General features: G+C 40.4%; 4 protein-coding genes across 4 annotated transcripts; 1 reads left to right on the top strand and 3 right to left on the bottom strand.

Moving 5' to 3' along the window:
* Positions 1 to 7946: 7946 nt before the first annotated feature.
* On the bottom strand, positions 7947 to 14343 carry LOC134534591 (uncharacterized). The gene is made up of 2 exons (XM_063373071.1): positions 13851 to 14343; positions 7947 to 8482 (listed from the first exon to the last, which is right to left on the bottom strand). The coding sequence occupies exons 1-2, from the start codon at positions 14341 to 14343 to the stop codon at positions 7947 to 7949; spliced, it is 1029 nt and encodes a 342-aa protein (XP_063229141.1).
* A 31096-nt stretch (positions 14344 to 45439) lies between these two features.
* Positions 45440 to 53083, bottom strand: LOC134534587 (uncharacterized). The gene is made up of 2 exons (XM_063373069.1): positions 52693 to 53083; positions 45440 to 48564 (listed from the first exon to the last, which is right to left on the bottom strand). The coding sequence occupies exons 1-2, from the start codon at positions 53081 to 53083 to the stop codon at positions 48092 to 48094; spliced, it is 864 nt and encodes a 287-aa protein (XP_063229139.1). The 3' UTR covers positions 45440 to 48091.
* On the top strand, positions 47197 to 48062 carry LOC134534590 (uncharacterized). The gene is made up of 4 exons (XM_063373070.1): positions 47197 to 47320; positions 47368 to 47724; positions 47772 to 47977; positions 48015 to 48062. Exons 1-4 carry the CDS (start codon positions 47197 to 47199, stop codon positions 48060 to 48062), a joined length of 735 nt encoding a protein of 244 aa, XP_063229140.1.
* Positions 53084 to 55919: 2836 nt separating the features above from the next.
* LOC134534586 (uncharacterized) lies at positions 55920 to 71889 on the bottom strand. The gene is made up of 4 exons (XM_063373068.1): positions 71875 to 71889; positions 71441 to 71771; positions 67652 to 67761; positions 55920 to 56413 (listed from the first exon to the last, which is right to left on the bottom strand). The coding sequence occupies exons 2-4, from the start codon at positions 71698 to 71700 to the stop codon at positions 55920 to 55922; spliced, it is 864 nt and encodes a 287-aa protein (XP_063229138.1). The 5' UTR covers positions 71701 to 71771; positions 71875 to 71889.
* Between the last annotated feature and the right edge of the window lie 200 nt (positions 71890 to 72089).

The following is a 72089-nucleotide window of genomic DNA, read 5'->3' as shown; positions in this document are numbered from 1 at the left end:
GGGTCCGACAGACGCGAACCACGCCATGTACGCGGGAGCTGATGTAACCATCGTCATGGAGGAGCCCTGCTACCGCTGCAGAAAACCATACGCCAACAACAGCTGTGCTGGTGAGTACCCTCATATGTGCTGCACATTTCAGTTTCCGCACTTAAGGGCGAACAGGTGTCCGGGCCCCCATGACGAAGTAGCACATTGTCAATAGTGTGGGACTATCAGGCACCGCGCATGCGCGGACGCACTCGAGTTTGTAAACTTCCGCGATGGACTTTACCTATGTGTCGAGTGCGAAGGACGCGCACGTAGGCGACAGAGTTGCTCCCTGGCCTTAGTGCACCGCCCCCCTAGCGGACCTGATACTCTCCCAGAATTCACGGGTCACGCCCACGACGACCCGCGTTTATTCCTAAGTGCCTGTGAAGAGAAACTAACCCGGCACAACACAGCGCCCGAAGACTGGACAGAGCTGGTCAGCGGACAGCTGCAAGGGGAAGCGCGCACTTGGTGGTCTCAGGTGGGGGGATACGATGTGGGCTGGGAAGACTTCTCATGTCGGTTGGAGGCTCGGTTCAACGACGCGCGCACCCAGAACAAATGCCAACACATGACCATGACCTAGCAGGCCACCCGGGAGCAGATCAGACCCAACGGGAGATCAGGAAGCTGTTCCATTGGCCGGGCATAGCACGGGATGTCCGGGAATATGTGCGCAACTGCCAGCTCTGCCAGCAGCGCAAGGCCCGCCGGGCCGATGGGATTGAGCAACAGCGCCCCAGGTGACCAGAGGAACCATTCCACAGAGTAGCCCTCGATGTCATGGCCCCTACCCTCGCACATCGCGGGGCAAGCGGTTCCTCGTCGTGGTCACGGATGTGTTCACACGTTGGTCGGAGGCATTCGCCGTATCCAACGTACAAGCAGGGACAGTAGCAGCCCTACTGGACAATGAGGTCTTCTCCCATTATGGGTATCCGAGATTGTTACTAACGGACAACGGGACACAGTTCGCAGGACGGCGGTGGAAGGCCGACTGCCGCAGGTGGGACGTAGAGCACCACACTACCCTGACTTACCACCCCAGGGCGAACCCGACGGAACGTCGCAACCAGGACATAAAAATCCAGTTGCGCCTCCGTCTGGGGAAGACCATTCCAAATGGGACCTCCAACTGCCGAAGCTGCTCTATTGCCTGCGGCGGCGGACCAATGTGGTCACGGGCCACACCCCTGCTGAACTGCTTCATGGGCAGAATCTTGCCCTACCAGGGGAGCTCCGGGTCGCAGAAGCAGCAGGAGTTGTCACCCGTCCCCCTGTCACTGACTTTAGAAAAGAGGCATGGCAACACCAGGCTCGATTCCTAGCCACGCGCACTCCACAATCACCAAATACACCGACGCCATTGGAGCCTGGGCAAATGGTGTATACCCGGTGTCACCACTTGTCGTCTAGCAGCAAGTGCTACTGCACAGGTCTGAGCCCCAAATGGGCCGCCCTCCGGGAGGTACTGCGACGTCCAGGGCCCACTTCTTACTTGATCCGACTCCCGAACGGTAGGTCGACAAAGATCCACTGGGATGATTTGCGTCTCGTCCCACCCACAGGCGCCCCAACTGTCCCAGCGGGGGACAGGGACAGTGGTAATGACCAGCATACATCCACTGCGACGTCACGACCCTGAGAATCTCCGCTCTACCTGTGAACTGGCCCACAGGGTCTAAACTTAGGCTAGTTGGCGCCCTCAGCGACGGCAACATCGTAGCAGGGACCGGTAGGGCGACAACTTCCTGAATGGTGATGATGAGTTGGCGAGAGACCCTAATGTGATGCGTCCAGCCTCGTCGCTGGATGAGATGCTACTGACAAAGAGCCCCTAATGGCTTCCCATGCAAAGGTGGGTGAAAGAAGCGGTATTCGATCTAGGCCATGTTGGGAGACTTGGGCCGATATTCCAAGACACAAAAACAATAAATATGTTACACCTGTATCTTAATAGTATTCATAGTGAATAATAGGATATAGCCAGTCCCTTATTTTTAGGCAACATATGTTGGTGTCTTATCCGTTGCTGTTCTGTTGATAAAATTACGTGCATATGCAGAGCGTACCTTTTCGTTGATTTCATCCAGATGGCAGAACTACATTTGTAGCCATTAACTCGCATATAGTCATTTTATGATCATCGGGGCACGTTCCAAGTGTGTTGGTGTGCTAAATGAAACTTCATATTAGCGAAACCATCCTCAAATACATTTTGTACACTTTAATAATCATACAAACAATTAATCGCAACTTTAAAAGTACTTGAATAAATTAAATTTACACCATATAATTCCCCCGATAGTGCTGCTATCTTTACGATTTGGGCATAGCAAATTTATCGATGGTTCCCAAAAATCATTTAGAATGCATTGAAATCAGTTTCTAGCATCCCACAGGCACAGTTTATTAAAATGGTTGCTTTTTTGTTATCTAACGGGGGTTGAGTTTTAACTACGAAAATAATGTTTTTGGTATGTATCGCCTTATACAGCAGTCTGGTGTGGGCGAAACAGCAAAGTTGCCAGCTGGCGAGTGCCCATGACTTGAGAACTGTGGCACCACCCGCGCCCCGGTTAAACAAAGACTTAATTAGAACAAAAAAACGTCCCTATGAGTGCACACATGATTAATTGAAGCTGTCGGTGAGCTCGGTCCGATCGAGGGGTTAGCTGCAGAGGCAATGGAATATGATTAGCAGAAACCTAATCAATTGCTGAGATGAAACTGGAGAACAAAGGTTGCAGGGCTCCACGGAGGAGTGATGATGAACTGCTGAATCCTGGTTCGCAGCATGCCAAACAGGAACGTCTTCGCATGCAAATATTTCGTGTGCAATGGGTTAGGCCAAACATTTTTTCGGGCGAAGTCGCGCGAATTCAATAAAGTGGTCACATTTTAATACATTGTTATTTGTGATCAAAGAATGTCTAACATTTCATGAATTATTTATTATGAACCTACCGCCATGCATTACACTCGTACGCACTGTTTGTATCACTCACATGCCTTTGTAAGGCAGCGAAGCGGCATAACGGCCTGTGCGAGCAGAGGGACAACTAATGTGTGTCGTCAACTTGTAACTGAAAAAAAAGTTACAAATACAAGCAAGATTACAAGGAGGCAGCTCATAGACCTGAAAAATAATAGGTAAGCTACCATTAAAATTACACTACAAACTTTAAATTACCTATATTCTGACAGTCGTGGCAAGCAGACATCTACAAAAATACCATGAATTATGGTTAACTATTAAGGTTGCTTTAAAAGACAAGAACAAGTGTGATGCAATATGGTCTCCGCACCTTGGGGGCCGTGGTCGCATCAACAAGATCACTAATTTAAATCTCAAATGCTGTCAGTCTGTATCAAATATATAACACCATTTATTATAGTAGTTAAAGTTTTAAAGCAACATATTTAAACACAACACTGGTGGTAGCTGGCTGAGATGTTACAGGATGCACTCTAACCGTGGTGGATGGTACTGGAACTGGGACTCTGCTACTGTCCTGGTCATTACCACGTCAGTACTCTATATTTTATATTAAATTGTTTTTAAAATTTCTATAAATGATTTAAACCAACACAGAACAAAATAAAAGTGTTACAAACATGTAACCAAATTTTGTTTCTCGTAACTAAACTCTAATTATGATATTGCCAGTACAGGCAAAAAGAATATCATTGTTTTGTCTCAACAGTACCATTTTTTGGTGTCTAAACTCACTCTACACTCTAAAGGTGAATGTTTGTTGTGAAAACTCAACTAGAGAAAATCGATGTGTGTCCCTACGACCACATAAAACCAAAATCCCCCTTGTAATAGGTATATGGAACAACCATTTGCAACCAATCATTTGGGACCACTCTTCCATGAGATGAGCTGGGCAGCCCACTAAAGCACCAATTCGTCAGGGAAAACCAACTAAGCGACTGGCATTTAGAGACCGTTCCACACTGTTGTTCTCTTCCAGAAGTGCATGGAACCCTTATCCTGCCATGTCTCATTTCATGATCCCACTGAATGCTTGAAATTGTTTAACTTCTGAGATACAATGGCGTAGATAAGGATCGTCCAAAGACAGAGACAATATTAGAATGTAAATATATAATAATTTCTTGAGTGAAACATTTCATCTGTACACGAGCAGAATTTTTGTGCTGCAAGAAATAAATGATGTCTTTTTAAACCAAATATTTAGACAAAAGTTTTTGTATATTGTCACATTAACATAGACGGCTGTGACGTTACATTACAGGACAGTGGACCTGATCTCTGCTCCTCACCCTGAACCCTGCCGTCAGACATACTATTATATACTATTATGTACTATTATATACCACTTTCCACTAAACGTGTCCAAGTTTTCTGATGTCAGGTTATGGCATGCTTGGTCTAACATACGTTATTCGCCTTGTGAACACAAGAATGTAACCTAGTCTAGTTTGACATTGATAATGTCTAAAATTTATACTCTATACCAATCTATAATTTAATTAAAATAAAAGTTACCGTTTCTTGACAAGTTTTGGACCTTAATTTGATCAACGCACATGAATTAAAGAAAAATAATTACAATGAAATCAGAACTTCAGAAATAATTTAGTAGCTAAGGAGTGTTACAATTTGAATGAAAAATAAATATAAATGCTGAGATGTACTCAAACCAAGTAGTTTTGTATTTTTCCTTGTACTAGGCGTAATGTGCAAATTTTGTATCACATAAGAGTAGGAACAGAAACATTTAAATTAATTGACTGTATATTTGTGGAAGTAAAATAAGTTTTAAAATTCGCGACTTTAATCAGCCTCTCTACTGTCAAGATCAAAGCAGTTTAGTTTCATTTTACAATGTGTATATTTATGCTTATTCTAATACCATCAATAGATCCCAGGTTCTAGCTTGTATGATTTCCATTGTCTCTGCGAATTACCATTAGAACACTTCCATATGTGGTAAAAATTATTGTTTTTAATACCAATAGAAAAATCTGTATTTTAATTTTTTTTAAAGCTGTAATATATTATTTGGTTTAATTTTTTTTGTAAAATAATGTCTTCTGTTTTAATTAATATTATAAAAGTTATGTTGGATGAAGGTTGATATCAGGTCAATATAATATTAATTTCAAGATCAACTCTCTGCCATAAATCTTGATTTGTCCTCTCAACCAGAACATGCAGTCGTTTGCTACTTATATTGTCTCAATTATGAAGAAGTTTTGTACGTATGCAGTACTAATTTGTAATCTATTCTCTTTGTGCAGTTTTTCACATAATTCACCGATGTGACTGTGCGTTATTTCAACAGTATTTTTCTTTTGGTTTTCATTTAGCATGTTTAGGTTTTTTTCCGACATTATTGTTTAAATTTACGTACATTATTACATAGACTAAAATACGGCCAAAATAGCTTCGCTACAAAATGAACCTAATCATACACACAATTAAGAATATTTTAGTAAATAGAAATGCAACACATGGACAAGTACTTGTTTGAGATATTTATTTTAATAAATAGAAATTACAAATTTGTAACAATAATAAATAACACAAAAAATTGCAGCGGGCTACGAAAAATGTTTTAACTTCATCACTAACCTGAATATTTAGTCACAACTTTCAATAACATACACAGCTCATCACTTATCAAGAAATGGTGCTTTATTATTCTCATAAATATTGATTACTTCGTAAAATAATTGTTACGAACACAAGTTTCATCATAACGGTTAAAAAAAATTAAACAAATCTCTACACAACAATGAACACAATGGCTTCCAATACAGTAACATGATTTGTCGAAAAAATAATGATTTAGTAGTCACGTCTAAGTTATGTACAAGTTTCAGTTCATGCGATTTTGTTACATTATTCACAGACATTTTATTTGATGAAAATTCGTGATCAGTATTTTATATAGCGTGATAGGAATTAAAATTAATTAATTAATTAGAAGAAAAAATAAATATCGTTATCTTTGCATTGACTCTGTAGTATTCACCTCATTAGTATAAGTGAATTTGCCTTTAATAACCTGCGTCATTAATCTGTGAAAACGGAAATTATTTCAATAATCTGCGTAACGTGTATTACCAATAAAACTGGTGAAACTTAAGTTTTTCCAAAATTTCGAGTAACAGGCACTATCGTAGCAACTTGTAACCTATTTTTTCAGGATTCAAAGTGATCAACTGTAAGTAGAGACCGGAAAAATTCGCGATTTCAATGACCTGTAGAATATACTCCATGATCCTCTACGCACGCGGGAAAATTACATCTGCTCATTGGATACTGACTCGTGACATCTGTTAACTGGGACGCTAGTGATTCGATACTTCTTTTGTTAAAGGTTTTTCATTGGCTGAGTATCATTCAGATAAATTGTGGCCCAATCACTGATGCAGTAAAAAGGCAAACGTTTTTGGATTGTAGACTATCACGAAATGAATCCGCGAATTATTTTAGGTCTCTAGCCATAAGGAAAAATGAGGTTAAAAGTCCTTTATTTGTAGAGGACTTTGTGGTAGTGATTAATTATTAATAATGAGATCATTAAAATAGATTTTATTAACATTAGATTATACTTTTGTGTTTATCACCTGATTGGGCCATGATACTCTGGTAGTAATGAAATGAAGAAACAATTATTTTTTGGTATAAAAGTATGGCTTAATGACTGTCAATATTTGATGGAAGAAGATGGATAAGTGCGTCTGTGTGTTATGTTCATGTTTAAGGGTGAGTCGATTATATGGTAAATGCTATATGCTTGCAAAATGAATGAATCGAGAAAATTAGTAGAAGGTATACATTAAGGAAAAGCAACAAAAACACGAATATGCAATCAAAAGTTAACGCGTTTAGTGTCTTAATAAAATAAATCATTCAAAAGTAATAATAAAATATAAAGTTGTGAAGTTTTCGTTTAAGTCAAATTATTGCCAAACTTTTTAGGAAATCATAAAAAAAGGAAAACGTATATAGATAAAATTATTTACTTGAAATTTAAAATTTAACACTGACCACTGTTGATCATTTAAGTATATTTTTAGTGTGATTCATAACGCAAATTATAATTTCAATGAATAACGAAAAAGTTACGTCATAATTTGTGCATTTGTACATTTTATAGTACAATAGTCTTTCGTATGTTCTCGGAAAATACCATTGTATTTTCGTAGCCAACTTTAACCATGCATCCTGTGCATTTTCCGAATTTTAGTTTAATATACCCTAAAACAATGCTCGAGGGAAGATATATTTAATTGTATTAATTTTCTATTATTTAGTTGTAACGTTTTATCTTATCTTTCCAAAAAATTAGTTTATAATAAATTTTGAAAAATGTTATCTTTATCTCAATTTGAAGCTTTATAAATTTATTACTTTAGAACTTCTTACAACATTAAATTCGAAATATTTCAAAAATATGATTTTCTTTTGGCCTATTTCATGAATTATTCCTAAAATTAATATTAAAAATTAAAAATTTTTTTTATGAGTCCAACGCATGAATAATCGGGTACAGTTGAAATAATGTAATGGTGCCTCTAAATAAGCGTGAAAGCCTAGTGTTGAAGTTTGTACACGTCTGTAAAAAAAAAAAAAGTAGAATAAATGAACGTATATGTAGTAGACCCGTTTAGATACTGGCCGCACACGGGCAAAGTGGTAGTCAGCGTCTGTGGGTTTTCATCACGAGGCAAGCTTCTTACGGTAGCTTACGGCAGCACTGGTCAAGGAAACGTCAAGGAACGCAAGTTCGTAACAATTCTCGTTCGTCGCTTATAGATGCGAGCACGTCGTCTATAGTTGTTGTCAGCGGGTGAGGCCACCTCGTCGTGTCGTACTGAATGCGACTCCAGGGAGATGTTACACTGGCGGCGATGCCCCGCGAAGAGAATCACGCCGCGGGGGCGTGCGCCCGGTACGCCAGCCAATGGGAGCCCTCCACTAGGCCGAGCGACCGCCCCCAGCCGCCGCCGCCTCCGCCGCCGCCGGACCAGCTGCTGCTGCCGCCCCCGCCGCCGCCCGTGGGGGGCCCGTACGAGTCGCTGGGCGGGGAGCCGCCGCCGCCGCCGCCGCCGCTCGGCACGCCGTAGCCCGTGTCGGGGGCGGGCGGGCCGCCGCCGCCGCCTCCGTGGCCGCCGCCCTCCGAGTGCACGATCACCACGTGCTTCTCCTCGTCGTTCCCCCCGCCGCCGCCTCCGCCCTTGCCGCCCCCGCCCAGCGACATGAAGATCTTCTTGAAGAGCAGCACCTTGCCCAGTATGAGCGCGACGGAGCCTATGAGCAGCGCCTTGACGGCTTTCAGCTTGATGAGTATGAGCAGCACGGGCAGCAAGAGCGCGAGCTTGATGGCCTTCACCAGCCCCAGCACCAGCAGGATCTTCTTGATCAGCTTCAGCTTCTTCTTCTTCTTCTTCTTCTTGCCGCGACCTGCGCACCAACCACGCACGCTCTCACTCCACACTTCCACACTTCCGCACTTTTACAAGAGACTCCTTTTGGAAACCAGTTGCCAAGAAACAGTTTGTAATACCACAACAAAGATATTGCAAAACTTGATGTAAACCTTTGGACATACGCCATTTCTAAGCTTAGCAATGGCGTATGTCCAAAAGCTTGCATCAAGTCATGCACTCCCATTGCACAAATCTTTCAAAGATAAAGATATTGCAAAATTGTACAACACATGGCTATAATTATGTTTGCATAAATGAAAGTTTTTTTGTTGATAAAACAGAGTATTTCTTACGAACATTGGCGCATAGTTTCATATTTTAATTGATGTTTCATTCTAGAACAATTTTATTTTAAAAGCATGGGAGGAGATAATATAACATTTCATAATTGGACTTTTAGCACAGGAAAACGGTGTCAAAAATGGCCGTTCGTTGGAAAAATTACAGTAGTCTGTTTTATTAACGATCCCTGTGTATTGGGGGGTGATGAATTCACACATGGGGTTATCCAACAAAATTTCCTAGTGCATTTTGAAATATTCGTAAAAAAAAAAGCCCAATTTTGGCACTTTTTTGTTTGGTTTTTCGCTTATTATTTCAACAGTACATGTGGTAGCGAAAAATTATCTCTTGACGTTTTAGAGGTAGACTAAATTTGTCATAATCTGACTTCAATCACAACTCTGTAAGTAAAATAGTTGCCGATATATAGAACTTCAAATATCTGCCAGTTTTTTTTTTACAAAAAGTGAATTTTTGATTTTTGCGTCAAAGTTTGAGCCAAATATTGGAGAAAATACTGATACTATGAGGGAAATTTTTAAATGTGAAATTGTAGCAAATATATTTAGATTTGATTAAAGCACATAAGAACGCCTGCTGATCCAATGGTTAACTAATAATTTGCTATATATATATAGATCATATATATTTAGATCATATATATGATCTAAATCATTTTCATGACATGAAAAAAATTCATTAAAAATGTAGACCTTCATTTTGGATAGTTTCCTAGGCCTATTAGAGTAATAAAATATAATAATATAATAATATAATATATTAAGGAGTTAAGGTATAGGCCTATAAGGAGTAGTCCAAACCAAGGTAAAACGCGTGGGTCGAACCCCTGAAGGGTTCTTCAAGTCATGCTCTTGTATAGACGCCAGGTGGTCGTCCTCGAGAAATGGGAGAAAGGGGAGGGAGGAGAGGACAGTTGTCTGACGACGGGAGGGGGAAGCCACTTCCCCTCTCCTCCTCCTCATTGTTTCAGCGCAGTTCGTGCTGTCGGTATATTCGACAAGTTACTGAATACCGGATCGTGATTTTGTTATTTGTGTTAGTGGGTTAAAGATAGGACTCTTACAGCTCTGGTGAAAAAAAAAAAAAAAAAAAAAAGGTTCGTGTTGTTTGGCCGAAGTAAGTAGGAAGAGGAAGGATGGTAATGTTCGTTTGTTTCCAAGGGGAAGTTCTTATTGAAGTCCGTGCAAAAATGCCATAGCAGTTATACTAATGAACGAATGATAACTGCACACGTGAAGAGGGCGAAAGAGCAGCCATTCATCTCGTTCATCAACACCCACATTTTACTTTAGGAGTCCAGTGCCTTTTGTGTGGAATCGAGGCACCCGAGGACTATATGGTCTCCCAGAGAAGAATGGCTGTACACAAACGTGATACTGTGTACTCAGTGAAATCAGAAGATATGAGAGTTAAGGTGTCGGAGTTAGTTAAAATATTCAGTGGTGAGTACGCCGTGTTGGGCCCAGTCTCGATGTTATGTCTGCTGGGGGATGGTGCTATTTTGGGTATTTATGAAGGACCTTCACAATCGTTGCTGGGCTCCGTCCAAGGAACCCCACATAAAATTGGTCTATTCTCAGACAAATACTGAAGTGTGTGTGGATCAAGTTTGCTCTTACATTGAAAACCACGACGAAGAATGCCAATTCACACCAAATGAATTGAAGTAACAGGTGTAATGTGATCACCCTCCCACCTGGAGAACTATTGAAAACCACCTCATTCAGAGGTACGGCGTAGACATCTTAATAACAGGCAAGAAATTTCCTGCTGTATATGTTTCAAGCCCACCGGGTTACAAAATTTCAACGGATGCCTGGTACGAAAAGGAATCGCCCTTTGTTGAAGGGGGAAACGCGCCGCATTGTGGAAACAGCTGCTGAGATGATAGTTGAGGACGTAAGGTCACAAGTATGTGACGTTGCAGTAAACACCTCCTCCATCATGATGTTATGGAAGGAGCTGAAGACTTCATTCCAGAAGCTCTAAGAGCGTTTACTGATGCTACTGTAAAGAGCGGAGATCTGATCAAGTGGAGAAAAAAAGTCGATTGTCATTCCCATGCTCTTACTATTGCCTCCTTTCTCACCACTCTATCAGTTGGGCTATCGACAGGTTTGGGCCCACAGATTAATTGGGTGATATATATATATATATATATATATATATATATATATATATATATATATATATATATGGTAGGTTTCTGTTCCTCGTACACAGAAGCTACACGACGTGAAAATTTCTCGTGTTTTCTGTATTTTACCCTATTTTTGGCTTAAAACATGACTCAAACTTAAAAAAATTCATTAAAAAAACCTATATTTGAAGCACGGTATCTCGGAAACTATTAGTTCTACAGAGCTTCGGTTGCGAAAGAATTGTGGCACATATAGTTAAATTCAAAAATGTCACTAGTCATATTTTCGCTACTACGCATACGTTTGAACTTATAAGCGAAAAATCAAAACGATGCTTGTTTTTTTTTGCGAATATCTTAAATCCCACAAGGAAATTTTTGTTGTATATCTCCAGATTATGATTCAACACCCAAATATTAAAAAAAATTCAGAACTATAGTAAATCTGACTTTTGGATATTTTGAAACATGTAACTACCATTGGCCTTCTTTATTTATTTAGTTGTATCATGCTTATAATGTGCACGGTTGTTCTTAGAGTCGCCACGTTGTTGCGAGACGTAAATTTTCATAATTCGAAGATCTGGCACGCAGTCCTGCTGAGTGTAGTACGAATAAAATGGACTGACCAGCCTGAAACCCGAACCAAATTCGAAGTTTGCTGGACTGAACGCGACCGGTCCAAGGTCACTAATAATCAGGCTGTGACGATAGTTGTGGATAGTTTCCCGACCATTAGGTTTATACCCGTTAGAATTGCCACTGGTGTCACATCCACTCTGTTTTTGCTACAAAAGGGCGTAACACTACACCAATACACGTTGAGAACCTGCCCTAGACCTGGTTTTAAAAGCGCGTAGATATAAATTAATGAAATTATTAGGCGGTACTCCTACCTGGAGTGAAAATACAGTGTACGTCCATAAAATATGTCCCAGTTATAAAGATTTAATAGTATCAACTATAAGCGTTGCAGATAGTTGGTTCAACGTCACAGTTACAGAGTAATTCAAACAGTTTTATATAAGCGCATGCCGAATACTGCTTTATTGTTTTCTCGATTGCAGCGCGAAAGAATGGCTCTTTTATATCCAATTAGTAGAGGGTGAACCTGTAAACTTTATTTCCCAATTGGTATCTCTTGGTACGAGAGTGGTTGAACATCGAAGTCTCTGACCGTTGGTTCGGTCGTAATAGTTGAGGCGACAGAGCTCTTTTTTCGCTGGCCTCCACGCTCACCTGACATAAAGTCATGATATGTTTTCCTTTGGGGCTTTATAAAAGATTGTGTCTACGTTCCGGCGCTACCTAATGATTTTCCAGGGTTGAGACACAGAATTGAAGAGGCTACTGATGCCATTCCTCCAGACGTGTTAACCAGGATGTGGGAAGAATTGGACTTTAGGTAGGATGTGTGTAATTATAACTGAAGGTGCACATATTGAACATTTGTGAAAATAAAAATTATTTGGTTTACCTTCAATTTGATGTACGATTTGTTGTAGGCTAAGTATTCTGAATTAAACTTATAATATACCATTGAAACTGGAACATTCTTTTATGTAGGTACTTTGTAGGGATTTAAAAAAAACACGTTGGGCAGAACATTACTGAACGTATTCGCTGTCAGTTGATGTACTTAAAAAATATCCAAAGTGAGATGCTTACTTTAAAGACATTGTGGATTCCGTTAACGACTATTAAAGGCCTTTCATCATGGGCAAAATGGGTCACTGTAACTTGAACTTCTTACTATCTACGAAACAACCAAGTTAGCGTGCATTGTTAAGTCTGTGCCATGTAACTTGTTTAAAATTTGACAGCCCCCGATTGTACCCATTTCCTTAATGTAACTTGCGAAGCATCGTTTGATGTTTGTTTACAATCCCTTCCAATCCCCTCAATTTGTATAAAAAAATGAATTGTTGAAAGGGCAAGTTTAAATAACTGTTGAATTACGCACTCACAAACGATGAAATTGTAATGTCACATATCGGTGTCTAATAGTTGCAATCCCCTCACTGCCCCGCGAGTAGAGGTCACTAGACATTTGTCGCAAATGCCGGTATCGCCCTTAGCGCTCCCTACTTTTGGTATGGATGATAACATCTCTAGGTGGGCAAGCCTGAATACAGCAAGAATGACGTTAAACCACGCGCGTGTAAACGTTGCTCTCACGAAGCACGAGTAGTCCATCAATTACCACGCGTATTCATTTCACTCTGGGTGGACTCGGGTTGCCTGTATGTAGGGATACGGAAATTTCGCGTATTCATTTAGTCGCAAGTTAGAATGCAAACCTTCACACTCTCGCACTGTGTTCATGATTGGACCGCAGTTATTTGACCGTGAGCCAACGATGACCAGCCAGGAGAGAAGTGAGAGCGAATCAGCTAGTGCCAATTAACAAGTATAAAACTGTTCTCACTAAGAAATCAACCAATGGATAAGCAAACATCGGTTTAACACACCTATGACTTTGAATTCTACCCTGAGGCCAGATGAATTCGCGAAATTTCCGGGTCTCTACCTGTATGTAATAAACCTTACCTAAAACGCACATTGATCTTTAAGAGGTCAGACACAAGTGATTAGGCAAACACTTCTCCTCGTTCGTAACCGGCCGAGGGTCTTCAAGGACGTGTCAGGAACGCTGTAGTATAGCCAGAAATAATCAGAAGCATTTGGAGAAAACCATCATAATATTAACAAGAATAATCGGGAGTACACGGAGAAAACCACCGCACGTTTTCTTTGATATCCTAAAATTACAGGGAAAACATATTTAATAAAAATGAATAGTAAACAATTTTAAATGAAAAAAATTACAAAAATACATAAATAGATTCTGCGAATATGCGTCTAGTCTACCGCGGCTCTGACCGCGCGGGCTGCCTACCTTCCTCCTCGAGGCCCCGGCCGACGCTGAGGTCGATGACGGCGGACCCCGCCTCCCGCCCGCCGCCGCCGCCGCCCACCGCCGCCTCCAGCCACGGCGGCAGCCTCACGCGCAGCGCGTGGCTGCTGAAGAAGCGGTCCACCGTGTGGTCGATGAGCGGCTCCAGGGCTTCGCCGTCGTCGTCGGCCGAGTCGCCGAGGCGCGCGCGCAGCCCCGCCTCGGTGATGGCGGGCGAGGGGTCCTCGGCGGTGCGCACCACGGTCAGCGCTCCGCCCAGAAGCTGGAGGCTGTCGGCGCGCCCCAGGCGGTCCAGGAACACCAGCACCTTCCTCTGGGCGCACGCCAAGGACATCTTCAGCAGGCAGTCGGCGTACAGGCCGTCGAGGGCCGCCTGCGGCTCGTCCTCCTGCTCCACGCTGTTGGACAGCAGGTCCCCGCCGGCGACCAGACCCGCCGCCAGGAGCAGCACCGTCGCCGCGACGACCAGCGCCATCTTCGAGCCGCGGTACTGACTCCTCTTGGGCGGCGGCGCGCCGGTTTTATCTGCGCGTCTCTCCCGTCGTCCCCGCGCGCGCGAAGACGGTCAGTAGGTAGTCTCTCTCTCGCTCTCTCTCTCTCCCTCTCTCCCTTCCACCGCACCCCGCGCTGTTCCTAGTCTTTCCCACGCGACGCTCATATCCGAACAACAGCCATCACCCCTACCTCCTCTTCATCGTCACGTCGGCGAACATTTTTCGGCAGAGCTCACGACACTGAGAAAGTAGGGAGGATAAACGTTTTTTTTTTCTTTTTCGGGAAAAACTGGCGAACACGAGTCCCCCGACGCGGCATACCGCCCGCCAGACGTTGATGAAGATCGGAGAACTAGGAGGGAAATAATTAGGAGAAAGTGAGAACAGCGAAAATACAATTACGTGTTTTTTTTATTTTTTATTTCTCCTTCCCTTCCCCCAACTCACTTCCCTCCTTCAAAGCACAAATTCTCTCAACGAATGTTTAGTATGTCACGATTCCTTTTACGTTTTTATTTTTATTTTTCAATTGACCTTGACATTAACTCCCCCCCAGGTAAAAATTAAATTTGCGGAGAAGAACAGCTCAAAGGCCGCGGGGGTATTTTTTAATTTCACGCTCAAAGAGCTTTTTTCATCACGCGCGAACAAAGTTGCCAGATATTCTTAAAATAAAAACCATCGATTTTTGATGCTGAAATAATTGATCTGCCATTATCTTTAAGAAATAATTTAGTTTCGCAAGGCCAGCTAATGGTAGCTAACATGACATCGTTACCATATTAAGGACGGAAAATGAGTGCGGGTGTTTTAATTTCTCATGACAAGAAGTAATAAGAGAGGCTTTCCTATTCCTTACTGAGCTTCTGAAGTATAATGAAGGCGTATAAGATCTATTTTTTTTTTACGAATTTTATTATTATAAACCGCAGGCAAGACTGGTTGGCGGCCAAGTACTTACTCATAATTACAATTCATAAATAATCTTACAAAATTATTAATATTTTATTTATCATTTCAAGTTGTACCAAAATATTTATACTCACGACGAATTTACACTTTAGCCACCAACATTGAAGCTCTACGACCCAAAATTAAAAAGTAAGTGAGCATATTCTACGTCCCATGCATATGTTATACATAAATCACTCATAGGTAAAGTGATTCCAAATAAATTTAAACCAGAACAACATAAAGGCTTTGCCTTCAAAGTGTGCCAGGTAATCGCCATGACTTATTTGAAAATTTGGAGGACAGTTCATAAAAATCTCTGAAGCATAACCTGATCTTGAATATTGGTCCTTTTCTCTTCATCAGACATAATATTTTGGTGACATCAGGTCATAAACCTGTCGTTACTGTTGGAGTGTGCTCGAATTAAGTTTTAGATGTCCACACTAACAATCAGCTTGATAATAATAATGATTTCATATTCGTAAGGAACAGAGAAATTAATATGTCTACTACTCCTTAAATTCATCAGAAAGGAAGTAAAATCTGAACATCGTGTTGTACCAGTCTACTGAATTGCTTTTGCAAGGTTTGTTTCTCCGCACAATTGTTCCTATCTTCTTCATGGATTGCTGCAGTCACGATGGTATAGCTGAAATTAACATTTTGTCTCTAAAGGATGCTCTATATTGATCTAATGTACGTTGATTTATGCGACTTATTTACTAAATTCTTTACAGAGCTATTTAATTTTGTATGGGCTAAAAATATTGTTAAAGACAGTGAATAGGACAAGAACAAATAAAAAAATAAAAAAAACATAAATGCCTTTCGGGAAAATAATGAAGGCATAGATAGTAGGTGTGCTACGATTTATTGGCAGCAATGACGTCACTGCCGATAGATAATTTTGCTATTGGCTTACTGTTCATCTGGACGAATCTCAACCAGTTATAAACCCTCAACCAAAGAAGGATCGAATCACACACAAACCAGCTGAGACGACTTACAAGTCGGCAGCCAATGAACTTGTGCTATTTGCCCGAGTGTACACGGGTATGTGCAGTCTATCCTGAAGGCCATTGAAACCGCGAATTTTGCAGGTCTCTACTCATCATTAACTGTTTATAATTTTTTGTCATTTTAATAACTGTTTGTTTAAAGTGTTTAAGAAATTTTAAGAGTATTTAATGGTAATATATACAGTTTTAAATTAACCTTTACTACTGTACCCTTTGATTCAAAATCCTTTATTTTTAGGATATTTTTTATAAATCAATTAAAATTTAATTTTTCTGGAATCTCAGAAACATGAGTTTTCCAGATTGTTTTAAGATAAAAACAAAATACAAAAGTTTTTAAAAATTTCTAATCTGTAAACCCCATGATTTCATGTCCTCAAATAATTCTAGGATTAAAAAAAAATAATTTACTAAATACATTTTTAAAACATAAAATCAACACTTATCGCTAAGTTCATGTTTTTTTTCGTGAAAAGATTTCCAGACCAGCTGCATGTTAGAATGATGTAGCATTGTCTGTGTTTCGTGGTTGGCTGGGTTTAGCTCAGGTACATGTGTACTGTCGGCACACCAATCACAACCATCCAGTGAGGAAGTCAACACGTCCTGAATGGTCCTGTCAAATGGGGCAATGGCTTATCTCGCACAGACCGCCAATCACAAGGGAAGAATCGCTTGCGTGGACATACCTTATTGCAGTCTATAGAATGAACCGATTATTTCGCGAAAAAAATATACCCCTACTTATTAAAGCGATAAAAAGTTGTATGAACTATTATTGATAGGTTTATAATAATTTTTTTTAAAATCTTGAGGAAAAACCCGACATTTGGAAATAAAAATTCTTTATGTAAGGCCTACTACCTCGGCAACAACAGTTCCAATCAGACACTTTAACACGGCACGCGCTTTTCAAATCTCGATAACTCTATTTTGTCTCTGGTACCAGGGACATTTTGCATTGACAGTTATCCCCTTTTATTTTGTAAGTTGGCAACAAGTGCATGGAACATTGAAGGTGGTTGTGTGAGTACTTCATTCATAAATGTAACAAAACTGTAACGGAAGCCGAATCTGTACATTGATAATGGTTGGTTTAATCATTCATAATTGCCATATAGTAATCTAAAATTTATAATTTTATAATAAGAATATTCTATTAATTAATTATTGATTTTAGTGTGGCAGTGAATTTGAAAGAAAGATGTTTAATCAGATTCTACTGATAAACCACAGGAAAATTTCCACTTGAGGTGCCATTAAGTGTAATTTCAAAAGTGACTTTGTGATGCAATAAAAAACAAGTTAGAAAATGTTTTATAAGTGTTTGAAATTTGATCTATGTATAAGTCATCATAAATAAAACTTAATTTGTCTATATCCTAGTTATAAGGCCCACACGAAGAAAATAAAAGGCACAGCTTGAAGCTATGATATAATGTGTTATTTTGTAAGATTAAAAATAAATTTATAATAGGAAACTCGGACACGAAATTTAACATAGAATTCTTTAAAATAATGCCAAGCGTGTGATAAATATACGCAAATTGTGTTTTAAACTGAATTTCTGGACGCGAATCACACGTAGTTTCCGCAACCGCCGCTAGAATTCGTTGCCGGAACAGCTACATCGACTATAGAATTGTTTGATTAGCAGACAGAAATGTTAAACTATATAATGAAATAGCTCCGATAAAAATAAACTATAAAAAAGAAAAATTAAACGCCAGCTTTGGACCCGATTATCGACAAGGAAGTTTGTTAAATTGCTGCCCGTCTTGTTGAAATTCATTAAAAATTTTCATGCTATTAAGTTGCCTTTTGGTTTTTTGAACTTTTTGTTCGCGCCACCCGTCACAGATGACAGCAGCGTTGTTGCACATTTCCGTTCCATGCGACTTCCGTTCCATTCACGAAATAACTCCCACCAATTGACGTATACTTAGAGCTAAGATGTTACACATAAAAAATCAATGGCATATAGTTAAAATGAGGGGGGGGGGGAGTGTTGAAAAATGGTTTCAATTTCTTCCTTAAAGTGAAAAGAAAATTTACGTGAAGTAATAGGTACTTCACAATACCTGGTTATTTCCTTCCAACAGCCATACCAGCACCTACGGACAAGTAGCTAGGAGGAGATGTAAAATCTCTCCGCTTGGCTCTGCCTCGCGGCATTCAGTGTTTCTCGCGCGACCGTTACGCGGCGTGTTTGTACTCAGTGCTGCCAACCGCGCGTGAAACAACAGCTGCTTCTTTACCCAGATAACTCGACGCGAAGACTGTTTGTTTGTTTGGTAAAAGGAGATCAAGAAATTATGGGGTGCGTATGCGTGCAATATTCGCCAAGTTAATAATTTAAGTCAAAATGAGAACGACTCCGTGCAATAACTATAAAGTATTGAATCCTCATTGAAAACGGAATGTATTTGTGGACACGATGGGGGGGGGGGGGGGGGGGGGAGGTCGGGAACGCACCAGGAGTCTGGAAAACTCCCTCAAAAAAGATCCCTCAAAAAACTTTTCAAATTTTAATGTGCGTATACGATTTTTCAGCCATACGAATACCCTTGAATATATACCTATTATGTTTAGAGGCACAAAAATTTCGCGCAGTATTTTTTCGCAAGTTAGAATGCAAACCCGCTTAACTGTGTTCATGATTGGACCGCAGTTATTTGTACACGCCTCTTATGGTCCAACGATGCCTCGCTAGAAGATAGGTAAGCGATCCAGATAGTGCCAATTAACAAAGATAAAAAAATAACCAATAGGAAAGTGAGCATGGGTTGAGTACACCTATGACTTTGAATTCTACCTTGAGACCAGAATAATTCGCAAAATGTCCGGTTCTCGAGTTATATTGAAATAATAAAAACATATGGGTATGCATTTTTCGCGAAAAACTATAACTCATTAGTCTACAATGACGTATACCTGCGCTAGCGATTGTTCCCTTGTGATTGGTGGCCGTCTGCAAGAGAAGTCATAGCCCCTTTTGGATGGGCCATTCAGGACGCGTTTGCTTCAGCAATGGATGGTTATGATTGGTGCTCTGACAGTTGATATGTACAGAATAAACCCAACCAAACCCCGAAACACATACAATGCTACACATTTTTCACACACAGCTGTTCTGGAAATCTTTTCGCAAAAAAAAAAAAACGACCGTACTTTTACTTATACAAGAGAATAAGTTCTAGGATTGACCGATATTGAACTTAATTGACGTTCTATTTATACACTAACACCAAGGTCCATGTAATTTTGTGAAAATAAATTTTCTGTCCATTCAAACTTTGTAGGATTATCGGTGTTTCGTGGTTGGCTGGGTTTATTTCAGGCACTTGTCTACTGTCAGCACACCAATCACAGCCAACCAGAACCGACGCATCCTAACTTATAACGGCCAAACAGGGAAACGGCTTCTCTTGCAGACGGCCGCCAATCACAAAAGGGAACAATCACTAGCTAAGTCATAACTTACTACATTCTAAAGAGCGATCAGATTATTTCACGAAAAATATATGCCCCTACAAGATTGAGAAATTATACATCCGTTAGTGATACGTATTAAAAAATAGCCAAATAAATCTACTTCGTTACTCATTTTATTCAGAATATGCTTCAATCTTCGGAGTAAGGAAATGGCACTGCCCCCCCCCCCCCCTCTTTTGTCCTTACTCCCCTCTGAATCAGCCTCTGGTTCGCAACACACTTTCCCATCTGGATAGCGAAACATTTTATTCTGGTTATAATTAAATTTAACGCTAATTCATCAGTGATGTGATACTAACACGTTTGTTAAACAATAACTCGTGATGGCAGATTTTACGATTCTTCATAACGTATTCCTTCATAGCTATTAAACTTCTAGCATTAGCATTTATACCGCCAAGGTTTGTTTTGCTAACAAATTGCCAGTCAGAGTGACTTCATCTTAAGAACAGTACCCACTCCATGTACTAACACCTCCATGGTCTGATCAAATAATTTCAATTCTGGCAAATATTTGTTCTTTTTAAACATCTGGGATGTTTGGGTTAGGTGAAAGGCCTTTAAAAATGCTCTAAAATTGGGAAAATATATCAATTCTAAATTTTTTTATAAATTTCCGACTGCAAAGTTGCACACTGATCGGGAGTCAATGAATCTCAGGCTTCCGGCTGCGCTACGCGTAGAGATCGGAAAAAAATCCGCGGATCCATTTCGCGATATGCTAGAATCCAAACTCGTTCACCTTCATGCCGCTTCGGTGGTTGGACCACAGTGTTACCTGAGGAACTCTCGAGTCAGTGAAACATCCTCAACAAAACGAGCATCGAGTAACAAGCGCCCCAGTTGACAGGCGTCACGAGTCAGTAGCCAATGAGCAGGTGCAGTTTACCCAAGTGCATAGACGTATCGTGGAGTATAGCCTAGATGTAGGGACCAGAAAAATTCGCGGTTTCAATGACCTGTAGGATGAACTCCATAGTTTTACGTACACTCGGTCAAATGCCACCCACTCATTGGCTGCTGTCTTGTGAGACGTCCCAGCGTAGCAGCCTGTGATTCGATAAAGCTTTGGTCGGGTGTTTCTCATTGGCCCAGAGTCATCCAGGTGAGTTGTGAACCAATAGCAGAGGCAGCACTGAGGTATAAAGATTTGTATTTTAGCCTATTGCGAAATGAATGCGCGAATTTTTCCGGTCTCTACCTAGATTTGATTGAGACCGCCAATTTTTCCAGTCCCTAGCTGCGTGTCACTGGGACGGCGAGGAGACTTCTTCGTGACACTTTGCAGCGCACGGCACACCAGGAAAGCCGGAGGGAGTTGGTCGGAGGGGGGGGGGGGAGGAGGGGACAGACTAGGCGACGGAGGTCAAGACGTGGCGCATGAATGGGCGGCCTATTTGACTAGCGCCGCCTGTTGTTCGGCCTGACACACATCCACCTGCCGGGAGACTGCAGAGACATCTGGCGGGCGACGCTCCGTCGACAACCACGACCGCGGAGCGCCCGACACATTCGTCACCCACGACGTGGAGCTCAACTAGTTCAGCTTAGTTGCTTGGAGCTAGGGACCGGAAAAATTCGCGGGTTCAATGACCTCCAGGATGAACTCCATAATTCTGCGTACACTCGGTCAAATGTCACCCACTCATTGGCTGCTGTCTTGTGAGACGTCCCAACGTAGCAGCCTGTGATTCGATAAAGCTTTGGTTGGGTGTTTCTCAGCATTGGCCCAGCGTCATCCAGGTGAGTTGTGAACCAACAGCAGAGGCAGCACTGAGGTATAACTATTTGTATTTTAGCATATCGCGAAATCAATTCGCGAATTTTTCCGGTCTCTACTTGGTGCCATCTCTCTAACAGACCACCACTTGGAACAACACAGCTGCACGGAACACCTCTACTCGGAAGCACGCAAGGCTTAATTTGGAAGCGACGGGGCACCTCATGCCCTTGGTTTGGGCTCCCAGGCCCCGAACGTGCAAAATGGTCCCAAGTACGCGCACACTTCAAATTAACGTCGTTCTCGAAAGCATCTCACATGTTTTGTAAACACCCAAGCCGCGTCGAAGTTTTCCAGATCAGGGGATTCCCCTATGGTTAGAGACCTGAAAAATTCGCGAATTAATTTCGTGTTATGCTAAAATTAGAATAATGATACTTTAGTGCTGCTTGTGCTATTGGCTCACTGTTAATCTGGAGGACTGAGAGCCAATTAGAGACCCTCACTCATAGAAGTGTCGAATCACAGGCCATCCAGTCGAGACGACTCACAAGTCAGCAGCCAATGGACAGTTGGCATTTGCTCAAGTGTGTAGAGGATATTAGAGTCAATCCTGAAGGTCATTGAACCCGCGAATTTTTCCGGTCTCTACCTATGGTTAAACATTGCCTGTCACAAAACGGTTAAGGATGGATCACGAATTAGTATTGTCATGCAGATATCTCATTATACTGTATTAATGTATGCCAGCGCTAGCGATTGTTTCCATGTAATCGGCGGACATCTACAAGAGAAGCAATTTCCCCATTTGGCCGGGCCATTCAGGACGCGTTTGCTTCCACACTGGATGGCTGTGATTGGTGCGCTGACAGTAGACACGTAACTGAGCTAAACCCAGCCAACCACGAAACACACGCAGCGCTACAACTCTACAATATTTTAACACACAGCTGGTCTGGAAACCTTTTCGCGAAAAGTGCACTGGCCTAACAAATAGTGCAGAGTCTTCCAAAGCATTACGTTACTGACCTGCTTGAACATGATCATGTTTGTCACAATGTGTTGGCATTGTTTTCTTCAAAATCACGGGTAATAAAAAATTGCTGTACTTACACAAAATAAAATTTTTAGTGGATGCCGAAAATAGTTGAATAACTTAGCAAGGAAAATATCTGTACCTCGTAGAGCTACACATTGTAAATTTACAAAATGTTTCAAAGTAAAGATACTGAAATTACTTAACAATTATATTCATAGGTTCAAAATAAAAATATCTGCAAAATGTACCAGACATTTAATCAAGAATATTTCCATAACTTAAATAAATTTAAATATGCATTTATATTTCAATTCTAGCATAAAATTTATGTATATTGACGTCGCATACATATTTGAATTAACAGTTTGTATGTAGGCTTTTTCTTAAACATGTTAGATTTTTCTATATAATTCTTTCGTAAATGGATAAAATTTAATTTTTCTAAAAAAAAAATTATGAAATAAATTGATTTCGTATATTTGGTAAAAATAGCTTTTAGATATCTATGATATAAATTTAAGTAATTAGCGAAAACTAAAACAAAATAGTAGTCAGGGGGTGGCCTATTCTACATTATCACAAGGTTAAGAGGGTGGAGCAGTTCTTTTTGTCGGCTCATGGCATGCTCCATGTTGGTGGACGTCCAAAACATCGGATGAAGTGTAGTTTTTGCATTTAGAAACAGTTATAAATGACTGTATTTTATGGAAGTGCCTGTGATTAACGACGAAGATTCTTATTCCTACTTACCAAACATAATCAGACGTATACTTTACATTTTATTTTGTAACGAAACAGAAATATTAACTTAAATTACAGATATTTGTAAATTAGTACATTTACATGAAAACAACTATATCACTACAAAAATAGTGTTCGGTAGTAATACTCGACTCGTATTCTTACCCGGGCATTTATGCTGTGTGTTGTCCCAGTACCTCCAATAGTTGAAGTTATTTTTAAACCGTTTCCTGAATATATTTCCAATAATAACTGCGCGAATTAACAAGTATAATAAAAGAAAATAAAGACAAATTATTTAATTTTCGATTATTTTATCCATAAGTAAAATATATTTGTATGAAAAATTAGTTGAAATGTAAAATTATACGCCAATTTCATATATGCAAACATAACCGTAGGCATGCGTTGTAAAAAGCTGCAATATCTTTCCTGTAGTATATGGAAACTGGTTTCCAAAGGAATCGTTTTTTAAAAGTAGGTACAGACAGTTATTTTTTTTCTTCTGTGTCGTCAAAGCACCATTCAACGCAATGTCTTGGACGTTGCAATACGGTGATGGCGATGCAGAGAAGTGACTCGAACCGACAAATCCCAACTTCCGCGAAAGAAGCTACACGAGTCATATCGCCTCGCGCATGGGCCTAGAGACAGGAAAAATTCGCAGATTCATTTCGTGATGGGCTAGAATCCCAAAAACGTTCGCCTTTTTACTGCATCATTGATTGGGCCACAGTTTATCTGAATGATACTCGGCCAATGAAAAACCTTTAACAAAAGAAGTATCGAATCATTAGCGTCCCAGTTAACAGGTAACACGAGCCAGTAGCCAATGAGCGAATGTAATTTTCCCGCGTGCATAGAGGATCATGGAATATTTATAGAGACTGGAAAAATTCGCGCTTTGGATGACCTCTAGGATAGAATCCACAATCCCCTACACACTCGGGCAAATGCCACCCGCTCATTGGCTACTGACTCGTGACACCTGTCAACTGGGACGCTTGCGAGTCGATACTATTTTGGTTGAAGGTTTTTCATTGGCTCAAAGTCCTTCAGATAAACTGTGAGCCAATCAGAGGAGCAAAATAAAGGTACAGTTGTTTGGATTCTATCATATCGTGAATTAAATAAGCGAATTTTTCCGGTCTCTACGCATGGCTCGGCGTGTCCGGGACGAAGGCGCGGTATCGTCACGTGACCCGGGCAGCAGTCGAGACGACCGCTGCAGTCGGAGGAACGGCGATTGGCTGGCGAGGGTGTCGGAGAGTGTGGTGGGGAGAGGGAATATCGATCAGGACGAGTCACGAAGCTGAACTCCCAGAAGGTTGCACGAACTCGCTCTGACGCGTGGGAGACGATGGTGAAGTCGAAATGTCTTATCTCCCGCCACACTGTTAAAACATTTTTTTTCAAGTAAATCTACGAAGAACTCTGGTTGAAAATTACCCAGGGATCTTCTTAAATTTACCCTTGTTCTCGCACAAAGTTCACATACTAAGAAAAAATTATCCACGAAGAATAATATTGGTATATTATAAAATAAACATTTAAAACAGGTTAAGACTCATGAAAAAAAAAACACTTATTTCTTCCACATGTGTGAATAATTGATGAAGTCGATATACGTAATAATTTCCACGACGTTACATTTATCTGAAATTACGAAGAACTTTTCGTTTATTTGGGGTGAATTATTCGTTGGAAAGTATAGGCGTAAAATCACTTTAATTATTAACAGTACAGTTGTTAAGCTCGGGACAAGTTACTACACGTGTTACCTACTAAGTCGTCGAGTAAACGTTTTCTATTTAAAGGTGTCGCTCCATCGATAAACCAAAATATACATCTGAAATCCGCGAATTCGCTGATAACTGTGTGTGTTTGGGTGTCTAACAATGCCAACAACATCTGGCATGTAATTTCTCACTGTAAAATAAGTTATATATATTCACTTATTTTCTTAAAGTAATGATTAAGAGTTCAGAACCATTAAAATCCACAATACTTTTTTTAAGATCTATCAAAAATTATTTGCAACAAAGTGACGAATAGTGTTTCTAATAGTGGATATACCACACCAGTGATGAAGTACACTTATCTTGCACATGTTTCTAGCATATTCTCACGACTTGCCACAAAATCTGTTTTTAATTATGTGATGTCAGGACTGAAGGAAATTCTACCGGATGCATTCAAAGTTAAATTTAACGTGTGCAAGGTTAATCACGTCCATGTGTCGGGGACGTGAAACTGAGACTTTCTGGAAATATAATAATTTAATCATTAATCTATTTCTTGTTTATTATTTTCCCGGAACGCAGAAATCAGCAGAGTCCAGTTACCATAAATTCAGGTTACAATTGTAACAAGATGTCAAGACGTGGAATTCTTTTTTCGCTTAGCTTGATACCAATTTATTGGGTTTCATAAATAGTTAATTTGAAAACATCTCATACTAGGAATAATGTAACGATATTATTTATCTGGCATGCAGTAGCTATTCACAGATTTATTTCCCGGTTGAAGTTAGTCTCACGCTTACGCAAACAAAAGCAAGGCGAAGGGACCTCCGACCTAATTGAACACACTCTACGCTCACTAACGAATAAATTCATGCTGGAGTTAGGCATAGAACCCGGGACTCTAGCCATACTGGCGTGACATTTTAGCAATCATGCCCACTTAAGATTTGTATTTTTGATTCAATTTTTAAATTGTTACTGTTGATTTTCAACACACTTCTTTTTTTAGTGCTCGTGGGTTTATCAACGTCTAAAAACTACGCTTGGGTTATCTGTGATTGTAAACCCGTGTCTTAATGATTATAAGATAACGTATAATCTGCTAAAAGGCAGACGGTCTTATAAATGTTTATCTGACAATGTGAGGTTAGTTAAAAACAAACCGATATTTCAATTGAATCTTTAATTTTCTCTACCTTCTTAGGGACGGCAGATGGTAATCTCGTTTCTGGAAGCCATCGTCTTCCAAACCATAGCTATAGCCAAAATTATTTCGTTCTAGGCTAGATTCAATTTACCTATGAATAATCAATCCTTCTTAGAGTGCTCGTGGGAAATTTTGCGGATTAATTTTGAGATAAGCTAAAAACTCAAATATTTATTCTAAGAGCTAATTCTGCTATTGGCTCACAACTCATCTGGAGAACTCTAGACCAATGAGAAACCTTCAATCAAAGATCTATCGAATTGAGATGTCTCGCAAGACTGTGGCCTATGAGTTAGTGATATTTCCCCGAATATACAAAGAACTGTGGAATTTGCTCTCTAAACACATGGATCACATCCAGAGACTGTAATTGTATTTATTTATTTTTTTCGAAAAAAAAATTAATTGCTCTTTAGACTGCGATAAGGCATGCCAGCGCCAGCGATTGTTCCCTTGTAATTGTGGGCTGTTTTCTGCAAGATAAGTCATCGCCCTGTTTGGCCGGGCCACTCAGGACGAATTTGCTTCCGCGCCGGATGGCTGTGATTGGCGCGCTGACAGTTGACATGCAACTGAGCTAAACCCAGCCAACCACGAAACACAGACAATGCTGCAAAGTTTTAACACACGGATGGCCTTAAGAAGAAAAAAAATTATGCACGGTGGCTTGGACTTGATTGGGTAGTCACTTCTATCTTGTTTTTAACTGGAATTGGCGCTGTTGAGGGAGCGTCAAGAGCGCTGCAGTCCCATCAGCAACGCGAAGCAGATGCGCTCGTGCTCCAAGTCTGTTTTTCCGACCTCCGAGAGCGTCCTGACTCAAACCATAACTAGGGACCGGAAAAATTCGCGGGTTCAATGACCTGTAGGATGAACTCCATAGTTCTACGTACACTCGGTCAAATGCCACCCACTCATTGGCTGCTGTCGTGTGAGACGTCCCAACGTAGCAGCCTGCGATTCGCTAAAGCTTTGGTTGGGTGTTTCTCATTGGCCCAGAGTCATCCAGGGTGAGTTGTGAACCAATAGCAGAGGCAGCACTGAGGTATAACGATTTGTATTTCAGCCTATCGCGAAATGAATACGCGAATTTTTCCGGTCTCTAACCATAGCTTTCGGACAGCCGGCGGGCGAAAATTAACACCACACACGGACCGCCGGAGCTGAAGAGGAAGAAATGAGTGTTCGACCCGCCAGGCTAATATCTCCTCGCGTGCAGCACACGTCTGTGTGTGGCGAGCTATCTCTCTCTCTCTCACTCACTCTCTTCACGTGCGCAAAGCGGCCAGCCAGAGCTGCCACCAGACTCCTCCTCTTCGCGCGCGGGTTGGGAACTGCTTTCCGTGTGTCACTGACCTCTTTCGCCCAGCCGTTCCGAGACACAACACGGAGGTTAAGCAAACATTTTCGAGCCCTGGAGGACGGACGAGTCATGTTTGACGAAGAAGAGCGCGTCTTTTTTACGACTCTCATGAGCGGAACTTAATTTAAATTTTCCCGCCTCGCCCGAAGACCCCCGAGGGCGCGTTTAACCGCGCGGTGCTAACGTTGTCGTTACGCCTGTGGAAAGTCATTGAGTGGGCCGAGACCAAGAGGAATATCCGGGATCACGCACTCACATCAATTTTAACGGCTTGGAAAATCAACCACTCTGGACAATTAGTATGGTTTAATTTAAAAAAAAATGTTATAAACGATAATAAATTACATAAAATATTTTTCGTTTACTTGAGGAGCATTCTTCTTAGAAACATAATAAAACCATCCTAATTTACTGCTTTTTCCATGAGTGAACAGTTTTGCAGAGAGGTTGGTTTTCTATGCCGTTAAAATTGATGTGTGCGCGTGATCCCAGATATTCCTCATGTCCAACCCAACCCCAAAGGGATACTATTCATTTTTGATGTGCAAACATCTTAGCTCTCGATATACGTCATTTGGTAGGAGTAATTCATTGAGCGGGCCCGAGTGATGTGTATCCGCGGTGCTGCCATCTGGTGTGGATGGCGCGGACCAAATTGCATAGAGGCAAAAGGGAACGTTATTGTATTATCTGTCAGAGAATATTAACAAGATTGGCAGTATTTTAAGGACATTCCTTGTCGAAAATCAGGTCAAAAGCCGAGATTTAGTATTTTGACGTGACAATGTCTAATAAATCGATGAACGCCGGCTGCACGCACGAAAAAGGATGACTCATTGTCCCGTTACACTTTGTCCCGTTACGCTGTGTCCCGTTACGCTGTCCCGTTACGCTCATTGTACGCTTGCGCCGCATCTATCTCTCTTCCACTCGATTGGAACAACCATCGATTTTACTTTTTCGAGGCACATTAAACTTGAAACACTCCCATTCGTTTCCTACTTTTCCTATCATCGTCTTATCCTTAACAGAATTACACAGATTGGAAGAAGTTAAATAGCGAACATGTATAAAAGTTAAAGTTAAAATAATCTGTTCGTTAAAGTAATAAACATATTTGAATTAATGAGTGCAAATAAAAATAAATTTATCAATTAAATTGTATATTTCATTTAACACCTTCTTTGTATCCATACAAAAAGGCGATAATTCAATAAAAATGATTCTATTTTTTTCCATAAAATAATGCAATAATTTCATCAATGTTTTGTTATGACGTTGTTACGTTAAACTATCGTCCGTAAACCGACTTTACAGGCAACAAATTTTTTTTTTCAAGTCTTTATACTTTTATTGGAGCCGTTTCAAACATTTAGCTTTGCAAATGGAATGATTACATAGTCGACGTAGCTGCTCGGGCAACGAATTATAGCGGCGGGTGCGGTAACTACGTTTTATTAACGTCCAGAAATGTAGTAGAAAACATTATTTTCGTACATTTATCACACTCGGCAATATTTTAAAGAATTATACGTTAAGTTTCGTTCTGTAAGTGTATTTGCAAACGCACGAGAACACACGAATCAGCTCGTTACCAAGTTAGATGTTACATATCATTATAAGCACAATAAAACCAAATGAAGTTAAATTGTTGAAAATTTGACCATCTTTTCCATGTTTTTTTTTAATATGCTTGAATGAAACTTAAATTTAAAATAAGTTAAATCATGCGCCATTTTTTGTAAGAAATACTCAGTATAATCTGAAAAAAAAAAGTATTTCATGTATGCAACAATAAACCGTGGATACAATATATGTCTTGTAGTAACACAAGTTATTTCTTGGGAACTGGTTTCTAAAGAAATCTTTTGTAAAAGTACAGAATTTTTTTTTTCCTGTGTTCATAGCAGCGCAAAGTCATGCGTGGTGACAGACGGCACCGTGTACTGAACAGACCCGCTACTCGAGAGGAATGATAATGCCTGGGAGTGTAATAAGCCAATGGGACGCAGTGGCGAAATATTCCGTCTTGTCATTTTTCTTTCTGTCTGTTTTATTTTTCCTAGCCGCGAAGACGTGCTCTTTGTTCCCGACAGCGAGTCTCTCGCGCGGTCCCTCGGGGTCAGAGGTCACGGCAATCCCAGGGAAGTGGCCGCGATAAGCAGGGGCGAAAACCTTTCCGCAGAATTCCCAGGTCAGCCAACATGGTCAGAAACTACTCCCGGTTAAAATGCTGCGCTCTATTTTATTTATTTTTTGTTCATGTTTTCTTTAATAATAAGCATGTCCCGTTGTACAGTAAAAAATTGTTTGTCTGTAAAGTCGGTTTACGGACGATAGTTCAACGTGACAACGTCATAACAAAACATTGATGAAATGATTGCATACTTTATGAAAACAATTGAATCATTTTTATTTTAATAATAAAAGGATAAATACTTGAAATTATACTAGTAATCAGATTTTGAAAATGCAAGAATAATTAACCTTTATTGCGGAAATTGTTGTTGTAATAAGCAATGAAAACCACATTAACTTTTCACTTCACTTTATAAACAGTCGAGTGGAAGAGAGATAGATGCGGCGCAGAGCGTACAATGAGCGTTTCGGGACACAGCGTAACGGAACAATGAGCGCAACGGGACACAGCGTAACGGAACAATGTGCGTAACGGGACACTTTTTCGTGTGTGCAGCCAGCTTTCATCGAATTATTAGACGTCACGTCGAAAATATATTTTAATTCTCTCATAAAATATATGTTAAACGTTAAATCATACTCCGACATGTGCAACAGAAGAAGACGATGTTACGTCAGCTTTCTATTTAAACTTCTGAAACGGATACGTGAATTTTTTCTTTGCCAAAAGCCACGTCTACTAAAGCATCTGCCGATGGGAGTGCGCCTTTGGAACAATAAACAATCGGATTTAAATCATTTGTTAGAAGGAAAAAATGTTTTCTTAACTAAGGGACCTTCAGGTCAGCTGTGTCAGCGCCAGCAGTGTCACGTGGGCTGCGTGGATATTCAATTGTAATCGCGATGAGCGAAACCACACAGCGCCTTGCAGATTACCGAAATACATTTCCCCAAGTGCACGGGCAGTGATAAGTGCGGAGGGTACACTGTCACGTTTCTTTTGTAAACGGAACACTAATATTAATGAAAAATTACAATTATTTGTACAATTTTGTGCATTTACATGAAAACAACTGCATCACTACAAAATAGCATTCGCAGCGGTTCTGTATTAGGATTATTACCTGTCGTTAAGTTGTTTGTAAATCGTTAAATTATGCAGCGATTTTCGTAAGAAATACTCAGTATTAAATTGAAAAACGATTTACAAATATGCAAAAATAATTATAGCCATGTGTTGTACAAAGTTACAATATGTTTATTGTAGTATTGTAATATATTATCCAAAAGGAATACTTTTTAAAAGTACAGAAAATTCTTTCGATTGTCATGTGGAGATGTCCCGAAAAACACATGTCAAGGCATGCAAAGGACTTGCTTAGCCTTCTAAGAAGCCTTTAGAAATAGAGAAACGCTAGTAATTTCCTTTTTTGTACTTGAAGGAATATTGTAATTTTTTTATTTGTAATTTTGTTGTTTTTTCTTGAACCTGTCACTTTTGGATACTTTTAAATTTATATATATATATATATATATATTGCATCGAGTAAGGATCAAAACCAGGACGGATATCGATCGAATCAATCATTATTTTAACAAACAAGTTTTTGATGATTTTTGGAATTTTTCTAGAATTCCTAGGTTATTAATTACGAATTTCCAAGCTGGCAGCCGATATGGCAGTTTAAGGAGTTTATAAGATATTTCGCCATATTTTATTGAATGTATTTTTTTTACCTAAAATTAATTTTTTTTCCCGTCAGTCATTGATTGAACCAAGGTTAGAAATCAAGCGAATCAATTGGCGGATGGTAGATAAGGAATTTGTACCTCGTTAAGGAAATTTTTTTTTTTACCACATTTTACTGGATAAATATTATTTTACCTGATGTTTATATTTTCGTACCGAACCAGGGACATAAATCAATCGAATCAATAATTATTTTAATAAGTACAAATAAAATTTAAAGTAAGTATAAGAATGTTTGGTTTGTACGTATGTACTTACATAGTCTAGCAAACTTATTCAGGATTACTTTGAGAAAGGATTCTACGTAGAAGGGGAAAGGTAAATGTATTTTGAAAATTAAAATGAGCTTTATTTTTCAGCAGGAATTTTATTTTGTCTACTGATAAAATAATAAAGACATAAACTATTAATTCTGTCAAAACTTCTATTTCCAATAAAATCCTGAATGTAATACGAAATAAATATGGTACTTTCATTTATGATTTGAGAGATTTTGGGAAAAAAGAGGGCGGTTATACAGCCTTTTTGGATCCTCTTGTATGTACGCCCCTAGACTGCCCAATCACTGGCTTCTTTGGGCATGAAATTAAGGTTGGAATTTTTTTTAAACATGAGAGTGGATGGTCTATTTTATGACTCACTGTGTATTTCAGGACCTCCACGACCGGAAACGATATTGTTTTACTCATTCATGGTCAATGTCAAGGTAACATGAGTCAGCAACACATTCATTTGGGATCCAACGAGCGAGGCGGGATATTTCCGGTACAGGGCCGAGCATACGAGAATTCTCGTACGCGTACCGTACTCGAACGCCACTTTAGTATGAAGTACTTATTCTCTGTACCAGGCTCAATGTTGTGTAATGTCACAAGTCTGTATATCCCTAGACTATGCTTGGCAGTTACTGAATGGGTAAATATTTCCAAAATTAATAATTTCTTACCTCCAATAATCTTTAAACCTTTCTACTTTAAACCAAAGGTTTTGGACTTGTGGTTCAGTTATACATGCATGATATAGAAATCATTGTCTGGCAGTAACATACTGATACGTCAGTTTTTGCGGTACAGCTTAAAGTGAAAGAAAATGTAACTTGCGAAAGCATTGCGCCTAGGAGATTGGGAAATGCAACTAGCAATACTCTGGTGAACGTATGTAGTCTACGTCAAGGCGATCGTTCGGTAATTCTTTTTACAACGACAATGGTTTTTCAAATCAAAGTATAAGCCCAATTATGTATCTTTGTCTTACAGATTTGATAACTATTACCTATTATTTGAAATTAATATAATTAAAATAAAGATTTTTGTTTTATTACATAATATTAAAGTAGTTTGTGGTAACCGGGTTTACAGTGAATTTTTTTGTAGTTTCTATAGTTAAGGAAACATGTAGTCAATAATAAAATACAATTATAGTTAAGTTGTGATTATGGAGATTACAAAATACTATACTTTAAATCGTATATGCGTTAAACCGCACGCAGAAATAAATTATACAATAATGTATATCCTAAGAAACGGGATAACGTTACTAAAGTAGTGTTTGGAGCAAGAACTGGTAGAAACCAACAGAAAAGGTAATACGGTAGTGATAGACTTATAATTAATTAAAGGTTTATAACATCCATTAAAGCGTATTCCTAACAAGTGAGATACATTTTACTTAATTATTAAAATTTATCTTTCAAGTACCAACAATTTAAAATTTAAAATAGGTGTCTGCAAGTATCGAAAACTCAAATGTAAAACAATTTTAATGAAATAAGAAGTTAGTTGTCATAAACAGTATGCATGTACCCATTTCCTAACTTTCAAGGCGCTGGCCAACTTGGTACAAAGTTGTTGGCTAGAACCTGTAGTGAAAAATAAAATCTATAATATTTATCCTCCCAAAAATGTGTTTCAATTCGGATAAGTACAAATTATTTTATATCATATTAAAAATGTTTTAAATAACTACAAAACAATAAATAAGTATATATATATATTTCAATGACAAAAAAAAAGTTGTACAAAAATCGTGAAAATATCTTTCAATAACAGGTAACATAAAAAAATTCAAATAAAAAAAAATTGCCATAAAAAAAATTATAAAGTCATAATTTTTGATTATAAATTAGAAAATAAGATATTTATTTTGAAGGATCATAAATTTGAATCACAAATATAGTCTCACTTTATTTAATCCAAATAGTATTACATTAAACTTGTAATGATTTTCTAAAATTATTTTCAGGATTTCAGTCTTGTCAACGATAGCATAATTTAGACACATAATCATAATTCAATGAATATTTTTATTAATACTTTAGTTGCATGTGATTACAAAAAGTGTTGCATGATTGCAAAATTTTAACCATTTCAAAACGCTTGTTTTTAACCTTAGGCATACGTATATGCTCTATCAGTAGTGTAGATTGGCTTAACACGGTAATTTTAAAGAAAACACTCGATAGGTTATTTCTTGATGTATTAATGCTTATACTTTTATAAAAACGTAGAGAGAAACAACAAGAATTAAGGTACTTATTTTCTCATATTATATTTATTAATAGTACATGAAACACAACAAATATACAAAACATCTTAAACTCATACATGTAATACTGTATATTTTAACAGCTGTCATGAATAATCCAGTTTTCTGGCTGGTCTGTTAGTATTGACCATTCTTATGTAATAAATAAGATAAGGTGGTAAAAAATTCTTTACTAAACAGTTGCATCAATTGCTATTCGCTATATAAATAATTTATATTTTAATTATTGCACGAAATAGGTACAAAACAACATAAATAATCGATAGATTTTGAAGTAACAGCGATTTGGCTTTCTTATTTTGACATGAACAGTTCATTAATTAGAAAATAAAATTTAGTATCATATAAAAATTTTAAATTATTTTTCAAATACTCAATCATTTTACGTTATAAGATAAAATGACTTATCAAATATTTCTTGATAAATTTATCTCATTACATTTGTACAAAAAAGATGAGATAAACAGCAATATCAAGATGCCATCATCGTTGTTTAATTGTCCAATACATTAGTCTCGTGGTTGAATAATCATGCGGACGCTATAAGAGGAATTTCCAATTATTTATTCATTATTATATTATAATACCTTGGAAATGGTAAAATATATTGTAATCATTGTCATCAACTAAACGTAAACACTTTTGAGGTAGTATTAAACAAATCAAATCCACGAGATTACTGTGAATGTCTCGAGAATTTTTATATGAAGAACAAAAAAAAAAGAAAAAGAAGTAAAAAGTGACACATTCATCCAGACGATCTCACATATAGTGCATTCCACTTGAGTATGAACATTTTGGGATTCTTGTATTTGGCTTTTTTTTTTTTGCTAAGAAGTAGTTGAAACCTGAAACCATTTATTTCATGTACGTATGGTGCATATGGAGCAGATGCCTGTTCCATAGTCACGCTAGAAGTTTAGTTAAAAGCTTGAAATGATCTTGCTAGAAAGATTCGTAAAAATGTCATCATGAAGTGCGCACTGTTAGACAAATATGTTCATAACACATTATCATGACAAAAATAATATTTATGTAAATATGTAGATTGGAAAAGAGGATGGTGGGTTTTTATCAATTTGACTAATTATTATCAACAATGAAAATATCGCACACACATACAGATTTATGGTGAGGTCACCGATATTTACCTTCAGTAAAAACCTCTTAGCCAAATATTCTGTCTCGAAGTGTATCTTAATATATATAAATTCAGTGTCCTGATGTTTGTTTCCAGAATTCCTAAAGTTTTACCTCCTAATACGTTTTGAACTAAACGTTGAAGTGTACATTTGAACGGTTATTGTAAGTTAACATGGAGTTAGGAATCAGCATGCTCTGACGTAGATACTTAGTTTTTTTTTTTAAATATTAACCTCGGAATCGCCATATTGTAATTGCGGAAATGATGCTTGACCACATCTTATTATGGTTAGCAAGTACGAATCACAAGCTCCGTCGTCAAACACAGTATTTTAAATGTTTAGACAATGCAAACACCTCACTTCAGACAATGTTTTGGGCTTCTAACCAACATGGCGCAGAACATGAGCTGAAAAAAAAATTGCTTCCATTCACCAGATTGCCATGTTGTCATGCAGACCTGGCCACCTCTTGGCTAGTATTGACTGTTAGAATCATGCTGGGCTGAGATTTAGGGAACAAGAAGTTATAGGACAGAATATATGGCAGATATGAAGAAGATTTTATATTTTAAAGATGGTGACCATTTATAAGAGGCTAAGAAGAGGATCAGAAGATAACATTTTGAATAGCTATAAATAAAGGATACATACAAGGAGATTAGATGATAAATCGTGAAAGGAAGAATTCGAGATTCGAATTTGAAGAGGAATGGAAAAGAAATGATGGTTGTAATGGCGGCTGTATAAAGGCACGGGAATGCGTAGGTATTCGCAGAAGAAAAGGAATTATTATTTATTAGATAACTCAATTAATTTTCATAATAAATATTTGTGTTAAGAATCATGGTGCTGCAGGTCCTCGTGGTCTAGTGACTAGCGTGTCCGACCTCAGAGGGGAGGGGATTTTACAAACCTCCCCCCCTGGGTCATCCTACACCGGCAAGCATATGGACGTCACGTCTCATCATTAGGGACCGGAAAAATTGGCGGTTTCAATGATCTCTAGGATAGACTCTACAGTCCTCTACATGCTTGAGAAAATTTCCCCTGCTCATTGGCTGCTGACTCTAGAGTTGTCTAGACTGACGGATTACCCGTGATTAGACACTTCTTTGGCTTAGAGCCTCTCTCATTGGCCCAGAGTCCTCCAGGTGAACCGTGCGCCAACAAAGGATCGCAAACGTATAAGTATTTGAATTTTAACCTATCGCGAAATGAACTTGCGAATTTTTCCGGTCTCTACTCATCATCAGTATTGTGTTAATGTTAAATAAAGTAACTTTCTCAGGACGCTACACGGAACTAGATAAGAACGCTCCAGGGTAACAACTGGAGTGTAATAATCGCCAGTGGGGCTTGGTCCAGGTGCTTGGAGTCGGGGTCGTTACCACAACGCCGAAATACCACAACACCGAACGTACAATAACGCCGAAATACCATAACACCGAAATGCCAAAATTTACCGCAACGCCGACAGCTAGAAAACTGCTGTGTACCACAACGCCGAAATACAGTAACGCCAAAAAATGTTGCTGCGGGGAAAGGGTGGGGGGGACCCACAGGAGCAAAATGAAGAAAACATCTGAATGAATTTGTGTGTGTTTCTTAAATGTATCTTAACGCCGAAAAACCACAACCTAACCTAACCTAGGCTAGCCTAACCTAACCTTACATAACCTAACCTTTGTGGCAGTCCTGCAATGACATTTTTCGGGGTTGTGGTAAACAGCAGTTTTCTAGCTGTCGGCGTTGTGGTGAATTTGGCATTCGGCGTTATTGTACGCTCGGCGTTGCGGTATTTCGGCGTTGTGGTGCGTCCCCCTCGGAGTGAACAGAGACGTCTGCCGGACGGCTGGACGGCGGTAGCAGCTGGAGCGGCGGTCACGCGCGGTACCCCGGGTGGTGCCCGGACAGCAAGGCGAGGTGCTGGGAGTGAACAGAGACGTCTGCCTGACGGCTGGACGGCGGTAGCAGCCGGGGGGCGGCGGTCACGCGCGGTACCCCGGGTGGTGCCCGGACAGCAAGGCGAGGTGCTCGCCCCACCCCGGCCAGGAGGCCTCGCGGGCAGGCAGCAGGTGCTGGAAGCTGCCCGAGTGCAGGTGGTGGTGCTGGCTACCACTGCCCTGTCCGTGCCCTGCGCCTGGCAACAACCAACAACACACTCTCTCTCACCGATCACAGCACTTTTACCAAGAATTCACCTCCGTTAAAACGAAGAGATAACTATATCCTCGTGAAAACTACGCCGTGGAACATAACAACACAGTAACCAGTTTCTGGATGTTTCGTTCTTTCACCATGATATTTTTTTTTTTGACGTGACAACGTCTAATAAATCGATGAACGCAGGCTGCACGCACGAAAAAAGATGACTCATTGTCCCGTTACGCTCTGTCCCGTTACGTTCATTGTACGCTTGCGCCGCATCTTATCTCTCTTCCACTAGATTGGAACAACCATCGGTTTGACCTTTTCCGAGGCACATTAAACTTGAAACACTCTCATTCGTTTCCTGCTTTTCCTATCATCGTCCTATCCTTAACGGAATAACACAGATTGGAAGAAGTTGAATAGCAAACATGTATAAAAGTTATAGTTAAAATAATCTGTTCGTCAAAGTAATAAACATATTTGAATTAATGAGTGCAAATAAAAGTAAATTTATCAATAAAATTGTAGATTTCATTTCACTCCTTTGTATCCATACAAAATAGTGATAATTCATTCAAAATTATTCAATTTTATTCATAAAAGTATGCAATCATTTCATTAATGTTTTGTTATGACGTTGTCACGTTAAACTATCGTCCGTAAACCGACTTTACAGACAACCAATTTTTTTTAGAATCATTTTAAAAGTAAGTAAACATAGCAACCATAATTTAACGAAGATCCCATGATATTTTGTAACCAGCGTTCTTCGTAAAATTAAGGGAAACAATTTTAACAGTACACCCAGGGGATTTTAAGGGCGACACCGGCTCGCACATTGCACGCCTCCTCGCCTCTAAGTGTCATGCGTGCATTTTTCGCGTCTATAATGCACCTCAATGGGTCCTAAATTCCTTCATATTTAAGGTAAATATTTAAGATTAGGGCTACCTGTAGGTAGGTACCTATCCTACTTGCACGACTGCGTGCCAAATGTATCACATACGCTGTCGGAAAAAAGTACATACTAAAAACGAAACGTGACACGAAACTACCACAAGAAAGTGCAAATAGCTCTCAAATGCCACGACTTTTGTGTGCCCTGAAGTTAAGTTCAGGGGACTTGAGCGGTAGAAACTCTCGGCAACCGACGCCTCGATCGCTGAAATAAAGGATCTCCAAAGGAACCTCAAAGGTTTAGACAAACAACCACGAGCGATTAAAATAATTTATTTTCGTTTGAAATACGAAGCCCGCGCAAGAAATGTCTACTCACCAAGCGCCAAAATACAAATCATGAAGACAGTACTCATGTACTTTTTTTCACTTGGTAAATGTTACGCCAAATAGGTTAAAATATCAGGTATGAAGCATGGTCTTCGGAAATTGCGGGGAATGAAATTCTGCCAGAGTGACCAAGTGCCGTTAAGGGACATAATAGGCCCGAAAACGCCACCCTTCGAAGATACGGGCGCTCACCGGACAGCAGCGCCTTGACGCCGACGGCCAGAGCGAGGCCGAACGCCAGCAGGCTGACGGTGACCGCCTTCCAGGACTGCATGACGGCCAGCCCCGCCGCCAGGGGCAGCACCAGTCCCGCGAACAGCATCTTCAGCGCGAACAGCCACTTGAACAGCATCGGCTTCAGCTTCAGCTTGCGGCCTGCGCACACACCGCGCCCTCGCCGTTGGTCGAGGCTCTCTCTCTCTACCTCTGAAGTCGGATGGCGCGAACCAAACATTTCACAGGGGCAAACGGATACTTGACGGTATTTACTGTCTAATGATATAGGGGCATGCATATTTCGCGAAAATATTCCGAGACTAGCTGAATGTTAAAACACTGTAGCATCGTCTGCGTCTCGTGATTGGGCGAGTTTCTTTCAGGCACAAGTCGATTGTTAAACCGCCAATCGCAGCTATTAAATGTGGAAGCAAACGCTTCCTGAGTGGTTCGGTCAGATGAGGCAACGACATCTCTCGCCAGACGGCCGCCAATCACAAGGAAGAAACCGCTGGTGCGAGTATACCTTGTTGCAGTCTAGTAGGCGTTCAGATTTATTCGCGAAAAATGCCTGACCCTACTAATGAATTTTAACAAGTTGGGCAGTATGTTAACAAAATCTAAGGTTTACTATTTTTTTCGTTTTCATCGAGACCGTATAATTATCCAGTTTAAAATTTATGTCTGCTAATTGAGTAATTCAATGGTCGACGTAGCTGCTCCAGTAACGAATTCTAGCGGCGGGTGCGGAAACTACGTGCGATGCGCGTCCTTTATTTATTCGTCACGCTCGGCATTATTTTAAAGAATTCTACGTTCAATTTAATGCCCGAGTTTCGTATATTAAGAATATTTGCAACATGAGAACACATGAAAACATTTACTAATGCTCTCAAAATTTTGGTGTTACCTGCATTAACATTATTATCACGGGATTCACGGAGACGTGTGACAAGTGCACTTTGAGCCGGTGTACCAATTAAAAAATAACAAGTTAGTTTGCATATTAAAGATTTAATTTATTTCTCAAGGGCGCAAAAGCTACCATCTCTGTCCAGCATGAAGTTTGAGAGTTGAGCCAGGATTGACGACGCAAGCAGAGATGGAACGCAAGGGTGAGAAAATTCAAGTTTGAGACGTAATTCAAACACGGTTTCCTCTAAATGCAACACCAGTGTCTTATACCAGCAGGGCCGCTTCGCTCCGTGAACCCTGGATCGCGTCGGCGTAGAGGGTAGAGGGAGAGACCGCCGGCAGGTGGGGGAGTGGATCTGGAAGTCGTCGGGCAGTTTGGCCGACGTTACCTTGGTCTGCGCCCGTCGGGACGAGTTCCCCCGGGTGCCCGGCTGTCCGCGGGAGGTGCGGGTAGCCGTCGGCGATCGTCCGTCGGGGACCGCCAGCTCTTCCGCGAGGGTCGTCGTCGTCGCGGCTGACGACGACATCGGCCGCGGTGGCTCTCGGAGGCGGCCGCCGGTCCACTCGGGCGAACCCCCAGGGAGCAGGAGGCGCCGACGGCAGTACGGGACGGGAAGGTCCCTGGTCGGCGACGGAGACTTGGACCGCCAGCAACCAGAAGGTCAAAACCACCGCCAGCGACGCCCCAAGGTCTCCGCTCGGAGACATCGCGCCTTCGTCTGTCTTCGAGCGCCCCGACAACCCCAGGTATATACGGGAGTCATTATGCAAAGTAGGCAGCGCGGCAAATGACACGGTTCCTTGCGACGATAAGACGCGCGTGCGTGCCTGCGCCTCAAGCCTTCTCTTCCCTCTCTTGTCACCCCCCACCACCTTCACCTCCCCGACGGGCGCAATCAGCGACCCCGTCATTGTGTACCGACGGAGCACGTGGATCACACATCATCGCCCGGGAGACTAACTACTTCCTCTCCGCTTTTGGGAGGTCAGAGCTATTGGTCGCCAAGTAATCGGAACGGTGAATAAATCTGGATTTGTTTATTAAGCTTCGTGGCATATCATTATCGTTCATCGTTACCACTGAAAGGAAAAAATAAATAAAACATGGTTACCGATTTGATTTTACAAATAAATAAATTTTCTAAAGTTATTAAACTATAAGACATTCCTTTTTTTTTAAAAGTTGAGTTGAGATATTTATAAAAAAATTGGTTGTCTGTAAAGTCGGTTTACGGACAATAGTTTAACGTGACAACGTCATAACAAAAACATTGATGAAATGATTGCATACTTTTATGATTAAAATTGAATCATTTTTACTGAATTATCACTATTTTGTATGGATACAAAGAAGGAGTGAAATGAAATCTACAATTAAATTGATAAATTTACTTTTATTTGCACTCATTAATTCAAATATGTTTATTACTTTAACGAAGAGATTATTTTAACTATAAATTTTATACATGTTTGCTATTTAACTTCTTCCAATCTGTGTTATTCTGTTAAGGATAGGACGATGATAGGAAAAGTAGGAAACGAATGGGAGTATTTCAAGTTTAATGTGCCTCGAAAAAGTCAAATCGATGGTTGTTCCAATCGAGTGGAAGAGAGATAGATGCGGCGCAAGCGTACAATGAGCGTAACGGGACAATGTGCGTTACGGGACACTTTTTCATGCGTGCAGCCGGTGTTCATCGATTTATTATACGTTGTTACGTCAAAAATAAATAAAAAATCAGTTATTTTTAATATACGTTCCGTGTATTTTTCACGAGTACTCTCTTTGGCTGGAATATACAAACAATTTTTTTTTTCAATTTTTATTCTAAATGACTGAAATGGAACCCGAGCTGGCCAATTAATTTTGGGCTTTGACCTTAAAATATTTCATGTTTGAAGTTTTTGCACAGTTAATCATTCACCAAAAACAACGTTGTATTTAACAAAAAGTAAATTTTACTGGAGAACAGAAAAAAACTTTTTTTAAACGCCTGACTGATATTAGTCCTGAACTTTAATTTGATGAGTTAAGTAAAATTATCATTAAACAATACTATTGTGAAGTTCAAAAACGTTAATTTACACCTGATGAATGGCAAAATTAAAACTTTTTTTTTAGCGGGAACAATTTTGTGTGGGACGTATTACAACGTTGCTCTTTTTAAATACACTAACAATATTACCTTAATAGTGCTAATTGGTATTTCCAGTTAGAAAAAAACGTTTCAGATTACTTGCAGAATAAAGATACAATGCATGCTCTATTTTCTCAGTTGAAATAAAATTGTCGGCTACAATGTTGTTCGGGTGAACAAATAAATTTATTTGAAATTAAGTGATTAACATGATAAATGAAGCTGCAAAGAGTTCGTGTGTCTTTTCCTCCAAGAAAATAAACGATACAGGATTAAATTGCAATTTTTCAATCTAGGCTGTTCAAATAACTGTAAATCCTGGCACTTAAAATGATACGAATTTGTTTTTCGTATTAAAAAAAAGTAGATGTTTCAGTTATTTATTTTGTACGGTCCGAACATAGATACTTCAAGACAAATGTGCATTCCTGTGTATTACTTAACCTCAACTTCTGGATTGTTGTATTTTTTATTTTATAATCCTCTTGGGTTTGCAAAATAACTTTTTTCACTTTATTTGACATTTGTCATTAAAAATTGTTTGGCTAGAATGATATTGGTGTTTTTATTTTGCAGAGTTAAGAAACCTACATTGTAATGTTTGACTTCTCCTTCTTGTATTTAAAACACAAACCTTTTTCTCCATCCAATCAATGGGCTACTCATTTACAGGATTTTTCAGTAGATACGAAATTAGGTTTTGTAGTTCTAAACGTGTAAAGGATTACTATAGGATATCTTTAGCAAGATTTTGATATGTGTTCTCAATATATGTTTTATTTTCAAAAGTCCAAGAGATAAATGAGCTGTATGGTCACTCAAAATTTGAAATGGTTGAAACTGCTTCAAATAACAGAAATTTGATCATATATTTGTTGAAATAACTGGATCGCTACATTTTATTTAAATGATTTATATTCAGAGAACTATAAGTTTTATAACTTTCATTTAGATTTTACAGTAAAGTATACAGATTTATGGCGAGGTCACCGATATTTACCTTCAGCAAAAACCTTTTAGCCAAATTTTCTGTCTCGAAGTGTATTGCTTCTATAAAACATTGGTGCAATGAAGGCAGCAAACAGATTAATGTGCTAAATTTCTGGTGTATTTCTCGTTTCGTATGGAGCAAACCGGTGCAGTGGTAAGTATCTGAACTAAATAATCCTAAAGGATCAAGTTTCAAATTCCAGTTAGACGATCCTACACTTTTAATAATTCCAGTAAATTTACGGATTTTTCAAAAGAAGAATTTGTCTGAAATAAACTAAGTGTTCTTTGTAATCTCAGATAACTGGATCTTCTTAGAAACTACGCCTGACTGAGACTTAGAGTTTAGTGTTTCTTTGTGAACAGAATAAACACAAGCGTCGAGGGCAATTTTTTTTTCTGTACATTTAAATCAAATTCTGAATGTTTTTTTTAATATAATAAGATTATTATTGTTTATTCATGTTCAAAATTCGTTAACTCAGAAGCTTACACTTCCTACGATAAACCGCAATCCATTGTTAATTTGTAACCTTTGTTCTTCATAAATTTAAGGTGAAAAATTTTAACGTGTAACTTGAGTTTTTTCATTGTTTCCGCCATCACAATAGAAAAATTCCATGGCCATTTGGTTTCGCAGCATCAAAGATCTATTAGTAGGCCTAAAACGTGTATCACCAATTTGAATAAGAGAAATTATAACGTGTTGTTACTCGCTGGCAAATAAATGAGTTTCACTGTAAGTTTATGCTTGAAAATGTGAATCTACTGGAAAATTAGTTACTTACACTGAAAAATTAGTCAGCCTTTGTAGCTGGTAATATGTATCGTAGAAATCCATTGATTTAAGTAAACGTTTTAACATACTCTCAGCCAGAGCTCATTGATTTGAAGCAGTAACAATTACTTAGAATTTTTGTGTACTGTAGAACAGTTAAGCTATAAATTAAATTAAATTACACTTAATCCTCTTTCAGGGCAGGTCTCACACGCTATGTTGGTTTATTTTTTATTTTTTTTTTCCCCCTTCGTAATTAACTTTCAAAGGGCTATTCCTGAATTTTTTAACTTGCTACACCCTTTGAATTTGTTGATTGAGCCACAGATATTTACTTAGAGTAATATCATGCATGTAAACAGTCGCGCAAGTGATAATAGGAAATTACGAAGACTTGTGTGTTATTTTTACATGCATGATATAACACTGAGTGAATATATGTAGAAAATATTTGTGGAATATCAACAGATGCAAGGGATGTATCGATTTAAAAAAAATAGCAAAATATCTTTTAAATAAAATTGATGATAAACAAAATAAAATAAAAAGAAAAGTCGTTTTGAGACCGAGTATTATGGTGCGCTGTAGTGTATGACGATTGAAGTCACTTTAATTTTGCGTTTCCTCGAAGCATAGTCATGACGATTTCCTACATGACAATGTTAATGCCTGTAATTTGTAGTCATATTTTGTGGAGGGAGGGGAGAGGGTGCCGATGTTGTCTTCGGTCCCACGGACCTCAGATACTGTTTTTGTGACGTGTCATTACAAGCCGCGCTGAAGTATTCGCGGCAACGTGCCGCCTGCCTAGCTGTTAATGCCACGTGAATATTACGTAGCTAAATAACAATATGCTCTATTCGCATTATATAAATCTAAATTATTACTTCAAGCAATTCATAATAACTATAAACCTGTAAAATTCGCGATTTAAAATCCATAAAGGATAGACTCCATGATCATCTATGCACTCGTGCAAATTACATCTGCTGATTGGTTAGGTACCGACTCGTAACACCTGTTGACTGGAATGATCGTGATTCGCTAGTTCTTCTGTTAAAGATTTTTCATTGGCCCAGAGTCCTTCAGATAAACTGTGGCCCAATCACTGAAGCAAAATAATGTCAAAAGTATTTGGACTCTATCCTATCGCGAAATGAATCCGCGAATTTTACAGGTCTTTAGTAATAACTATCAAACTAACAAACGAATAAACATTAAAAAAAAATTGTTGGAAATCTCTCTTCGCCACAGTATGTTTCACATTCGGCGGACGAAACTTAATAATAATAATAATTTACACTCTTTATTTATCTGGCTGGTGAACAGTTGCGTCATCCAAAACTTTCTTGACATCTACTCGAGAACATTTTCAATGTTGTACTAACGCTTTGCCATGAATATTAAAATATAGATTTTACCAAATGTGTAGTGGGTTTGAATACCAATAGGAGAAAAAACATTTCAGGATTTTTCCCCCTCTTCAGAAATAATAATTAAAAGCAATTTTACTTTTCGTTTTTTTTTTGAAGACATGTAATTCTAAATCAAAAATTTGGGCGAAGTCTTACCGAACACCTGTTCAAAGTCACAAAAACATAATATTTGAGCTTTATAGACTATATGGCTTGATCCTGTACCTTAATTAAATGTATCAATCCATTAGTTAATTAATGTAAATGCATTATAAAAGAATAAACATAAGAGTCAACATGAAGCTCAAAAATATTCCCAATGAATATCACTCAGACTATAGAAAATTTATTTTTAGGTAACAAATATTATATAAAAGTAATTTCAATGGTTACAGTTAAATACACAATTTTAAAAGTATCTACATCAAATAATTGGGCGAGCAATAAACTATAACAAAATAAGATTAACAAATAAAACGTAAAAACTCACAGAATTCATGACTGTATACATTAACATATAATTTATAAATTGTTTAAGTTTTTTAACAAATTGAAAGTTTTCGAAAATCAATTAAATAAGGAACGTAAGTCTTGTATACTGTTTTGTAATGGACTTGTATAGTGTGACAACATATTAATTAACAATCATACTTTTGGCTAACACATGAAAATTAACAGGCTAAATTAATATGTCATTTAAGAGGAATTAGGAAATATATAAATGTGTTAAATTCAATTAAATAAACTAGCAAATAATTATAGTAAATTATTTATAAAAGTAGGATTGTATTGATGTATTTAATTTCATGCTTTTAAGCTAACTGGTGACTTTCATCATTATTAACAAGGTCAAACTTACCTCTGGGAAAAAAAAACAACCCAAAAGGTCACTTTTCAGGTTCCATGAAAAATTCGCGGTTGAAGGTTGGTAACCTATAAGCGAGTTCATCCGCGAAAGTTAGCCATGGTTAGATGATATTATTATCACGTTTGTTTTTAGAAACATAATTAGACTGTAGTCAAATCAAAGGATTTTGTGGTGAGATTCATTTGTTACCGCTCGATCTTTGGAATACCTGTGAAACCACGACTGTAAACAGACGCTAATTTTGAAACCAAGATCTAATTAAGGAGTTTTAATTAAATATTTATTTTTTTAGTTCTTAAATTACAAAATCGCTTTCCATTTTGTTCCAATACTACTTCATTCCTCAAGTCGAAGTCAACTCAGTCATGACTTACAGTTTACATAGTTGAAGAGTATACTTGATTTGAATATTGGTGGAAAGATACGTAAGTGGAATTGCATTTTGTTAAAATAGTTTTGAAGAAAAATTCTTGAAATAATAAAGATAATAATCATGAATTATACTGTGAATAAGGCATGAAATTTAAGAACATATCTGTTTTAAATAGCTGCTGTTAAGGAATGTATTTTGTAAAACATCCAAAAATAAATATCACATTGACACTAAAACACAACAATCAAAAAGTTATTTCACACCAAAAATCTCATTCTCAGTATATTTATTTCATAAATAATAATTAAAGGGCCTGAAACACACGTTTATGTCCTTAATTTCTTATAACTGGAGGGCAAACGCAATTAAGATAAGTAAACATTTAAAATGAGACGTAAGCACACTAATAAATTTTCAAGGAAGTGTCACTCATGCACTCGTAAGTGAATGATATTTGTAAAACCTCAAATTAGTACTTCTGTACAAAGATACTGGCAGAGTCCAGACAGAGCGCACGATGACAAAGCTAAGTGCAAATAAACTGGACTGTTGCCAGGCAACTACCGGACAATTATTCATCTTACCAGCATTGCAGTCCTCATATCTACTCAGAGCGGACACTATGGCCCCTACTCCCATCTTGGCTTCACTACCCATGCCTATAACACTGTTTTACGCTCCCTTCGTAGTTCTGTCACACACACTAGTCTAGCAAACAGCTGAACTCACTTCAAAACACCTGTACTTGTACTCGAGGGCCGTTGCTTAGCGCAGATGCAGGTCTTTCCCGAGGCAATAGTACTAACTGTACTGTACATCCGGAGGCGATCAGCTGGGGGCGGATGTGCTGCCAAGCCGGGGGCGGCGAGGTCCCCTCCCGGGGCGGTGAGCGGCAGGTAGGCGCCGCCCCCGGGGCTCGGGAGGTGCTGCTAGATGCCGGGGGCGGCGAGGTCTCCTCCCGGGGCGGTGAGCGACAGGTAGGCGCCGCCCCCGGGCTCGGGAGGTGCTGCTAGGTGCCGGGGGCGGCGAGGTCTCCTCCCGGGGCGGTGAGCGGCAGGTAGGCGCCGCCCCCGGGGCTCGGGAGGTGCTGCTAGGTGCCGGTGGCGGCGAGGTCTCCTCCCGGAGCGGTGAGCGGCAGGTAGGCGCCGCCCCCGGGGCTCGGGAGGTGCTGCTAGGTGCCGGGGGCGGCGTGGTCTCCTCCCGGAGCGGTGAGCGGCAGGTAGACGCCACCCCCGGGGCTCGGGAGGTGCTGCTAGGTGCCGGGGGCGGCGAGGTCTCCTCCCGGAGCGGTGAGCGGCAGGTAGACGCCACCCCCGGGGCTCGGGAGGTGCTGCTAGGTGCCGGGGGCGGCGAGGTCTCCTCCCGGAGCGGTGAGCGGCAGGTAGACGCCGCCCCCGGGCTCGGGAGGTGCTGCTAGGTGCCGGGGGCGGCGAGGTCTCCTCCCGGGGCGGTGAGCGGCAGGTAGGCGCCGCCCCCGGGGCTCGGGAGGTGCTGCTAGGTGCCGGGGGCGGCGAGGTCTCCTCCCGGAGCGGTGAGCGGCAGGTAGACGCCGCCCCCGGGGCTCGGGAGGTGCTGCTAGGTGCCGGGGGCGGCGAGGTCCCCTCCCGGGGCGGTGAGCGGCAGGTAGGCGCCGCCCCCGGGGCTCGGGAGGTGCTGCTAGGTGCCGGGGGCGGCGAGGTCTCCTCCCGGAGCGGTGAGCGGCAGGTAGACGCCGCCCCCGGGGCTCGGGAGGTTTTGCTAGGTGCCGGGGGCGGCGAGGTCCCCTCCCGGGGCGGTGAGCGGCAGGTAGGTGTTCTGGCGCCACGCCACGCCGCCCCCGGGCTCGGCGGCCGGGGACAGGCTGCCCCCGGGGGCGGCGGGCCGGTACTCGGGCTCCGCGGCCCCCGGGGCCTCGTCGTAGCTGCGGCCGTGCGAGGAGGGCGCGTAGCCGTGGTGCGGGTGCTCGTGCACCAGCTCGTGCGAGTGCGAGTCCACGTGCGACACGACGGGCTTGCTGACCACCTCGTAGCTGACGTGGTGGTGGCCGCCTCCCGCCAGCGACTTGAGCCCCACCAGCGCCGCCAGCATGAGCGCCAGCAGCCCCGCCATCAGCGCCTTGCCCGCCAGCAGCGCCACGGCGCCGATGCCCAGCGCGCCCAGCATGGCCTTCATCATGCCCGCGGCGGCCAGCAGCAGCTGCATGCCCTTGCCGCCCTTGTCCTTGGCCCGCCCTGCGCACACACACATCACACACATCACACATCACCAACCATCTCATCAGCAGGGCCATGCTCACTTCGCGGAAAGATTCCACACTGAGAGAAAGGTTTGGTTGGCTCAACAAAAAATTTGTTCGTATATATTTTGTTGATTCAAACAAATATTTTGTAGTATGAAAGATTTTGTTGACCCAACCAAATTATTTTTTTTTTTTCAATTGAACTGTATATTTGGTTAGGTGTAACAAATCAATTTCATTACTCAACAAATTTTGGTTAGGCTAACAAAAATTTTTGTTACGGGCAAGAAAATATTTTTGTTTTCCCGCCATATATAAACAAATATTTGTTTGATTCAAACAAACCTTTTTTCTTTGTGTAAGTGTAGCTCAAAGTTAAAACACTGTAGCATCGTCTGTGTTTCGTAGTTGGGCGAGTTTCTTTCAGTTGCATGTTCAGTGTTCCAACACCAATCAGAGTAATTCAGTGCTGAAGCAAACACGTGCTGAGTGGCTCGGTGAAATAAGGCAACGACTTCTCTCGCAGACGGCTGCCAATCACAAGGAATAAACCGCTGCTGCGGGTATACCTTGTTGCAATCAAATAGGCGTTCACATTTTTTTCGCATAAAATGCCTGCCCCTACTCATTAGTAGAGTCCCGGAAATTTCGCGGATTCCTCTGGCCTCAGGATAGAATTCAACGTTATAGGTGTTCTCGACCCATGTTTACTTTCCCATTGGTTCATTTCTTAGCGAGAACATTTTTATCCTGGTTATTTGGAACTACCTGATTCGCTTTTCTCTCCTAGCTGGACATCGTTGGCTCACGGTCGTAGAGGGGCGTGTCCAGATAACTGCGGTCCAATCATGAACACAGTGCGACAATGTGGAGGTTTGCATTCTAGCTTGCGACTAAATGAATCCGCGAAATTTCCGTGACTCTACTCATTAGACAATCTACACATGTGTGAACCTGCACGGCGAATTCAACTCAAATAAACCAAGCGTTCTTTGTAATTCTCAAGTAACAATCTCCGTATAAACTGCGTATCTCTGACTTTCGAGTTGTTTGTTTCGTTATAAACAAATTTTTAACACACACTTGAACAAAAGAAAGTTTGTTCTTACTGCAGACTTAAACAGTTTTTTAAATGTTTTGTTAATACACCTTGAATATTATTTTTAGATTATTGGCCAAAGTTAGTCAACTCAGTGTCCGTAAATCTCCGAAGATCCCTAGATAATTTGTAACCAGCTTTCTTCCTAAATTGAAGGTTAAAACATTTTAACAGTGAAATGAAGTTGTATCCTTTTAATTGTAGCAGAAATTAAAAGACAACAAAACAGAACCAAAACCGAATATTTTAGCTAACGTAATTTTATAGTTATATATTTGATAATCATAGGAAAAAATAATAATTGAATAAAGTACTTCTAGCATACCCATATTTTTTTTGGGATTATTTCTAGAAGAAATAGGCGTGTGATTATAATAACCAACAAATGGTGTTGGATGAGTTAGCGCAACCATTACACAAGGAAAATCTCCCATACAATCATGAAACGTATCCGATCCCGATATGTGGCTCATGCATCGGAAAAAAACCCCACTAAAATTGGCTGATTTTCAATTGAATGAATATTTTTTAAAAGCTGGAAACTTTACCGATCTATTCCGTCGTAACACAAGAGTCGATTTTCAATATCGCTACATAAACCCCTGGCCAACAGCGGTGGACACGAAATTTAAATTTCGATTTGAACCATCACTTTCAGAAATACCTACTGTATACTCTACACATATGTAAGTATATGTAACAATAATAATTCAGAATGAGAATAAAAATTAATAGGAAGGTGCCTTGTTTTGGTTCATATTACAAGCGTGGCAAAATTAACTGCAGATAAATACTATGATTTATATGCAGAGTTGAAATAATGCTCTTTGTGTATTTATAGGGCCTATTTAAATAAAATACCAAAACTTGAAACAAAAATATAATACATAAATATAATGTAATTCAACATACAATTTTCTGTAATCCAAACTAATGACACATGAATGCAAGTATTATTACCAGTGCGTCCAATATGTTCGGTGAAAACAACCCTTTCGTTAAGAGCAAGCAAACATAATGAGCGTAGCAAACTTTGTTATTACGACCTATGTCAAATCATAAGATGGAGAAGTGTCAAGACGTTTTATATTTCATAGTTAATGCTCTTTTTTTTGCAACACTATCGTGGTTAAATAAGTTTTAATATTAATTTTAAAAAATTATGTTAAAGCATAGAACCAATTCTACTTTTGTTTTGCAAAAAATGTAATTACAAGATAGCCAAGAAATTTATATTTTATTTGCGTTAATTCGTTAGGCCTTCACTCGTTTAGTCTCATCAGCTCTCGTCGTCTCTAACGCCTCTAACGCATCTATGGTTTCATCATCGTTGGTGGCTAGAAGCGAACTGGTATCAGAACACGCCTGCATTGAAACCACCATGTTCTGAAGAACAATTCTGAGCTACTCTGACAAATTAATTTTCGTCAGAATACGCATCCACTGAAACCATAGCTTGAAATCGGCACCCAGAGGCACTGCAGTGGTAGGAATAATCTTTAGTGTATCCTGGATATTATTCTCAACTCTTAATGTTTATGGTGTAACCGAACTATTTGGTCATAGGTTATTTCATGTCAAGGTTCAATTACTTATGTGTGGTTTCACGTCTGACTAATCCCTTGCTATTCACCTATATGAACTTGCTTCCAAGTATCATGAGCCTGGCTAACAGACGGCTGGATCACGTCAACGTAAGACGTAACACATAAAGAGTCATAGCAAAGAGTAATTTCAAGTTTTAAAAAACGTAAGTCTATGCTCTTTCAACAATTATTATAATACAATATCTTAATGTAGGTACGCTTCGTAGCGCAGATGTTAAAGTGCGGAATTGAGGAGCTAAAGGAATTTAGTTGTAGTCTTCGGCTGTGGGATTTTTTTTTTCTTTTTGACGTTATAACGTCTTATAAATCGACGAACGCCGGCTGCACGCACGAAAAATTGTCATGTTCCGGCTGAGCCGAGCGTGCAAGAACCGGCCAACCACTGTGCGAGAAAATCTTCTATAATATCAAACAGGTTAAGACGGGCTTTTAAACTAATCGTTCGTAATTATATTTAAATTAACTTTGAAAAAATTGTAAATAATATTTGAAAATTAAAAAGTATGCAATTTTTCATCGATATTATGACGTTATCACTAGAGACCTGAAAAATTCGCGTGTTGATTTCGCGATAGACTGACATCCAAAAAAAGTATACCTTCGTACAGCTCCTGCGATTGGCCCACATTTTATCTGGGGAACTTCGGGCCAATGGGAAAACTTAAAACAAGAAAGTGCCGAATCATGGAAAAATTGGTTACGACGTCTCACGAATCAGCAGCCAATGAACAGGTGTTATTTATCCGAGTTTGTTAAGTACTGTGGAGTCTATCCTGGAGGTCAATGAACCCGCGAATTTTTCTGGTCCCTAGTTATCACAGGGGTGCCCCCAAGGGGGGGGGGGGGGTAACGACGCAGACTGCGTCATTAAAATTTCAGGGGGGGGGTGGTTAAAAGACGAGAAAAATGTATATATTATTTACATAATTACAGCTTCTAATGTGAAAATGTGAAAATACGTTTCTGGTGCTTTGATAATTGAAAGGAATCTTGTAAATCAAATTGGCAACCCCGCACTTTCCTCAAAAAAAGCAGTTTTAGGCATCTGTCGGTTCAGGATGGAAATATTACATGATATGAGCAAAATTATTATTAGAAAATCAGTTTTAATTAATGCAAAAATGTGATTAAATATAATACTAAAAAAAGTATAATATTATAAAATAATTGAGTAAATCATGGAGAAAATGACATAAAAAATTTCGGGGGGGGGGGCGCATCATTAGGTTAGGGGGGGGGGGTGAGTCATAGTGTTTGGGGGGGGGGGGGGGTGGTGGGCACCTCTGGTTATCACGTAAAATTATCGTCCGTATAACCGACTTTATACAGACAACCCCTTCCTTTACAGCTGACTGGATTGGACGGATCGTCCTTGAAGCAGAGAGGTGTGTGCACTCACCGGCCTGGAGGCCGCCGGACCACGCGGCCAGCAGCGAGGCGGGGTCGGGCAGCCGCACGCTGACGGAGCGCGCGGCCAGGAACGCGGCGACGCGGCGCGCCAGGAAGGCGTCCAGCCTCGCGCCCACGTCCTTGGGGTGGTCGCGCGCCAGCTCCGCCGCCAGCCCCGCCGCCCCCGGCGCCTCGCCGCCCCCACCGCCGCTCGAGTTGTCCCTGACGAGCCGCACTCCAGGGAACAGCTGCAGCTCCGCCTCCCGCGAGACGCGCTCCAAGACGGCCGCCGCCTCCGCCTTGAGGCAGGCCGAGGTGTAGCTGGCGGCGCAGGACCTGCGCCAGGTATCTCCGGGCACCGCCGCCCCCGCCGCCGCCAGCAGCACCGCCGCCAGTAGCCGCGCCGTCCGGGTCATCTCCGCGACTGGTGGTCGCCGCGGTCCTTACCCGGGGAGGTATATACCCCCAAAGACACACCCCTCTCTCTCCAACCCGGAGGTCCAGTTCCCCGGGCGCGGATAGTGGAGCATGACTGCGCGCAAGAAGCCGGACAATGGCCGCGATGGACGGTGCAAAAAAAAAAAAAGGACCAATCAGCCGAAAGGCCCGAGGGTGAAAGGGAAGGGTATTCCTGGCCGACTTCTCCGGTTGTCCCACCTTGCGTGACGCCCCCTCTAATACGCGATTTATATCGACACCCGCCATCGATAGTTTGTAACTGTGCGTCGCCGAGAAAAAAAAACCCGAGGAACGCGGACAAAGAAAAGACACCAACACACCAACGCACAGAAAACAAAGCCAACATCAGCCGAGAATCCCCTGGAATTATTTAGAACAACATCACAGCACAGCCGAACGCAGTCGGCTGATGACGACGAGCCAGAGGCAAGAAAAAACAGTGAATACGGCCAAACAACAACTTTGGAAGAAAAAAAAAACACAGGAACCCGACGATAATACGAAACAGTGAACCCAGAAATACGTGACTTCATGTAAGCTTTTGGACCTACGCCATTGCTAAGCACATGTATGTCTGTAGAAGAAAACTACAAAAAAAAAAAACAAATGACCTGAGGACGGGAGCAGATAGCAGTTCCCGAAACGTCGCTTGTTTCTGATTTAGGTCATTTGTGTTTTTTGTAGTTTTCTTCTACAGACATACATGTGCTTAGCAATGGCGTATGTCCAAAAGCTTACATCAAGTCATGCACTCCCATTGCACAAATCTTTCAAAGATAATACCAGAAATACGTGCTAACTCTACCATGTCTTCATCCTTAAATTGCAGTGTGCATCGTAATAGGTATTTCTCTGTTTCATGCACGAGATCTGCTATAAGCTCTGTCACTGTTTCAGTGTGCTATGTTTGCCAGATATACACACATAATTTTATAATGTAATGCAATTTTTTTTATAAATGTACAAAAAAATGTTTTAAGGAAAATTGGAAACGATAATTTTGAAAATAAATTATATTTTTGTAATTCATCAAGAGTTTTATATTATAACAATCAATTCTTACTTTTTAAGAAAACGTAAATGAAGGACACCATCTTGGTTTCAATAGTTTTTGACATCAAATTTTTATATAATTTTTTATTAGAAATTTTGGCTCTGTTAGACCACAAATTATTATGTAATTTCATGTTATGAATAACGATCGACTGCTACAAATTATTTCACATAAGAAATATTAATTGTTGTTTAGAATTGATATTTTTTTCTTTCAGAATGTACACGAATGTAATAATAGTGTAAAAAGATATCATTTTAAGGTCTTACAAAAATCCACATTTTATAAAATTGAAATATCTTTGCATGTTCATGACGTAAGAATAATACATATGAAACTACACAATTCCGATTCAAGACTTTTATTTACACAACATATAGATAAATAAAATACATGATTCAATAATTACAAATTATATGCCATTGAAGCATTCACCTCCCACAAGAGCATTATACCATCTTAAAGCAAGATCCAGTACTACATACACCAATATTGCCGGTTTCTCAACCAGCCAATCCCCAGTTAAAAAATAATAAAATATTACAGATTTCAAATGGCCCATATGCACGATAAGCACGTACCTACAACGCAACGGATGCGCACTAAAAAATGTTAGGACGACACCAACATCAGAAAATACTAAAAAACCAACTAACACTGTACAATTTTGTTTGTACTTTAACAAAGATAGTACTTGGAAACTTGTTTGCCAACAATATCACTGTTAAGATTGCAAGGCAGAACTTTGTGCCATTTGTAGAGACCGGAAAAATTCGCGGGTTAAATGACCTCCAGGATAGACTCCAATATCCTCTACACACTCGGGCAAATGCCAACTGTTCATTGGCTGCTGACTTGTGAGTTGTCTCGACTGGTTGGCCTGTGATTCGACACTTCTATGAGTGAGGGTCTCTAATTGGCCCTCAGTCCTCCAGATTAACAGTGAACCAATGGCACAAGCAGCACTAAGGTATAATGATTTGAATTTTAGCATAGGTAACAATAAATGAATTCGCGAATTTTTCAGGTCTCTAGCCATTTGCCATTTTTACAAAGCTCTGTCTTGCAGTTTTATAAGTGATGTCGTTGGCAACTAAGTGTCCAAGGAAAATGTTTTTACAGTGTAGAAGGAGCGTACGGACATACTGCCCACCATCCAGATATGCTGCTATGCTTGGACTTCAGACACGCCTGTAAGAGGAAACAAAATGTTTTCACCAGCTAGAAGAAGCCGTGAAGTCACCACAAAGCTTCTGCTAGCGCACGAATATAATTGTTTGGTTTGTTTTTTTTCTCTATCACACAATCCAACCACACACGTGAGTCATAATAGCCGGTGTGGTCACGTCAAAGGTACTTCCACGGTACTTACGGCTTACAATATGAAACAGCTAAAAAAACTACTGCAAATAAGTAAGTGGCTTTGCATTGGAGAACCGTTTTATAACTGCTCCAAGTGTGTATAGAGCTTCGATAATTTCGCGGATTAGCTAAATGGGCAGGAAAGTATACTGGAAACATACGAGGGTTGTATGAGAAGTTTCCGAACTTTAACATGAAGATGGCAGAACTGGTCAACAAAATTTTGAGGTCGGAAACATTTCAGACAACCTTCGTGTGTACATATGCTCCACGTTGTTGGTTGAATTATAAACGCACTGAGTAATCGTGGCTCCAATAATGGCCCAGTTTCTGTGATTCACGGTAGTTCCCACCAGTTCGTGAGTTCCGTCGAAGGGTCACTCGTCCCGCTTGCTCCTGAGGTCGCTCCCCACCCACGCCGCCGCCTCCTCCGGCCTGCGGTCTGCGCTGCCGCGGCGGCGGTACGACTTGTAGTAGCTGGCCGCGCCGCCCCCGCCGCCTCCGGCCTTGCCCGCGCTGAAGCCGCCGCCGCCCCCGGGGCCCTTGCAGTTGCACACGCACGGCCCGCACTTGCCGCCCCCGCCGCCGCCCCCGCCGCCGCCGCCCTTCTTCAGCATCGACATGGCCATCAGCACGAAGGTCATCAGCGACACGATCACCGACTTCTTCGCCATGAAGATGAGCATGCTGGTCGCCATCATGCCCATGGCTCCAGCCGCCGTCATCATCATGGTCACTTTGTTCTTGCCCGCCTTCTCCTTCATCTTCTCCTTGATCTTCTCCTTGATCTTCTGCTTGATCTTGTCCTTCAGCTTCATCTTCATGGCCTTCATGTCCGAGTCCGAGGAGTCGTTCATCATTCCTTTCATCCCTGGAACAGAATTTTTTTTTTTAAATATAGCTCGCACGCAACACCAAGAATAAATAAACATATTAAGGGGCCTTCTAGTCGGGGTGTAAAAGTGTTAGTGAGGCGGGATGATAAGGGCGACGCTCGCTGGTGCTTCTAGTGCGGTACAGCCTCTAAGCGCAAAGCTCTAAACTGGTGTGCAGTCGTCTCGTCGTCACAGGAAAACTGTGAAATTTGAGCGTTGAACGTATCATTATATGGCAAAGAAATTAAGATAGCTTTTTTAAAAATAAAGTAAAAATATACTGTATTCAAGATTTTCTAAAAAAAATTTTGTTTTATAAAATAATAAAATTTTGAAGATTAGTTATGTGCTGTTACTATTTTCATAATGCACAGAAAGTTATGACTTATTTTAATGATACTATTATTTATAAAGTCTTATTATTTTGATTGTTATTATTATTATTATGAAATTTTATTATTTAATTTGTATATTGTTCGCCCGCAAAAGTTATTTAAATATAGTTTTTATTAATTATGTATATCTACGAGAGCTATGCTCTATGACCTGAAATGGACTTATATGGACAGTCAATTGAGTATACCCCTCTAAGGACTAATGAACTTAACGAATAAACGATGATTTTATTCGGGGTATTACTTAAAGAAATTTTCATTGTTGGAAATTTTCGTTTTAAATTTACCGCATTTTTGTGTTTTCAATTGTATTAATAAGTGTTATTTACGGTATTTATATTGTAAATTACGCTAACCGATTTTGGTTTCGGCCAATGAGAGGCCGTGTTTTAGATGTGAGGCGTCTAGAACGTATTAATTAAGAGGTTGGTTGTATGAAGGCGTCTGATGCCGACGCAAAGGCGCGAGGCCTATTTTAAATTTAAAATATAGCTAGCTAGATTATGCCATCCGACACTCAGGATGAGCTTAAACGACGTATAAATAAATAATGTGTAAGATTATAAGGGCATATTCTGACGGATATGTTATTAGGAGTGAAAATCTGTAAGTAAAGATCTTGCATTTTGTATCGCCCATAGACATACCCAGCTGTATGTAATTTCGTCGTAAATAACTCCGATTTGACTAAAAACTGATTAGTTTTCACGTAAAAAGTGTCAATTATCCTGAACTACGTCATGAATTATTAGTTCCAAGATTTAAATTATTATTTTATTTCGTGATACCCAGAGGTGAAATGGGAGTACAAGTTTCGTGTCTCTACCATATAAACTGAGTTAAGTCAAGGCAAATACGAACCCAAATATAAACATAAACAGTAATCATACTAATTATTAATTGTGCTATGATTTCAAACATTTTTCTGTTATGTAAGAATGCGTCCGTAAAAATATCATTTGATAGATTTTCTAAACATACACTAACGAACTTTTCTGAACGATTCATGTGTGCTACGTATTTTCCTGATGTTTAATTTACATAAGCGTATATCCACGAGTCATGTTCAGTATCGTTAGGATTGTTTTTCTGTGATTTTTTTTATCTAATTATATTAATATTGATTTTTATCTCTACACATATGTTAGTTGTCCCTGATGAATAGCAATTTTTATTATTAATAAAAACCTGAATTCTATCCCTATGTGTTGATATATGTTACCTAGCTACCTGTGTCCAAGAGTGTGTGTTTTATGATAAATAACATTTTTTTTTTTGCATGTTTCTAAGGGTCAGAGTACAAGAGCATAACAGTACCATTGACACATATATATATGTCTATATATATATTTTGAAAAATAGATGACAGCCAGTGTATATCGTCCCGACAACACACACACAACAAAAGGGTCTATATATAAATAAACGAGTACTATTAATGGTACTGGCACCAGCAGTAAGAACACACCGAAGAAGTTTAGCAGCAGTATAGTATAGAAAGTGGCGCACATAAACGTGGGGCCCGAGTGTGTTGACACTGAGTTGTCGCACCTTAATTCAAGTTGTCATTTGATCCTGCATTGTGTATCTAATCCATTATAATAACATGGCACACAACCACCCCACATACTCGCTCAGGAGTAGGCATGACAGTATGTGTGAAGACTGCGATAACACAGGGAATTCAGGAAGTGACACGGCGACATCATCAGCAGGGGGTTCACCAGGGAACACTTGTGTGGAGGGACCTAGTGATCACTCTACCACCGTGGCTGAGAGGTTAGGGCGGCCCACGTCACCAGCAACAGGGGAGCAGGAGGAAAGGGAGGCCACTGTCCCTAACATCACACCATTGCCAGATAATACTTCTACATCACCTGTGACACTGGAAGCACTCATGCAATTATTACGGCAGAGTAATACTCAACTAAATGCGAAATTAGAACAGAACAATACTCAAATGGGGCGGCTTACGACTGAGTTGGGAGCGCTGAGGGATCAGACCAACTCAGGATTAAAGAGCCTGGAACACAGCATTGAGGTTAGGCTGGCCCAGCAACACGAACAGGTCCAGCAGATATCTGAGCAGGTATCACAGAACAGTAGTCGTGTGGACAGTCTGGAGACTCATGTAACATCCATACGAAACATGATCTCAAATGAACACCAGGGACAAGCTAGTGCTAGGGAGGAGGTGCGAGGACATCTCCAGCATCTCGAACATAGACTGGAGGACATGGAGGTGGCTACTGCCACACTACGAGATAGAATCGAGCACCTTAGTGTACACCCCAGTCCCAGGAGTGAGTCAGCTGACCGCCAAGCTCATGTACCGTCACACACAGCCCCTGTGTCAACTGTACCGACTGCCCCAGTAGACAGGCAACCGTACCCCAGTGAGATGTACACAATTCCACTGCTACCCATCCACAATCATCCTACCGTTCAAATGGATCTGCCCAGAGAAACCCCTGTATTGAGCCCATCCAACATTGATGCGGCCACGCTCATGCACCATCCAGCTAAGCATTGGGCAGAAGCTATGCCCACGTTTGCTGGCAGAGCTACAGAGAACCCCATCCGTTTTCTGAAAAGATTTGAGGAATACACCTCAACCTTTCATTTGAGAGATACAGAGATACTGAAGTGTCTCAACAGCGCCCTGAAAGGACCGGCATTTTACTGGTGGGAGATGCTGAGTGCATCAACGCATAGTTACGCCCAGTTCCAGTCCCTGTTCCACAACCAGTATTGGAACATCCGAATACAGAGTCACCTCCGTGCACAGCTTCACACGGAGAAGTATGACCCAAGGAAGTGCGCGTCCTTGGAAGCGCATCTATCAGCAATGTTTGAGAAGACACGCTACTTGGATCAGCCCATGACGGATGATGAATTCATCGCGGCCATCCTCACGCAGCTTCCACTCAAGTATCAGAAGCAGTTGTCAGGCCTGCCGTACCGTGATGTGACAGAGTTCCGCGAGCGCCTTCTCAATTATGATAAACTTGAGAAAATGGACAGAGCACCCAATACCAAGGAGGAGAGTGAGAGGGTATCACAGCCCCACCGACAACAGCCAGTCCACAACTACTGGCAGAATCGCGAGGGAAAACCCAAGGAGCTCAGACAGGCAGCGGTAAACACAATGAACTGGCAGCCAAGAGGAGGAGGACCTAGCCGGAACGATCAATACCAGACAGGCTACAGGAAGACCCCCTATTACAAGAGAAAGACGTGGTGGTCCAACTCCAGGAATTACCACAGCGATGACGAAGCAAACCACCGCCGGAGGCAGGGGGACTACCGACACAACAAGCGAAGATCATTCTCGCCAGAGTCACGGCCACCCAGGGAGTCAGCAGACCGCCGCCGGAGAGCATCGTCAGAAGACGAGCTGGAGTACTGCAAGAAGTACCGCCGTACCGACGAGCCCCGCTACAACGGCAAACCTGAGGACTACCGCCCGCCATACCACTATGCCCCCAGGACTCACGAGACAAGTGGCGGCCATGCCCAGAACAGCCACCTCTCATACAACCGGAACACACAGATGACAACATTCCCACCACCATTTGCTGCACCGTCTACATCTCAGCAGACGACGTACTACAACCAGGGACCAGCAAATCAGGTGGCAGCAGAATTCAAAGCTGCTGTGTCTGAAGCAGCAGGGAACCGACAGTGGAATCGTCAAGAAGGAGCCAGATCACCAGCTCCAGGTGGACGTGCCAACACTGGCACGTTAAACTATTAAGGATCTCTGTACGATCAACCCTGAATTTATACCCCATTGTGACAAGGAGCCCGAAAGGACAAGACTACCCACCGGAGAAGAAGTGGAAGCATTCGTAAGGATGAAGCTCACAGCAGAAGCTGATGTACGAAGAAGAAGGAAACCAGCATCCAAATTGTCTAAATTTAATCTCGGCGACCTTGTGCTCAAGAAAACATCTCCTGTCAGCAAGGCATGGGAGAATGTCACCAGGAAATTATTTTTGCTTTTCGACGGACCATATGTCATAACTGACATAGTTCAAGAGAACTGTTATGCTCTGGAAGACCCATCTACAGGCCGACCAGTAGGCCGGTATAATATTTCGCAGTTGAGAGCCTACAAGAAACCTGTGTCCCAGTGAACAAGTTCGGCACAAGCTAGTGAAACACCTGTATAGTACGAGTATAGGTACTATAACAGCTGAGCGCAATCGGAATGTCTAGGTCAGAGCCAGGACCTGACCAGTATAAATGTGAAAGGTATTAAATGGTTACTGTGTAATTTGATACGCCATGTGAGGCGTATTGCAACCACTGACAGGTACCTAATGTGTAGCGGAAGTGTGATACCCGCTTGGTACATTATCGTCGCGTCGATGCGGAAGTGCAATTCCCGCTTATTATTGCCTGTAGTGAGGTGAAGTGAAATGCCACCCACACAGATGTAATGAATCTTCGAATTTAATAGTGTATTATGTGTATAATATTGTTTGTCAGTTGGTCTGCATTATTCTTCGTGTGAGTATAAGTTCACTAACAGTAATATCTGAATCTGTGTAATGAGATGCGCCTATCTGTAAGTACTATCATACTAACTAGCAAAAAGAAATGTCAAGCTTATGTGTTGTCGACTAACTTGTGTGAGAGAAGTATGGCCTAGCTGTGTAAACATGGGTGAGCACTGTTCTACAAAGCATCTAAGAAGCACATGAACACTTTGCAACTACTAGCATAACAATAATAATGATAAGGTTACCTTGAATTACTGATGTGGTTACTCCATTTTTTCCGAAGCACAACACACCACTGAATTTATTAAGAATCGCCGAGATTTATCATTTTCTGTTATCAAACACTGCTGCAGAAGAAGATAAAAAAAAAAATATTCTTTTTTTTTGCAAATGTAATACTTTTGTTTTACACGAATTCTATGATTGAAGTAGAGCTTTGCAAACGATCTCATAGGGTTGCATTCTGCCCTGAATGCAGAGTAGAAAAGTATGCATTCCTTTCGCATACAAATCCACTCAGTATTAGAAAGCTATTTCTTTAAATTAATTTCATTTGGTTATTTTAAATAATGATATTTATGAAATGATAACACGGTATATACGAACGACTTTGTGTTATTTATTGTGAAAAAAAAAACCTATACAAAAGACTTTAATTTCATTCAACGTGGAACTTGAGATTTTGTTTGTTTATGTTTGTAATCGTCGAGTAGGCGAATATGATGTCAAACGAAGACCTGAAAAACTCAATGTCTAACAACTATGTCGCGGACTTAGTACACTGTTGCAATAAATGTCAGCAGGCTGTATTATAAACAAGTACTAAGTTACTGCAAAATTGAGCCAGCCAGAAAAGAAAAAAAAATAAAAAATAAAAAAATTTGCAAGCTATCATGAAAGCATTTTTTTTTGTTTCACTTGGCTTTGTCAGGATAGAATTATCCTTTTCATCGAGATCATGAATCTCAAGTGATTTTAACAAGAAACAATTCCTATCAGAGAAATTTCTGAATGATATGAATACACAGTCAGGATCCTGCGAAGCCCGCATCGGATGCCTGAAAACGAAACTAATGGTTGAGATGAGAGGGAGACTGCTATACACTTTCCAAACAGCTGTTTGCGTTATATGAGAACCCAGCTGATTACAGAAAAAAAATACTACCTTGCGAGAAATGGTAGAAATAAAAGTTCACCAGACACTCGAGTAAAATAAAAGAAAAAGAAAGGCCGCCTTCGCCGAGCGAAAAGCTGCGATAAAAGAGAGATAAAAAAAAAGGAAACACTGTGCGTTCCCTTTCCAAGCACAAGTTACACATGATGCGTGTACTTAAACGAAATCCAAACTATTGTTGATTTGTTTGCTAACATAAACAAATGCTTTTAATGATGTAATATATGAAATGTTCCTTGAAGTGATATTGCAAATATGATTTTATGTATATGATATGAGATGTTAGTGAGAATTATTAATTTTATCAATTGTTGATATTATGAAGTTATGAAAGATTGTGAGATGATGCTTATGGAAATGTACGAGATGCATAATGAAATTGTACATAGAATAAAACAGGTACAACCTGAAGGCATAAGGATGCTTAACAATGATGTAAACAAACCATTTCATTAACATGAAAATCAGTTTAGTTAGTTATGCTTGAATGTTATCTAGCTAATGATACCTATTGTTAAGATGTAACAATTTCACTTTGAAAGTTATTGAATGTTTAGCCTAAGTTACTATACTTATTATTTAATATCTGATGTTATTTGAACCCATTAGTTACTATTTGTTTAAATAGAGTTAGTTTATACTGAACTGGCTTGTGGATAGGCTACGTTAAGCACAGAAGATGTCTTAGCCTGCCGACATTCGTGCGTTACAAGTGCACGATTCACACATGAGTGAAGAGTTTTAAGACTGTTTAAAGACCGGGACACTTGTTAGTTAAAACGTACACAATACGGTTCGCAACGGCTGTGTACCTATCAGTGATGGGACCCGACGAGTGCGTCCTTGTGAGAAGGGGCGGTTCCGCCGACACGAGCAGCACCGCAGACGTCCCGACGCCGCCTCTCACGTGTTCGTGAGTTAGGGCGGCAGCTGCAGCCGCAGTCCGCCGCTGCAGATGTTCGCCGCGGAGCTAGGAGCCGTGGTGTCCGGTACTGCGAGCCGCCACACGCCAAACCCGCCGACGTCTGGTGTGGAGCAGGTGTTGGTGTTGGCCGCTTTGAGGTCGGGCGCTGTCCCGATGCCTCCTCAGCCGCCGCCGTGGATGTCGTTTGCACCGCGGGTGGACGTTGATCCACTGCCATGACGTGTCCTGGAGAACGTCACATTGTTGACTCACATGTACATACACCCGTTACAGCCATATGAGATTGCTACTTACAGTAAATATGTCCTCCCACGTCCCTCTCAACAGGAGCGGCTCAAGGGAGTAGACGTCGTCGGAGAGCTGTAGCAGGTCCAGCAGAGAAGATTTTGCGCGGGAAAACCCGTGGACCATTCGAGCGCAGGTCTGCTAGCGGCGACGACACGATGCAAAGTGATTAAAATTGCGCGAATTGTCTGGTGTAACGGTCGAAAGGACGATAGAAAAAAAATAAATAAAAAGGAGGAGAAGAAGGAGCTCGGTCGCTCCAAGTTTTTTTTTATGTGTGGTGCGCGCGCCGCTAGGCGACAAGGCTATTCGTTGTACACAGTGCGAGAGAGACGGTAAACTGCCAATCACATTGTACTGTTTTGAACAGGTCAACGATTGCAGTTCAATATGATTGACAAGGGCGGCAATTCTGTGCTGTTACTATTTTCATAATGCACAGAAAGTTATGACTTATTTTAATGATACTATTATTTATAAAGTCTTATTATTTTGATTGTTATTATTATTATTATGAAATTTTATTATTTAATTTGTATATTGTTCGCCCGAAAAAGTTATTTAAATATAGTTTTTATTAATTATGTATATCTACGAGAGCTATGCTCTATGACCTGAAATGGACTTATATGGACAGTCAATTGAGTATACCCCTCTAAGGACTAATGAACTTAACGAATAAACGATGATTTTATTCGGGGTATTACTTAAAGAAATTTTCATTGTTGGAAATTTTCGTTTTAAATTTACCGCATTTTTGTGTTTTCAATTGTATTAATAAGTGTTATTTACGGTATTTATATTGTAAATTACGCTAACCGATTTTGGTTTCGGCCAATGAGAGGCCGTGTTTTAGATGTGAGGCGTCTAGAACGTATTAATTAAGAGGTTGGTTGTATGAAGGCGTCTGATGCCGACGCAAAGGCGCGAGGCCTATTTTAAATTTAAAATATAGCTAGCTAGATTATGCCATCCGACACTCAGGATGAGCTTAAACGACGTATAAATAAATAATGTGTAAGATTATAAGGGCATATTCTGACGGATATGTTATTAGGAGTGAAAATCTGTAAGTAAAGATCTTGCATTTTGTATCGCCCATAGACATACCCAGCTGTATGTAATTTCGTCGTAAATAACTCCGATTTGACTAAAAACTGATTAGTTTTCACGTAAAAGGTGTCAATTATCCTGAACTACGTCATGAATTATTAGTTCCAAGATTTAAATTATTATTTTATTTCGTGATACCCAGAGGTGAAATGGGAGTACAAGTTTCGTGTCTCTACCATATAAACTGAGTTAAGTCAAGGCAAATACGAACCCAAATATAAACATAAACAGTAATCATACTAATTATTAATTGTGCTATGATTTCAAACATTTTTCTGTTATGTAAGAATGCGTCCGTAAAAATATCATTTGATAGATTTTCTAAACATACACTAACGAACTTTTCTGAACGATTCATGTGTGCTACGTATTTTCCTGATGTTTAATTTACATAAGCGTATATCCACGAGTCATGTTCAGTATCGTTAGGATTGTTTTTCTGTGATTTTTTTTATCTAATTATATTAATATTGATTTTTATCTCTACACATATGTTAGTTGTCCCTGATGAATAGCAATTTTTATTATTAATAAAAACCTGAATTCTATCCCTATGTGTTGATATATGTTACCTAGCTACCTGTGTCCAAGAGTGTGTGTTTTATGATAAATAACATTTTTTTTTTGCATGTTTCTAAGGGTCAGAGTACAAGAGCATAACAGTACCATTGACACATATATATATGTCTATATATATATTTTGAAAAATAGATGACAGCCAGTGTATATCGTCCCGACAACACACACACAACAAAAGGGTCTATATATAAATAAACGAGTACTATTAATGGTACTGGCACCAGCAGTAAGAACACACCGAAGAAGTTTAGCAGCAGTATAGTTAGTTATGTAATAATTAAATAGTTAATAGCTGTTATATTTTATTTTTTGATAGTTTAGATTTTTGAATGATTTATTTTGATTTAATATTTTTTTATACCTATGGCTAATGTAGTAAATATACCCCAAGTAGCATAAAGAGACTAGTAGAATTTACGCAAATGTTTGCTTTTGTGAGTGTTAATTTTCCTAAAAAAAAAACTTATTTTGTTTGGGTAATATGTATAAAAAATCTTTAAATTTAAGTAATGTGTTCAACAGCGTTATAATGGACTACGACTCTGTATAATGTTATGATTTTATAAGCTTAAAATAAGAATAAAGTAATAAACAAAACAATAAATTTTAATGAAAAAAAGCATGGGGTGCTCTCTTCTTCCATTTTAATATTGACTCTGTCCTAAAGACTAGCCATTAGTGGTAGAAAATTTAAGACAACTGATATCAAGCACCACTAGCTTTTTTCCATAAAAAATCATTTTTTTGTTTATTACTTGATTCTTATTTGAAGCTTATTAAAAACAACTGAGGCCCCCGAATAGCTCGAAAAAAACACTCACAATCTAAAGAGAATCGATATATGAAATTTTATGGTTTTGACCACTACCCCCCTTACTTTACCACTGAGAGGACAGTTGATTCCGAGCAAATTTCCCACCAAGCACATTAAGCATGATTATCGCCCAAAGATCAAAAGTAGTGATTTTTTGCCTCTCTGACAAAACTCCACCCCCCCTTCCCAACTCTCCCAAAATTCTCTGTCTACAAGTTATAGTCATGAAATTATTGTAATGTCATCTGGAATGCATATATTTTAAAAATTTAAAAACTTGTTAAGAAATAAGGGAATTAAAAATGATCATCATGCATGAATGTGATTCCTCGCGGAAGTTAATAACCGGAACGCAGTCATGGTCTGGACCTGGGAGCTGAGCTGCGCGTGCGTGGACAGGCGTCACATCGGAAAGCCTTATTTTCACAGACGAGAGAGCCAAGCGCCCGATCGTGCATCTTCGGGGTTTTTTTGTTCATTGTAAGTAATATTAAAAATTAGGGAACACTTTTATTTTGTGCTACAAAATTTCCTCTATTTAATACAACTTGCGGAGATACGAAATTCCAAACACGTTTACGACAAATCGCCGTTTATTCGTTAACATACATCTGTGCATTGGTGCGGAAGAAGCCATATTTTTCGTTTGCCGCGTGTCCGTGAATGTTTATTTTGGACAAATCATGATAACTAATGGTCAATTAGGTTAGGTCAGCTACATTATGAATACTTTAAAACATTGTGGACGGTTGATTTGGTTAGGACAGCTACATTAAAGACACTGTTAAATCATGTAAACGGTTTCCTAGCGCTGAATAGCTACATATTAAAAAGTTATTTGCTAAGCAACCATAAAATTATTTTACAGTATATTTATTAATGTAGCTATACTTACCTAATATAACCAACCATCCACAATGTTTTAAAGTATTTATAATGTAGCTAACCTACTGAATAATTCTTTAAATTACTTCTTGCTAATTTTAAGAATGACATCTTATAAGTTAAACCAGCTCATTTGGAGAATGAATGCCCGCGAATTTGTTTTTCTTCACCCGAATAAATACACCTGAGGTGGTGCGGAAAAATAAAAAAAAAGCGAGCATGAACTTGGGGTAACTTCGGGTGTGGCTCTCTCGTCTGTGAAATAAAGGCTTCCCCGTCACGGGCATGTGTCGTTTTGCCTAAAGGCGTTTTGCCTAATTTTAGGCAAAACGCCGTTAGGCAAACCACTGATATGCAAACGCCGTTAGGTTAGGTAAGGTTAGCTTAGGTTAGCTTAGCTTAGGTTAGCTTAGGTTAGGTTAGCTTAGCTTAGGTAAGTTATGTTTGGTTAGGTTAGGTTAGGTTAGGATGGCAAAACGCTGTTAGGCAAATCGCCATTAGCAAAATGCCGTTAGGCAATTCGCCGTTAGGCAAATCGCCTGTTACTCCCCGTCACCTCTGCTCTCATCGTGCGGGTCTTCGGCGTCCCCTGGCTGTCCCGTCGACGCCTCCAGCAGCCGCTGCGCCCACGACCACAGCTGCGTCCGCGCGCCGTCGTCCAGGTACCTGCGGCGCGACACCCGGTTCCCCGGGTCTCAGTCGGGTGTCCTCCCCAGACCACAATCACTCACCCACACACACGTCCCAGCCGCGCGACACTCTCCCGCGCACACGTCTTTCCATACTATTAGAGACCGGAAATATTCGCGGGTTCAATGACCTTCAGGATGGACTCCAATATCCTCTACACACTCGGGCAAATGCCAAATGTCCATTGGGGACTTGTGAGTCGTCTCTACTGGGTGGCCTGTGATTCGACACTTCTATGAGTGATGGGTCTCTAATTGGGCCACAGTCCTCCAGATTAACAGTGAGCCAATAGCACAAGCAGCACTAAGGTATAATTATTTGAATTTTAGCATAACACGAAATAAAAATCGCGAATTTTTCAGGTCTGAAAAATTTGCGGATTCATTTCGCGTGATGCTAAAAATTCAAATAATTGCACCTCAGTGATGCTTCTGCCATATCGGTTCGCTGTTAAACTGGAGGACTGAGGGCCAATTAGAGTCCCATCACTCATAGAAGTGTCGAATCACAGGCTACCCAGTAGAGACGACTCACAAGTCAGCAGCCAATGAACAGGTGGCATTTGCCCGAGTGTGTAGAGGATCGCGGAGACTATCCTGGAGGTCACTGAACCCGCGATTTTTTCCGGTCTCTAAACTATACAACCATCATTAACACGTTTGACCCAAACAGAGAGTCTAGAATATATATCTGTATGAATGCGAAGAACATTGCCTGAATATCGCAATCTCACTGAAAATGTAAAACAAAAAAAATACAGGGGATTTTTCTGTAATATCAAGCAATAAAATGTGATAGAAGCTATAGATCAACAGTTAATATATGAAATCCCAATTGCTTATCATAAAGCTGGGTTGGACGTTCAAGTTATAAAGCATAAAAAAAACACCCTTAGCATGAACATATACAGCAGAAACGTTTTTTGCGTAATAGAAAAAATATATGTAATTTCATCATCCCAAATATAAAACAGCAACTTTATGACTTGTTCGGTAATAAATTATATTTTTTTGTGGATCATTTCTGTATGATAATTCGTAAAGAACATAAGGACAAAAACAAATAATTCATCTCTTTAAAGAGGAAAAGGTAAACATAGACATGAGCCCTGGTGTACAAAAGAAACACAATACACGTAATTTCAATGCCAACACTAATGTAAAACAAAACAAGCTCTTTTAATGATTCTCTGGGGTCGTCAAATATTATTAGTAGTGTCAAGGAGGTTGTGGTTTAAGCGAGTCCTTTATACGAGGGTGAGGTTCGTCCTGATGAATGTCATGTTCAGCTCAGATCGCTGCGCAAGACACTTGATATCCAACACTGGTGCGCCCTGACGGTGTGTAGCGACACTATTACACCAGTTAACTACGGACATATAGGGGCATTTATTTACCGCGAAAAAAAAAAGATCCCTAATTAGAATGCAATGAGGTGTGCCTGCGCTACACTGTGACTTATTTTTTTTGTAAAATTACAAATATTTGTAAATTTGTACGTTTACATGAAAAAACTACACAATAGGGCTCAGAGTAATACTGAGTTCGGATTTAATAAGCACGGTAAAACAAAATAGTCAAATTGTTGAATAGTAGGCCTATATAATTTTTTTCCACGACTTAAAATAATATTCTTAAATAAAAAAAATAAAATATAAAGCATGTGTCAATTTTTGTAAGAAAATTTTCATTATTTAGAAAAAAGTATTTAATATATGTAAAAATAACAGTAGCCATGTGTTGTAAAAAAAATTTTTTTTTCTTGGCAACTGGTTTCCGAAGAGAAAATTATTTTCCGTGTAAAGATTGTTCCTTTGTAATTGGCTGCCGACTGCAAGAGAAAACTGGCTGCACCATTCAAAACGCGTTTGCTTCCGCACTGGATGACTATGATTGCTGACAACAGAAATGCACCTGAAATAAATCCAGGCATCCACGAAACAAAGACAATGCTACAATACACACAGTTAGTTGGTCTTGAAATCTTTTCACGAATAAATAAATGTACTACTAGCTCGCTGTAGGAAAGGTTTTGATGGAGATTAAAAACTGACGAAAAATAGCTTCTGCTGCACAGCTTAGGTTCCCCCCTCCCTTCTTTGCGACAGAGAATTTCCGTCACTCCCCTCTCCGTTGTCAAAGAAGGGAGGGGGGAACCTAAGCTGCTCAGCAGAAGCTAGTTTTCGTCAGTTTTTAAACTCCATCAAAACCTTTCCTACAGCGAGCCAGTAGTACCTCTCTTTTTAACACATCATTGTTGTGTGTTATTTGAACGCCTCTAAGGGCCCACGTTTCTCTTAAACACAAGTTAATTATGTTTCATTTTATTTCTATCGCATTATTTTTTCTGTAATGTTTGACTTAATTTTCACAACATATTTATAAGATATTTTATAAATAGTACACCTACAATTATTAGTAAAATTTTAAATGCACACCGATAACAGACGGTGCATATGTAATGAAAATGAAAATCGACACGATGATAATCGAATATTCTACATTTGACTTAAACTATTGCAGGTCTGGGACAACACAAAGCATAAAATCACGTGTGATAATCCGAATCTAGTATTTATGCGAACACTATTTTGTAGTGATACAATTGTTTTCACGTAAATATAAAATTTAAAAAGAAATGTAACTTTACATGAATGTTTCTGTTTCATCAAAAAAATGACAGTTGCATCGACGTCCGTAAAGACATGTTGGATTTGAAAGTTAACATGTTTGTTGCAGTGTAGAGTGTAGAGGTTGTTGGGACACAGACGTTTCATTAGTAGAGACCGGAAAAATTCGCGGATTCATTTTGTGATAGGCTGAAATTCAAACATGTGTACAATTATGCTGGTTCTGCTATTGGCTCGCAGTTAAACTGGAGCTCTCTGGGCCAATGAGAGACTATCGACCAAAGAAGCGTCGAATCACAAGCTACCCAGTGGAGACGCCTCACAATTTAGCACCCAATGAACACGCGTGTTTACTTGAGAAATGCAGAGCGTAATGGAGGCTATCCTAGATGTCATTGAATCCGCGAATTTTTCCGGTCCCTAGCCATCAGTAGAGACCGGAAAAATTCACGTATTCATTTCGTGACAGGCTAAAGTTCAAACATGTGAACAATTCTGCTGGTTATGCTATTGGCTCGCAATTTAACTGGATCTCCCTGGGCAAATGACAGACTATTGACCAAAAAAGCCTCGAATCACAAGCTACCCAGTGGAGACGCCTCACAAGTTAGCACCCAATGAACACGCGTGTTTGCTTGAGAAATGCAGAGCATAATAGAGGCTATCCTAGAGGTTATTGAATCCGCCACCAGGGACCAGGGACCAGTGGCGTAGCCAGGATTTGTGTATGGGGGGTGTTAAGAAGCATGGCCCCCCCCCCCCCCGTATTAAAGCGGGGGGTCCGGGGGTCCTCCCGCGGGAAAATTAGGATTTTAAGGTGTAAAATAGTGCTATTTTAGCAGTTTTCGGTTCTTAAATTTAAATATTGTAATGGTAAAAATTTTATTAATTTTAATATTAAATTTGTTTGAGTGATGAATAAAAAATTAATTAAAGATTATGTGCTAAGGGAGGGGGTTTGAACCCCTAAACACCCCCCCCCCCCTGGCTACGCCCCTGCCAGGGACACATACGTCGACGACCCACCTCGCGATGCTGTTGTCTCCGGCCGGGCCTCGCGACGGCGGGTCCGTCGGCGAGGCTGCGAGCCTGGCGCGGGCGCACCCCCAGGACCGGGAGTCATCGCCGCAGGCCGCGTCGTCGCCGTCGTCCCCTCTGGGGCCCTCGACGGGCAGGAACCCCTCTGCCTCCAGGTCGTCTTCCAGGGCGCTGCCCCCGCCGCGGGCACCCGTACAGGTCACGCACCCCAGCGCCAGGAGGAGACACCTCGCGCGACGCCACGCCATGGTAGCTCCGTCCCTCCGCGCATCTGGACGAGTCCCACCCGTGGCCGCACCGAACCTCGGTGGACCAGCGTCTGTAACTCCCCCGGGACACCTTCCCCGATTCCACAAGCCTGCACCGCTCAACCTTAACCGTATGAAAATTACGCTAGGTTAACGACAACAAGAAACACACACCTGCTAGATCGGGAAGAGGAGTGAGAAATAACTCTGCGTGCAACACCTCGGTACGCTATATAACGTGGCGTTGGCCTCGGCAATTAGCGTGCGCGACGACAAGTCGCCCGCTTGGAACAGTCGTCGCCTCCCCCCCGGGGGTTCCACGCAAACGTGATCCTTTAACTCCAGAACCAGTCAAGAAACTATAATAGAATGTCCTGGTTTCAATGGTA

Source organism: Bacillus rossius, chromosome 7 (assembly GCF_032445375.1).
Source record: "Bacillus rossius redtenbacheri isolate Brsri chromosome 7, Brsri_v3, whole genome shotgun sequence".
In the NCBI taxonomy this organism is placed as follows: Eukaryota; Metazoa; Arthropoda; class Insecta; order Phasmatodea; family Bacillidae; genus Bacillus; species Bacillus rossius.
This window is presented reverse-complemented; position numbering and strand designations above follow the sequence as displayed.

Excerpts from the sequence above, each read along its gene's own strand:
- LOC134534590 (XM_063373070.1), top strand. The coding sequence starts at position 47,197 with ATGTGCTGCCAAGCCGGGGGCGGCGAGGTCCCCTCCCGGGGCGGTGAG. Across the intron at positions 47,321-47,367 it reads CGAGGTCTCCTCCCGGGGCG|GTGCCGGGGGCGGCGAGGTC; the intron begins GTGAGCGACAGG and ends AGGTGCTGCTAG. Across the intron at positions 47,725-47,771 it reads CGAGGTCTCCTCCCGGAGCG|GTGCCGGGGGCGGCGAGGTC; the intron begins GTGAGCGGCAGG and ends AGGTGCTGCTAG.
- LOC134534591 (XM_063373071.1), bottom strand. The coding sequence starts at position 14,343 with ATGGCGCTGGTCGTCGCGGCGACGGTGCTGCTCCTGGCGGCGGGTCTG. Across the intron at positions 8,483-13,850 it reads CCGGGGCCTCGAGGAGGAAG|GTCGCGGCAAGAAGAAGAAG; the intron begins GTAGGCAGCCCG and ends GTTGGTGCGCAG.
- LOC134534586 (XM_063373068.1), bottom strand. The coding sequence starts at position 71,700 with ATGGCGTGGCGTCGCGCGAGGTGTCTCCTCCTGGCGCTGGGGTGCGTG. Across the intron at positions 67,762-71,440 it reads GGAGACAACAGCATCGCGAG|GTACCTGGACGACGGCGCGC; the intron begins GTGGGTCGTCGA and ends GTCGCGCCGCAG. Across the intron at positions 56,414-67,651 it reads CCCGCACGATGAGAGCAGAG|GGATGAAAGGAATGATGAAC; the intron begins GTGACGGGGAGT and ends ATTCTGTTCCAG.
- LOC134534587 (XM_063373069.1), bottom strand. The coding sequence starts at position 53,083 with ATGACCCGGACGGCGCGGCTACTGGCGGCGGTGCTGCTGGCGGCGGCG. Across the intron at positions 48,565-52,692 it reads GCTGCTGGCCGCGTGGTCCG|GGCGGGCCAAGGACAAGGGC; the intron begins GCGGCCTCCAGG and ends GTGTGTGCGCAG.